Source organism: Nicotiana tabacum, chromosome 6 (assembly GCF_000715075.1).
Source record: "Nicotiana tabacum cultivar K326 chromosome 6, ASM71507v2, whole genome shotgun sequence".
Taxonomy (NCBI): Eukaryota; Viridiplantae; Streptophyta; class Magnoliopsida; order Solanales; family Solanaceae; genus Nicotiana; species Nicotiana tabacum.
In genome coordinates this window covers 36,113,738-36,185,826 of record NC_134085.1, presented here as the reverse complement: position 1 = coordinate 36,185,826, position 72,089 = coordinate 36,113,738, and the positions used below count along the sequence as shown (strand labels likewise).

General features: G+C 37.8%; 1 protein-coding gene across 4 annotated transcripts; it reads left to right on the top strand.

Moving 5' to 3' along the window:
- Positions 1 to 12,910: 12,910 nt before the first annotated feature.
- LOC107822036 (uncharacterized) lies at positions 12,911 to 49,906 on the top strand. Of its 4 annotated transcripts, none has more exons than XM_016648522.2 (17): positions 12,911 to 13,190; positions 13,283 to 13,414; positions 16,875 to 17,012; positions 17,613 to 17,663; positions 24,431 to 24,520; positions 24,606 to 24,752; positions 25,015 to 25,125; positions 31,096 to 31,164; positions 33,552 to 33,720; positions 33,815 to 34,287; positions 34,807 to 34,977; positions 35,645 to 35,753; positions 38,731 to 38,876; positions 47,516 to 47,800; positions 47,876 to 48,010; positions 48,098 to 48,276; positions 49,575 to 49,906. In XM_016648522.2, the coding sequence occupies exons 1-17, from the start codon at positions 13,098 to 13,100 to the stop codon at positions 49,639 to 49,641; spliced, it is 2,565 nt and encodes an 854-aa protein (XP_016504008.1). In that variant the 5' UTR covers positions 12,911 to 13,097; the 3' UTR covers positions 49,642 to 49,906. The 4 variants fall into 4 exon arrangements, with proteins under 4 accessions (XP_016504008.1, XP_016504009.1, XP_075110782.1 ...); XM_016648523.2 differs by having other exon boundaries at positions 12,912 to 13,190; positions 47,522 to 47,800; XM_075254681.1 differs by lacking the exon at positions 31,096 to 31,164 and having other exon boundaries at positions 12,959 to 13,190; positions 47,522 to 47,800.
- Positions 49,907 to 72,089: the final 22,183 nt, after the last annotated feature.

Sequence of the window (72,089 nt, the reverse complement as noted above, 5' to 3'; positions counted from 1 at the left end):
TCATTTCGAATATTGTCACTTAAATTGGAAAAACTCCCTTGCGCATTCTATCCTTCAGGGCGGGCGCGCAAAAAGGAGGTGTGACATTTATGAAGTGAGTTATTGTTTCTTTAATTATTTTTGTTCTTTAATGTTTCCAAAGGGATTAGCTAACCCTAGGACTCTCCCATTAACTTTGAATTAATTTTGGGAAAGATTATTTGGGGTTGTGAAAGATTAATAACAAGAACTTGATGTTTTAACCAACCTAGTGATAGGATTGAACTACTTGTAGCCATATCCGGGTGCGCTTAATCTCCTAATTGTTTTAGGGATAATTCAATTAGGAAGTTTTGTTAATCTTTGGAAGAAGCTAATATAGAATTATTACCCGTGGCTAATTAATATAATCTCGCTCATATTTGTAAAATCGTGAAATACATTGGATCGTTACTTGAGTGTAATTCCCTGTGTATCTATACTTGTAGTCATTGATCATTTTACATGCTTTCTAGGTTAGTTTACATTTTCGCAATTAGATATAAATATTTTCAAAAACCAATTCTAAGTGTTTGGCATTGCATAACAAGTGATAATTCTCTTACATTCCTAATCGCCTATATATTGTTCTCTGTGGGATTCGACCCCATCTCATAGTTGGGTAAATTATATTGCATGCGACCGTGTCGATTTATTTAGTAGTGAATTTAGACGTCATCAAAAGTGGCGCTGTTGTCGGGAAACAATTTGGCGTAATTTAGGTTGTTTGAGAAATAAGCGTAAGTGCTTTGGTCCAAACTTATGAATATTTGTGTAATTAATTTTTCTTACCTTGACCTATTATTTTTCTTGTTTGTTTATTGTTTATTTTCTTAGTTTTGAAAAATGGCATCATATAATAAAAATTGGTCGGATGATAGTTGTTCATGCTTTGATGACCCTTGTCCTTATTGTGGAGGACCACACTCGTAGCAAAATTATTTAAATTCTCCCGGGGGTGGATTGTGTGCACAATCTCAAATCCATGAGTAGAGTATTTGTGATAAGTGTGGTCGTCAATTTGGTCATTGGGAGTATTGTGATTATTCGTCATTCCCTTCCCCAAGCCCCCGCTATGATGATTCTACTTTTTGTGATGAAAATGATAGGGCTATGGAAGTGGAAGAAGTTGAGCATAGTCAAAATGTAGAGTTCAAGCTCATGTTAGAATGCCTAATTGAAGGAGGAAACAAAGAACAAAGTGCCTTGAAGGAGCTTTTGGAAAATAGTCTCCAAAATGACTTTGCACTTGAAAGGTTGAATTTGCAAATGGAAGAAATGCTTGAAGCTTTAGAGGTCAAAAAAAGCCTTGGAAGTTAATGATAACCAAGAATCTTCCTTGGAGATTGAAGCCGAAAATCCTTCCTTGGCACTTGATCAAAACTAAGAAGAACTCTCAAATGCTCAAAATGAGAAAATGATGCTCATGTTGGAGGCCATTCTTGAAAATGAGGAGAAACACAACTTTGCACTCAAGGACTTGAAGCTAGTCTTGATTCAAAATGATGAACACATCCGCACTTTGGAGGATCAAATGAAAATATTGGTTGAGGCCCAATATGCCACCAACTTGAGAGTGCGGAAAGAAGTCAAGAAGAGTCCGACTACGAGGAAGAAAGTGAGATTTACTTTGAGGGATCAAGAATTGAACATCTGCCAACCGACTCCATGAGTGTTAGCGATGCCAAGAAAAATATAAAATTAGATTCAACCGGTATAAATGAAAATATGGTTGAGATTGACTCAAGTTCGGGGAAAAAAGAGGATGTCAAAATCCGGGAAGAATTGAAATTTAGAGGTTTGATGTCACATTCCAAGCACTTTTCAACATTGGAATTGTGTGGTGATATAGGAATTGAACTACACAAGTCAATGAGGGATTGCGAGGAGGAAAGACAAAGGCCATACATTTTACAATTTGAGGGAACAAGAAAGCAAAATGACATTCCTCACATGAAAGCCAAGAAGTGCAAAATGAAGAAATTAATGCTTGGCTTGATTATCTACTTACCACCCCCCACCGCTCATGGTCACAAGTTTGATTCCAAGTTGGGTTCCCAATTCATATCATCAAAGTGGCGAGAAAAGTGGTAAAGTTGATTCGCATCATGCCACGACGTAAAATGCGGCACTTGGTGGGAGGCAATCCATTGTTTTTCAAAATTTTTAGTAATTTTTGAAATTTTCCTTTTTAGAATAGCTTATTATATTGTTTCTAACCAATCTGCCAAGTTTCATAATTTTTAGAGTTGATTTGAGTAGGTCGGGGTGACGGAGAGCATGAAATCCAGTAGCTGAATACTACAGAAGCACCACCTTTCGCATTTGCGAACTTTTGTTCACATTTGTGGACCTGGTCCATCGCAAAACCCAAGGTTATGTCACATTTGCTACAACTGCAGGATTTACTGATCTTCGCAATTGCGAAGGTAGTGTCGCAAATGCGACATTAGAGCGTTTAAATGGGTAAATTGATTTCACTTTGAACAAAACTTAGAAAATTTGAGGCTCTTCAAAAGACCATCTTCCTCACTCTACTAACTCTCAAAGTCCACCATTTTTCACTCCTAAGTGCAAGCATCCAGGTATGAAAGCTTAATCGCTCCTTCTTCTTCTTCTTCTTCTTCTTCTTCTCCTCCTCCTCCTCCTCCTCCTTCTTCTTCTCCTCTCAGCTTTCTCTGAAAACCTACAGTTCCAAATGGGTAACATTCCTCTGCCCGAAATTGTTTAAAAATTATTCAAATTGTATGTTGATTTCTGCGTGAGGTTGGTTGAGAGTGAGAATCTATTTCTTTACTGTGAAAATGGGGATGTCTGAGTACCCATGGCTTGTTAAATTAGGAGAGGTCTTGTGTGCTTCCTATGTGATTGATGAAAGGCCCGAATGAGATTCTTGGCCAAATCATTGATATATTTTAAATTTATGGTTATCTATGAAGTTTATTACATGAGTCTGTGTTTGAAAATTGCTTGGGTTCTCTAAAGTTAGCCTTTGTTTGAAATTTTTGGGGATTGGGACTATCGTCCGTGAAAAACTTGGCTGGGGATGATGGGCTCGCAATTGCGATGGCCTCTTTGCATTTGCAAATAGGTGGTCGCAATTGTGAAACCTGGCAGCCCTCACCATCTTCGCAATTGCGAGGATTGTTTCGTATTTGCGAAAACTGTGTAGTCCTGCTACTTTTTGCAATTGCGATCACTGTGCAATTCTGTTACCTTCGCAATTGCGAAGAAAATGTCGCAATTGCGAAGCAAATGTCGCAATTGCGACATCAGAGAGCAGGCACCTGCAGATTTCAAAATCCTAAAAAAAATTCTAAGGCTAGGTTTCGACTGTCCAATCATTCCTTTGGCATATTTGACTCATTTTGCAATGTTCTTCATAGCCATACCATGTTTTCACTCCTATCATTTGTTTACAGGTACCATAAGCTGAAAATGAGCTCTAACTCCGAAGAATCTACAAATGACAACCCCTTGGAAGTTGAGGAGAACTATGACCAACACCAGTTCTTGTCATTGGAATGCCAAGAACGGTATTATGCTGAGCTTATTTCGAAGAAGTTGCTCCCGGAAAGTGGTATATTGCTGGACAACGTCCCAGAATGTCTTCACGTGTTCTATCAAAGGCTTATAAACATGGGATGGAACTGTTTTGCCCCTCAACCTTGTCGAGCCAATGAGCAATAGGTGAGGAGTTGTATGCAAATCTCCCAGCTATCAGGTTAAAGAAACCAAAGATGAGAATTCGAGGCAAAATGGTGCATTTTGGAGCTGAATTTGTGAACCAAGTATATCACCTACCAGACCATGACATGGCCCCATTCCATGCAAAAAACTGTGCCTCAGGGGAGTGGTTGGTGTCCAAATTATGCCCGGGTGTGGATGTTCCATAGGCAGCTGAAAAAAGAGGGATCACATCCAAAGAGTTCACTGCTGAAGCAAAGATATGGTTGGCCATCATATGCAGTCGTATCTTCCCTGTGTCAAATATATGGAATGTACCGGCTACAAGAGCTCAAATGATAGTCTGCATCCTTGATGTTATTCAGCTAAATGTTGGTGAAATCTTTATCAATAAACTGAGGGAATATCGGATTCAGAATAGTATATCATTGATATTTCCATCGCTTATCACTGGGCTGTGCCAACTTGCTAGGGTGGAGGAAGATTCGAGAGACAACTGGATAGAGCCAGGAAAGCCTATCAATCCTTTGAAGAAAAGAGGAGAAGGTGGCGTTGTAAAGAGCAAAAAGAGAAAGTTGAGGTCTTCTTCTCAGATCGATCAGGGTAGCCAACCATCATCTTCTGTAGGAGGACCATTTGCTGTACTTACCGAGGAAATGTGGCTAATTCGCGACCTAGTAGCTGGCCTTCCACAGGGACCTGGGGAAACATCTGAGGGACCCGCTGCATACATTTCAAAGAGAGAGTTTCAAAAGTACCTTCATGATCAGAAGAAGCAAAGGGATCACCTTAAGACACTGGAGAAGGCATATGCTGTTCTGGCCACGGCGCATGGTAAGTTGAGCAGTTCTCATGACAATCTGGTAAAGGCACACACCAAGATAAAGAAAAAGGAGAAGAAAAGAGATAAATTTTGCACCCGCATGTGGAAAGGTGTGAAGGGGTTGTGGAAAGTCCTAAATCCTCAAGACCTAATACCATCAACCAAGCCGAAAGATGATGATGATGCCCCAGTTGATTGGTCCGAGGAAGAAGGAGAGGAGGATGCCTCTGATTCCGACAGCAAGGATAGCGCTTGATGCAGTATTCAGGGAGCACTTTTTACCATTTTACTCTATTATGATTAGTTGCATTGGGGACATTGCAACATCTTTAGTTGGGGGTGGTTTCTTGTATAACTGTTGATCTTGTATAATAGTGGATAACTGTGGATATGCTAGATTGGTACTTTATTGGTACTTTGGTTGTTTTCATGTGATGTTCTTGTATTTTCATGTGGTGTGTTATATTAGTATGTTTATTAGCTTCTTGAACTTTTGTTTTTATACATAGTATGTTTTAGCTACTTGATGTTTATTAGCTTCTTAATATTTTTTTTATATATATAGTATGTTTAGGTGGCGATATCCTTGGTTTTCTTTGTACCACGGTTCTTTTTCCGAGGATGCCAATTTTCTTCTTGAACTGGGTAATTGTTAGTAAATTTTTGTCAACTTTTCACGATGATGGATAGCTAGGCGACTTTCTTAAGGGAATTAGTCTTGTAGTTTAGATATAATTTTTGTTAATTTAGGAAGAACAAGTGGTTTGAGTGGGGTATGAGCCCATTGGCCAAGTTGTGGCTTGCTTGCTACCAACACGATTTAAACCTCGGCATATGAATTTTTTTATCCTTGAAAAAGAAAAATAATTAAAGTATAGATCATTGTCATGACGTTTAGACTCAATGTTTGGCTCTTTGATTCACTAAATAGCTTCTTAGGCTATACATGACTTCCTTGAGATTCATTGTTTTGAATTGGATTTTGGATTTGTATTCCACTTGAGTTTTCATGTGCCATGTGTGGTGAGACTTATTGTGAAGTTCTTTTGCATTATTTGTAGTCTAGAACTTGCCTGGTTGGTCTTCAATGCTAATGTTAATTATGTTTGGTTGGAGGGATGATCTTAGGCATTCTTTGTGATCTTTGAAAAAACCTCTTTAGTCTTTCAAGCCTACCATTGCATAAATATAATCACTACTTTTTCCCATTTGAGCTTTTAACCTTTTCTTTAGCCACCTTATTACAAACCTTTACCCTTTTGTGAAATAATTCCCTCTTTTGCACCCGTCCCTCCTTGAATATTGAGAATGAGGTTGAAAGCGTAAGTTTGGGGGTGTTGGTATCAAGTTGGAAATTGGTAAGGTTGTATATTGAGGGTAGAAATATATACCTCAAAGTTGTTCATATGAAGCTACTCAAACTATAAAAAGAAGAAAAAATGGTATTAATATGTATATATATAAATATGGAGTCTTGACAAAATTAGAGAGGTACTTTAAGGTGGTTTTATGTTGATAACTAGCTGCCAATAAGGGCTATGTGGTTTAAAAAGAATCAAAGTGCAAAAAGAAAGACAAACGTGAGTAGTGTTCAAGGAGGCTGTAGTCTCTTGTATCCCAAATGCTTATCTAATTCTTCCCTAAACCTACATTACAAGCTCAAAAAGTCCTTATGGGACCTCCAACTGAATGTTCTTGAATAAGCGGCGAATTAATATAAGGGCAAGCATATGGCGCTACTTTTGTGCATCTGAATATCTTTGTGAGAGTGAGAGATTATTCTTTCCACTTGATATCCCATTTATGTTTTGAATTGCAAATTATGAGTGTGGGATTCTCTCTTAAGTGTGAGGGCACATGAGATTTGAGTTGTGAATTTAATCTCATTTTCAATTGGGAGGAATGAATGAGGGAAGATAATTTTGATAGAGAGGCAAATTTTGAAGCTTTAGTGTCATGACTTGATTTGCTACTTTGATTGGCATAGTGTTTGAGCACTAGAAATGTAATGAAGTTCATGAGAAGTGTTCTGTAATTCATATGCTTTGGATTAATTGTTGGTACCAATCGAAGTCATGTGTTTGTGCGTATAGTAGACCTTTTTTGGCTTGGCATGATAAGGATGTACGATTGAGTTAAATATTTGGGATGAGATTTTGTCGCTTTCATTGCTTGAGGACATAGTTTAAGTTTGGGGGTTTGATAAGTTGGTATTTTACCAACTTATCTTGTCTTTAAGCCTATAATTTTGCTATGTTTGAGTGATAAAATCATGTGTTTAATGTCATTTACTTCTATTTTGTAGGTTCTCTGTGATTTAGAAGTGACCATGAAGAAACCAAGTGAAAACGAGTCAAAAAAACGTTTGAAAAGAAGAAAATCTGGACAATGGTCTCAGGTGTCACAATTGCGACACAATTGTGGGAAATGCGAAGAAAACAAACATGTAAATTGCGAGAAATACATCGCAATTGCGAAGTTAGCCCAGTCAAGCTGTATTCGCAAATGCAAAGTCAAACCAGGCAGTCAACCTTCGCAAATGCGAAAGTCAACAGGATAGTCTATGTTCGCAATTGCGAACTTTTGTTGGCAAATGCGAATATCGCGCTTCAGTTCTGGGCAATTATGTCAATTCACAATGTTTTGGCCCCAAACCCTTTAATACACGATTTTGCTAATTCATAAAAAGATCTTTGGCTTATTTTCAGTCTCTAAGACTAGAGAGAACAAGTTTTGGGAGCTAGAGTTTGCACACACACTTGGGTTTTGAAGATTTGAAGATTTTGGTTAAGAATTTCATACTCATTTCTTTATTTTCTTGCTTTGTATTGAATATCTAAGTGTGTAGTATTTATTTCAACACTTGAATTTTGTTAATGGGAATATTCATAATTAAAAGTGTGGATTAAATATCTTGTTGTGCTTATGTATTGAATGATTTTTTATCTTTTATGAAGTGAGTTATTGTTTCTTTAATTATTCTTATTCTTTAATATTTCCAAAGGGATTAGCTAACCTGAGGACTAGCCCATTAAATCCGAATAAATTTTGGAAAAGATTATTTAAGGTTGAGAAAGATTAATTAACAAGAACTTGAGGTTTTAATCCTTATTTTATAGATTCTACCTAGGGATAGGATTGAACTACTTGTAGCCATATCCGGGTGCGCTTAATCTCCTAATTATTTTAGGGATAATTCAATTAGAAAGTCTTGTTAGTCTTTGGATGAAGCTAATATAGAATTATTACCCGTAACTAATTAACATAAACTCGCTCATATTTGTAAAATCATGAAATACATTGGATCGTTACTTGAGTGTAATTCCCTCTGTATCCATACTTATAGCCATTGATCATTTTACTTGCTTTCTAGGTTGGTTTAAATTTTCACAATTAGATATAAATATTTTCAAAAACCAATTCTAAGTATCTGGAATTGCATAACAAGTGATAATTCTCTTACATTTCTAATAACCTATATATTATTCTCTGTGAGATTCGACCCCGACTCATAGTTGGGTAAATTATATTGCATGCGACTGTGTCCATTTACTTTTTAGTAGTAGATTTGGACGTCATCAAAAACTAGACTCGTAGATATTTAACTTGGTAGGTGGATCACCCATAATTTTAAGTATATTGAGAGAAAAGTTCAGTGACATTAGACCCAAATTTCAATAAAATTATGAACGTATCTTGCGATAACTTTTGTCGACTTTTGTTTTACAAATTGCTTGACTTTAAAACTTACATATGACCATTAAACAATTCAAACAACTTAAAACACAAACTCCTCAGCATATTAAGTACTCCTAGTTTTGCCCCGAAAGTACGGGTTGTAACATCTTTGATCCATTTAGTTTCCAACTATCACGATACTTCTGTAACACATGTGTTGATGCATCATTATCTTTGTAAAGGTCCTTAAACTCTATGGCTTATATTTATTCATTTAAGATGCATTCCAACATGAATGTACGGAGTGTAACAGTAAGTAACAAACAGAGTCATGATATAAATGAGAAAGCAAATAAGTCTCGAATCAACATCGTAAAAGCATAAGTCTATGACAGGGTCTAAATACGACCACAACTGTATCAAAATCTCCCGAAACTCGAAATCACACTATTATGAGCATCTAACAAGAGCAAAATGTCTCAAATGAACAATAACATCCGTCTGGAAAAAAATTAGATAGAGGTAGATAGAGAGGGAATGAGACTTCATGTGTTGCGGATCGAATCAAATAAGGAAACTCACAAAAAAGTCCCAAGTAAGCTCCTACATTTCTGGATGGATACCGCCAGTACATACCTCAGAATCTGTACAAAATATGTAAAAGTGGAGTATGGGTATAAAATCACGATACTCGGTAAGTATCAAGTCTAGCCTCGAATAAGTAGTCGTGAGAGGTCGACATTACCACTTACTAACTATCCCATAATCAAGTAAAAACATAGATAGTATATGAAGTAAGGCATGGTATCATCAAGTATGTGAAAAAGATAAAGATACAATAAATATCGAATTTAGGCATACTTTTCAAATAAAGAGATCAAATACAGTGTCAAATACTTCAATTCTTTTATAAAACATGAGGAGTATCAATCAATATTTAAGTAAAAGCTATTGCATAAGTACAAGACGTATATGCATGCTCATGACTCACTCTCAATACATCACATCACAAAACCATGTGCTTGACACAATCCACGTGTCTAAAACTATGCACCAATATGAGTTCCTACACTCATAGGGCCCAAAGCAACATGGGTAATCACCAAAGTCCAGAGGGACGGATCCATATCCAAACATCAATCAAATCACAGTCAAAGATCAATAATCAATACCCGCTCATGGTGTCCCTAGTGCTAAAATCCTTAACTTTCCTCAATGTCTAGCTCTTCAAACTCATACATATGCGTATAAAATAATATAATTAAGTTGCACCAGGGCATACAAATAAAATGTGGATGAATATTCACATGGATAAGAGATGGCTACGGCTATTCATGTAATTCAACATATCATAACAGTTCAATATACTTATTTAATATACATAAGTCAAATCATGATATCTAACATAAGTAAAGAAAGCCAAGTAGCCACTAAATTATAAATCAAATAAACCAAGTGTATGACTACGGTTAATTAGAAAGCTCAAGATGGCAAAAGAATTCCTTAATGCCCAAATTAACAAGTCATAACTCTAAGCATGGTATTTTATTATAACTAAACTTCACCACATAGTCATAGAATCAACAAAATATGAATAAATAATTCACACAATCCAAACAAGGTATAATATAAGCCTAATTATACCCGAAAATGGTCATAACCTAGCTAACACATATATAAGGGTATATCGAGAAACAAGTAGCAAATAGATCACATAAACGAAAAATTCCATCGTATAAGGGTAGACAGAGACTCACCTCTTCCTAGGAATACCTTCAATCTTCACATATCACTTTTCCTTTCAAATCCACCATTCAACAACTCGAATATAGTCAAATAGTACTCAATAATATCAAATAAGGCTGTAGAAATCAACCCTAAACAATAAAGCTTCAATATAAAATCAAATTTCAAAAGTTAATAAATGTCAACCCACGCCCACATTGTCAAACCCCGAGTCTATGGGTAAATCCTCTTGACCCATAACACAACGAGTCCAAATATATGATTAAATTTCAAATCCGAGTTCAAATCGATACTCAAAACCTCGAAATACACTCTCTTAATGTAGATGAAAACCTTAAAAATCACTTTAAATTCCCATATATTTAGGTATAAAAATCCATAGGAAATCAAGGTATATGATCAAAACTAAATAAAAATTACTTACCCTCAAGGTTGCAATAAAAATTTCCTACATAATCACATCTCTCCAATCTCCAAAATTTAAAAATAGTGAAAATAAGCTAAAACTCGACTTATAGCTTCCTGTCAGGCATTCTCCCATCTGCAAAAACTTGGCCTCAGGTGCGAGCTCCGCATGTGTGCTCCAAGTGAGCCCCCAGTTTCTAGACTCGCCTTAGCATATGCGACCAAAATTCTGCAAAAGCAGACATGCAAGTGCGAGCAACCTGTTGCAGGTGCAACCTCCACCTGACCAAACCTCTCTTCCCAGGCACGCACCACTCACCATAGGTGCGCACTTCGCACCTGCGAACCATCCATCACAGATGTGATGCATCAGACGCTAGAAATTCCAAACAACCCCAAGTCGTTCGAAATCACCCGGAAACTTATCCGAGCCCTCAAGATCCCGTCTGATTATCATACAGGTCCATAACATACTATCTAGAATTATCCAAGGTCTCAAAACACATACGGAAACATTGTATCTAAGAATCAAAAGTCAAACCACATATTGATCTTATCTTAATTTCATGAGCTTCTAAACTTCCGACCAAGTATCTGATTCATACCTAGACACCTCGGATCTCAACCAAACTTACACACAAGTTCTTTCAACTAAATTAATCTATCTATAGTCCTGGAACAACAATTGAAGTCTGATAACTCCAAAGTCAACTATTGGTCAAACTTAAGAACTCTCCAATTTCTTAAATTGCTAACTTTCAATAAATAAAGACAATATCTTTTAAGAACATACAAAACCAAATACGAACATACATTCGAGTCCAAAATCACTATACGAACCTAGTGGAACCATGAAAACCCAATTCCGAGGTCATTTACCCAAAAGTCAACCCTTGGTCATCTCTTTCAACTTAAGGCTTCCAAATGGAACTAAGTGTTCCAATTCACTCCGAACATTTCCAGAACCAAACCAACCACCCCCAAGTCACAAAACACCAAAAGAAGCTACGTGAAGCATCAAATAAAGGAATGAGGTTCTAATACTCAAAACGAGCGACCGAGTCGTTACATCAATCATATAAATGGAGAAATTTGTCCAAAAACACTAGTTGGGCACTCCAGAAGTAGGGGATTTATGGAGGGCGCTGATTTGGTTTCTTTTTATTTTAGCAAAATATACTTATTTATATTTTGGGCCACATTGTATTTTTCAAGACTTTGGGAGTGGGCATAATATACTTTTTTTACTTTGTTACTCCTAATTCTCCTTAACCATAAAAATGGTTACTTTGCAAAGAATTATAACTAAGGGTTACAACTTGCTTGGATTGTTGTTACCCATTGTATTTATTGTTATTCCAAAACAATGTTTGTTTTGATTGTTTAGTTAAAATTAGGTGTATTGTATTGTTAAATTTATTATTTCAGAACAATGAAAAGTACAATTTTTTGAAATAACCGATTTGATATGATGGGATTATTCCCTATTTTTCTTATCAATTATTCCCTTACTTATTACTTTATAATTCTATATTACTTTTTACCGTTTTTATTTTAACTCCAACCTATAACCTACGTCTTCGTCTCTTTCCTTTTGCCGCTTCCAACTCCAACGTCAGATATAAGTTTTGCCTTCCTTTTGTTTCATTCTTTCTTCTACCTAGATTTTTTATTTCCAATTCTAATTACTTATCTCCAATTAGCTATAAAATATTGGTTATTTTCAAGTGTACAAAGTGTTATTATTTTCTTCAGGTTTTTGCTCTTGTTTTCAAGTCAGATACTTTTTTTGGGTCAGTTCTGTTTAATCCTTCTATTATATTACAACTAAATCTAGTTGTTTGGGTGGTTAACCTCCTTTTACGCTGAAATTATGTATTAATTATTTTGGAGATTTTTATTTGTATAACATAACTACTTGATGAACAGTAAGGTTGCTAATGCTATTCACCATATATATATATATATATATATATATATATATATATATATATATATATATATATATATATATATATATATATAAGTAATTTAATTACTCTTTCATAGGGTACAATATTGTTAAACACTACTGCGAAAAAAGTTATAAACTATTGAGATTTACAAACAAAAATCCTTAACATTGAATTCCCAGTTAATTAGTTAACAAAAAATATAATCCCAAAAGTCCCCAAAAAAAAGTAATTTAGAAAATATTATATACGATACGTTATGGATTATATGTGATGTTGTTAGGAAATAGTATGTATGATCTAAATTTTGAATGGAACATTTTATTTTTTATTTTATTATTATGATGATCTATTTATGAATATAGTGTACTTATTATTATTTTTAATATTATTAATAACTTGTTTCACTAATTTCGATAGCATTTGTATGAATTTAATTGTTTAATTTATATATAAGACGTAATTAGTGATAAATTAGTAGAAATTGGAAATGGGCAGAATATACCTTTTTACTTTATTAATTATCCTAATTTTCCTTAACCTTAAAAATGAGTTACTTTGCAAAGAATTATATCAGGGATTGGGGGGTGTAGGGCGGGGGGGGGGGGGGGTGTCATAGGATTTATGGACCCCTCCCACCAAATCTAAACCATGGTCGACCTGTAAAAGCCCTAAAACAAAAAACGAGACAGAAGTCAGAACTAATCCAATTACTCATCTCTAGTGTGTGATAAAACGAAAACCCCAGTAGGGTTTTGTTTGATCCGTTCTCTTCAATCATCGTTGCAATGGGAGCGAGTCGAAAGCTACAGGGTGAAATCGATCGAGTTCTGAAGAAAGTTCAAGAAGGCGTTGATGTCTTCGATAGCATATGGAACAAGGTACCAATTCTTTTTTTTTTGTTTGCCGTTTCTACTACTTCAGTAGCCCACATTTGCAGAAAGCTTTCTTTAATTGAGTGTTCTTTCTTCAGGTTTACGACACGGATAATGCGAACCAGAAGGAAAAATTTGAAGCGGATTTGAAAAAGGAGATCAAAAAGCTTCAGAGGTATAGAGACCAAATCAAAACATGGATTCAATCAAGTGAAATCAAAGATAAAAAGGTACCAATTCAGGCTGTTTTCTTTCTGGTTTACATACTATTCAATTGAGTCTTGGTAGTTAGATGCATTTACTCGTCAATCACTAATACTAGCTGTGCTTATTGGTTGATAAGACTTGCTATATCAATAGAATTGAAAGTTAGTGATTACTGTTCTCTCAATTTCATAATGCATGCTGTTCTGGGGGAACATAATATTTCGGCTGGAAATGCTTGATTTCTTGTCACTTATTAAAGAACAAAATTCTGCATGTTTGGTGTCAAATTTAACCCGTCATTGATAAAAGTATTTGGCAGCCACTCAAAGATCTGTAAGTGCCTTGTCTAAAAGAATGCTGAATATCGCGAACTCCTCAATTTTAGTTGATTGACATCAAAATAATAGGATGATTCAGACCTGATTATTATTCTAAGGAAAAAGAATTGCATGAACTATAAATGAAGAAATGTATAGAAATCTCCGGATAAGATTACAAAATTCTAGGATGTACGCAGACCTTACCCCTACCCCGGAAGGGTAGAGAGGCTGTTTCCGGGAGACCCTCGGCTCAACAGGAGATATAATAATTTCAAAAAGACACGAAAGGAGAGATAGGTAACAACAAAAAAAGCAAGAGAAGTGATAATAATATCTTAAAATAGATCAAATAGGTGAAAGGGAGTGCAATAATAAAATCATATGCAAAATAACAAAATAATGTGACCATAACATATACCGCTAACAGACCTAGGCATAACTCTATCAGACTACCCTGTACAAAGAGGGAAAAACTATGAACTACCCCTAGCATACAACCCTAATGCTCGACCTCCACGCTTTCCTATCAAGAGCCATGTCCTCGGAAATCTTGAGTCGCGCCATGTCTTGCCTGATCACCTCTCCCCAATTCTTCTTAGGACGCCCTCTACCTCTTCTCGTACCTGCCAAAGCCAACCGCTCGCACCTCCTAACTGGGGAATCTATGGTTCTCATCCGCATGTGTCCAAACCACCTAAGCCTCGCTTCCCGCATCTTGTCATCCATAGGAGCAACGCCCACCTCTCCCTAATAACTTCATTCCTTATCTTATCCAGTTTAGTATGCCCGCGCATCCATCTCAACATCCTCATTTCGGCTACCTTCATCTTCTGGATATGTGAATTCTTAACTGGCCAACACTCAGCCCCATATAACATAGCCGGCCTAACCACCGCTCTGTAGAACTTACCTTTGAGTTTCAATGGTACCCTCTTGTCAACAACATGCCCAGTATTATCCCACACCATGGGGTCTGGGGAGGATAGTGTGTACGCATACCTTACCCCTACTTTGTGAGGATAGAGAGACTGTTTCCAATAGACCCTCGACTTAGGAAAGCATAAGTACCACATTAATGAAAATATAGACAAGAAGGTAAAGTACCAAAAAGCCATATAAAAGCAGAATAAAAATAACAAGATAGTAAGATGATCAACAATGAAAGAAAACAACGGTTAGTCATAAAAACCTACTACCAACAGAAAGCGAGACTGTGTGCCAATACTACTATTATGAACATTCTAGACTACCTACTCTACTACCCTAATCCTCAACCTCCATACCTTCCTATCAAGGGTCATATCCTCGGTCAGCGGAAGGTGCGCCATGTCTTGCCTAATCACCTCTCCCCACCTTTTATTTGGCCTATCTCTACCTCTCCGTAGTCCCTCCAATGTCAACCTCTCACGCCTCCTCACCGGGCGTCTGTGCTAGTCCTCCTCACGTGCCCAAGCCACCTAAGCCGCGCTTCCCGCATCTTGTCCTCAACAGGGGCCACACCCACCTTGTCGCGAATAACCTCATTTCTGATCCTATCTAACCTGGTGTGCCCGCATATCCATCGCAACATCCTCATCTCTGCTACCTTCATCTTCTGGACATGAGCGATCTTGACTGGCCAACACTTTGCCCCATACAACATCGTTGATCTGACCACCACTCTGTAGAACTTACCCTTAAGTATAAATGAACTATAAATGAAGAAATGTATAGAAATCTCCAGATAAGATTACAAAATTCTAGGAGAACCTAGTTAAAGCTATTTGTCCGGCGAGTATAAGCTGCTTCAGAAACCTAGAATATTGTGATCATTCACTTTTGCTGTTCTTGATCTTAACTAAAAGAATAAGTTTTAACTGTACAAGAAACTGCGCATGGATGTTGTGTATGGGGAAGTTTGGACCACAACTACTTCTTTATGTAGTGTCAACTATTCTAGAAAGAATGATGATTCCGAACCTTCTTTCTCACCTCTGAACTTTGAGTGATTTTTGTTCTTTCTTTAATGTCTAAGTTTAGGTTATCTTTAGACATGTTTTTGCTCGAATATTTCAAGGGCTGCATTACAGAGTCAGCCTAGTTTCTACCTTGGTGTGGGAACTCCTAAACATGCCCACTACTCTTTCCTACCAGCTGGAAACACTTCCCATTTACTTGAGGCCCCTGTTGGACTTGTGATTTCAATTCTGTTTCAACATACTCGAGCAAGATCTGAGTTCCTTATGTTGGTGACAAAGATGGTTCTAGAGAGTGTATGTCCCATGTGTGTTGTTGATTGTTGCGCAGACATTTGTTTACTCAAATTTGGTATTATTTTAAGACTTTGCACGGAGAAAATAAATCTACCTATTATGCTGCAGCTTTAGAAGGAGAAGGAAAGTGGTCTTGTTGGTAGGAAAGAAGTGGCAAGGGGTGCTAATGCACTCTCTGTACGAGTGACACATGCACCTTTACAATATGACTGCTAATCTTTATTGTAAAAGTAGTAGGCATTCATTTTGTTCTTTTGGAAGGTAATGCACTCCATCTCATTGAATATGAAGTGGTAGGGATATTGATGGAGAAAGGAAAAGGACAAGAAGAGAAAATGCTACTACTGAAGGGAACTAGAGATAGACTTGGGATAAGGCAAGAAAGTGAAAATGCTCTGTTCTAGGCAATCAAATTGAGACTGCTACTGATTTGATAGGACATGTTGATATAACTAGTTTGTTGATGATTCTTAGAGAAGTTTTAGCTAGGTGCTTATTTTTCAATTTTTACTTCTTCTTCTTCTCCATATTAAGTGCCTTATTTGGTTGAGCATGGTTCTTATGGTTAGAGTTAAATTATATTTGTATAAATACGATGAAGATGGATTCATAATTGTGAATGAAGTTTTAACTAATTGATGAGATGACCTTCTACCGATACACTCTTTTACAGTATATAGTTATGCACTTCTCTTTCTTTTTGTAGATTAATAATGACTTATCGGTACTAATTTAAAAAACTGATGGCTTCTTGCCATACAATTGCTTAGTTATGACCATTGAGTTGGTGGCCTTTTTGCATCAGTGCATCCATTTACCTTCTGTGTGATCATAGATTCTACTTTTTGTTATGTCTTCAACAAAACCATGCAATTTTATTTGACTAGTTTTATTTTTGTTTATTGACATAGGTAAGTGCCTCGTATGAACAAGCATTAATGGATGCTCGTAAGCTTATTGAGCGTGAAATGGAGCGATTCAAAATATGTGAGAAAGAAACTAAGACCAAAGCATTTTCAAAAGAAGGTTTGGGTCAACAACCTAAGACGGTAAGCGTTGCTCTACAACTTTGAGGTCACCATTTCCTAGCTCTGTATGTTTTATTTTCTGTCGTGTTTTTGGTTTCCATGTAGAAGTTAATAGGTCCCAGCTAAAAGAAATCCTTAGAAAGTGGCTATACTATTTTGTGTATTTTCCATGTAGCAAACATACACATTTAAAAGCCCAATACTTACTATCTTAGAAAAAGATTGATGAAAATGATCTTTTCTTAGAGAAAATAAAGCATTAGATAGGAATATAAATACAAATACTTGCACCTAGCATAGGTGCTTTGTAGTACTAGGCTTGTACTATTCTCGACAACAGTTAATCAACTTTTCCATCTCCCATTCATAGACCCTTAGTTGAGTGCTGGCTGTACATTAAAGAAGTAGTGATGTCTTTTATCATCCATTAATGGAGGCTTTGTGAATGCAAGGTCAAAAGATGCTTCTTCTGCCAATTTTAGTTTTAGCTTTTGGTTTTCCATTATATTTTAGTCCATATGTGGGTTCAAAGTCAGCTTTGCATTTTATGTCATAGTACCATTTTGGTTGTAATTGTATTAGTTGTGAGTGTGTTTCATTTTGTTCTTCCAAATGTATCAGGACCCAAGGGAGAAGGCCAAATCAGAGACACGAGATTGGTTGAATAATGTGGTATGAACTTGAGAATCTATCTCCTTTACCTCTTCAAATGAATTACTTTTTTCAGAGGTTTTATTGGTTCAAAAATTTCGCTTCTCTTTCCATATGTTTATCTTCCAAGAGTAGAATGGCTTCTCTTTCCATCAGTTTTATCTTCCATTCTTCCAAGGGTAAAAACTTAACATTTAATTTCCAAGTAAGAAAATTTTATTTAAAGAATAGCACCCGTAGAGTGCAACGAATGAGTAGTACAACCCCCAACTATTTGCATCTTAATGCACTAGCTACATGTTAAAAAAACTGAAGAGATTAACCATCCTATCTCCTTGTACATTTTCATTATTATACAGAAAGGCTATCTGGCTAAGAGAGCTAATCATCTATACTTTAAGGTACAAATATTGTCCTTTTTGTCTTCATAGTATCTCTGAAGTGCAAGTTCAATGGTGCGGATCAGTCAGGGGAATGGAGAGATTGACGAGGAGGTCACACATCGTATCGGGGCGGGGTGGATGAAATAGAGGCTCGTTTCCGTTGTTTTCATTATTATACGGAAAGGCTATCTGGCTAAGAGAGCTAATCATCTATGCTTTAAGGTACAAATATTATCCTTTTTGTCTTCAAAGTACCTCTGAAGTGCAAGTTTAGTGGTGCGGTTGCGCTTCAGTGGTGCGGATCAGGAAGTGGATGGGGATGTGAGGTTGGATTCACAAGTCATTCATAGGAGAGATAGTTTCAAGTACCTTGGGTCAATTATTTTGGGGAATGGAGAGATTGACGAGGAGGTCACACATTGTATCGGGGCGGGGTGGATGAAATAGAGGCTTGCTTCCAGTGTTTTGTGTGATAAGAATGTGCCACCAAAACTTAAAGGTAAGTTGTACAGAGTGGTTGTCCGACCGACTATGTTGTATGGGGCTGAGTGCCGCCAGTCAAGAAGTCCCATGTCCAGAAGATGGAAGTGACAGAAATGAGGATGTTGAGATGGATGTGCGGGTACACTAGATTGGATAAGATTAGGAATGAAGTTATTCGAGACAAGGTGGGAGTGGATCCGATGGAGGACAAGATGCGGGAAGCAAGACTCGGAGGACAAGATGCGGGAAGCGAGACTTAGATGGTTCGGTCATGTGAAGAGGAGAGGCGCCGATGCCCCAGTTAGAAGATACAAGAGGTTGGTCATGGAGGGCCTAAGGAGAGGTAGGGGTAGACTCAATAAGTTTTAGGGATAGGTGATTAGGCAAGACATGACGATGCTTCAGCTCATCGAGGACATGACCCGTGATAGGAAGGTGTGGAGGTCGAGAATTAGAGTGGAGGGTTAGGTAGCCGAGCGTCTTCTTTGTAAGCGTACTATTTAGTGCTAGTCTTGTATTTCTTCTTCTCATATTCCTGTTACTACATGTTGATTCTTGCGCTTTGGTTTTCTGATTGCCTTGTTGGTATTGCTGCTTATTGTTATTTCCCGTTTTTCCTTTCTTGAGCCTTTTATCCGTTTTGCTTTTGTATCTTTTCTGAGCCTAGGGGTGTCAATGGTTTGGTTCGGTCGGTTATTCTATAAAATTTGTACCATACCAATTTTTTAGTTATTTTATTATATATAACCAAAATTAGACTTTTAGAACCAATCATGTCGGTGTCTCTTTGGTATCAGTACAACTCGGTTAAATTTTGGCATTTTTTAAAATATCATTTATATAAAAACCTACGGTTTTATTAAAAAAACCTAAAAATCGGTTCGGTAAGGTACGGTTTGATCGGTTTAGTCGGTTTTTAAATATCCATTGACACCCCTAGTCTACCGGAAACAACCTCTCTACTTTCTCAAGGCAGGGGTAAGGACCGCGTACACATTACCCTCCCTAGACCCCACATGTGGGATTTCACTGGGTTTGTTGTTGTTGTTGTTGTTGTTGTCTTCAGAGTATCTCTGATTTCTTTCCTTGCAACAAACAGTCAACCATATAGCCACTGATACAGTGCTCCACAACTTTTGTTGCCTTTTTATGATCCTCTTCTACTCCAGCAATGTAACTGGTCTCTAGGAGATTCTAGCATGCACCATTTAACTTCAAGCAAATCTACAATCATGTACCACATCTGGTATGTGATTCTGAGGTGGATGAATAAGTGCTTCACATCTTCATTATCTTCACACTTTAACACATGTTGCAAATAATTATACCTCTTCTTTGTAGACTGTGTTGGGTCAAGCAAGCCTCTCTGAGCCATTGAAACCACTTTACTTTACAAGGTTCTTTGTTTTTCCAATTTCCATGGTCATCCTTGTTCTTGTTGTCTACTTTGTGACAAAGCTTTATACCTGAAATTGGTTAGATTTTGGTAGATCAACTTAATGTGATCCAAGGAGAACTGCACGGGAAAGGGGTATTAATCCTAGAGAGGAGAGTTTCTCTCTCTAAACTCCAAATGGAATAACAGATTGGTTATTTATACATTTAAGAAAGTATTCAGTCTCGTGAAAGTTATCTAAATCTTCATTACATTCCTTGATTATTGTCCACCATTTTTGATAAAAAGATATAGTAAATTCGTCCGATCCTCGTTGCTTCCACTATTTCTTTCTCTTCAATGGAGCCATTCACTTTTCTCTCTATCTAGACAAGGCAGTTCCTTGTTTCCCCATTTGTTCACTAATTCTTGGTTTCTGATGATAATGTCTTCTAGAAGTTTACCATGTGATTACTGATAGCCTCTCCATCATCAATCATTTCTCCAGTTACTTCTAATATGTCAATATGATTGTATGTCCTTTCCTCATATGTCATTTTCAAAAGCACTTAATGTTCTTATCCTGATTTTGCAACTAAAGGCACTTGGATTTCTGTCTGCAAGAAGTCTGCTCACAATTTGCTATCTCTTTGATTTCCATTGTCACGTCTGCTTTCTGCACCAACTCTCAGTTCGAGAGTGGCCTACGTTCTGCCTCTCTGTCCATTTTGAACAATTTCTCCAGCACTTCTGGTTTCCTCCTCTTTGTGTTGCCAAATGCATGTGTGTTCCATTCCATCGGATCTTTTTAACACTTTCATTTTGTTGGCGAGTTTGAAATCATGTTTTTCCGTTGCTTCAAAACCATCCCACCAACTTCTTACCATGTCCATAAAACCTCATGTGCCAGCCACATCTTTTGAAGTTAAACTACTATGTCCTCTATTATTGCCCACAATATAACATTAGAGGGCTATGGTCTGGCACTACTTTTGGAAGTAATAATTGTTTATTGCATTTGAAAGTTCCAGTCTCATTCAGTTGAGAATAAGATCCTATCTATTCTTGATGCTATGCGTGATTTGCTTCTTTGACCACATAAATTCTCCTGTATCTGTATTTTCAGACTCACATGAAATAGAAATTGTCCCTAAGACAAGCCACCCTGTTCCTATTCCACCTTTACTACCAAACGGTTCTATAACCTCATACTCCACACATTGACTCACCTCTCTATTTGTCCGTCTGGCAATCTGAACTTCTTGTATAAAATAGATGTCAACCTTCCATTTTGACATTGACAACTTAACAGTCCTACGTTTAGAACAGTCATTTAAACCTCTTACATTCCAACTTAATATTTTTATCTTTATTGCTAAATTCTACAACTCTTTTTCCTCTCAACTTTGCTGCCTGTCCTACTTCCAAAGTTGACATGGAACTCCAATTTCTTCAATTCCTTCCTCCCTTTTTGAGTTTTCAGTTTCAGCCCTTCTATTTTCCATTCTCAGTATGAGGCCTAGAATTTCTTTTATCGAAGTCACCATTTATCAAGCAACTACTTGTTTCTAAAATAGTTTTGTGATACATGTCATAACATAACAGTCTGAATGCAATTCCTAGTTGGTCTCTTTTTATTTCTGCATTTGATAATATTGTGTTCCAATTGCTTATTGTTGTTGGACATATGCTTCTTATGCTACCACATAGCTCTCTCTGTGTGTGTGATTGCACGCGCGCGCGCGCACACACACATACATACATGTTTGTCTCCAAAATAAGCACACACAAAGGAGAGACACACACTATGTATATGTCAAGCATGTTCCTTTGCAAAATAAGCGCGCGCACACACAATATATATATATATATGTGTGTGTGTGTGTGTGTGTGTGTGTGTGTAGATATATAATGTGTATATATATGTATGTATTTATGTACAGGGAAAGAGGACATGGAGAAAAAGTGAGTGGGAGGGGAGAGTGGGGAAAGATCAGGAAGGAGAAGGTAGAATTATGATATACGAGAGGAGATCTAAGAGTAGTGGGGTGAGTTGATGGAAGTTGGAGGGGGGCGGGGGGTAGATAGTAAAATCATTAGATGGAACATGAGGGGATGGATGACCCTAGCAAGAGGGCTATCATCAATGTGGGACTTAAAGTATGGGGCGAATATTGTTTGCTTACAGGAAACTAAAATGGAAACGGTGACGGATAACATTGTCAGGAGTTTGTGGGGCGGAAGATTGGTGAAGTATGAGACTGTTCCAGCTAGGGGTAATGCATGGGGAATTATTTACTATGGGATGTGAGAAAAGTTGAATGTTTGGAGGTTCAAAGGACGAGTTCTATTGAGTGGATCTCATAGTTGTAGGGTTGGAATGGAGTGAGGTATTGTTGGGGGGGGGGGGTGTTGTATGGCCATGTAGGGGGAGGATCTAAGTTACTGTTTTGGGAGGATATGACCACTTTTACAGGGGAATGGGATATTCCTCGAGTGTTGGGAGGGGATGGATGACCCTATCAAGAGGGCTATCATCAAGGTAGGACTTAAAGAATGGGGGCGGATATTGTTTGCTTGCAGGAAACTAAAATGGAAACGGTGACGGATAGCATTGTCAGGAGTCTGTGAGGTGGAAGATGGGTGAACTGCGAGACTATTCCGGCTAGGGGTAATGCATGGGGAATTTTTTACTATGGGATGAGAGAAAAGTTGAATGTTTGGTGGTTCAAAGGACGAGTTCTATTCAGTAGATCTCATAGTTGTAGGGTTGGAATGGAGTGAGGTTTTTTTTTGGGGAGGGGGGTTATGGTCATGTAGGGGGAGGATCTAAGTTGCTGTTTTGGGAGGATATGGCCACTTTTACGGAGGAATGGGATATTCCTCGAGTGTTGGGAGGGGATTTTAACACTACCCGATTCTCAGTGCCTCCTTATTGTCTTGTTCAGAAAAGAGAGGAGCTTCGAATGTTAAGGATTATAGACCTATTAGTCTAGTGGAAGCTTCTATAAGATTATATCTAAGATTCCTAATAGACTAAAGAGGGTATTAGACTTATCAGTCTCTACTTGAGACTTCTCAGAATGCTTTTGCAGAAGGCATGCAAATTCTTGATGCAGCTTTGGTGGACCAATGAAGCGGTGGACTCGGGAAAAAAGCAAGGGGAACTTGTGCAAATTAGATCTTGAGAAGGCTTTTGATCATGTCATTTGGGAGTATTTTGATTTCATTATGATGAAAATTGGGTTTGGTGCTAGATGAAGGAAATGATCAAGTTTTGTATCTCTATTGCCATGTTCTTTGTCCCGGTAAACGGTAACCTATGTGGTTTCTTTGTTAGCTCGAGAGGAATGAGATAGGCTGACCCACTTTTCCCAATGTTCATATTAATGATGGAAGCATTGAGCAAGAGGTGGATAGACTTGTGGCAGGGGGTTGCTTAAGGAGTTTTCCTGCTGCAATCAGTGGCCATGGCTCCGAAAGGTGTCTCATCTTTTGTTTGTGGATGACACCTTAGTTTTTTGTGATGCTGGCAATATCCAAATGTTGACATGGTTCCAAGTGGTGTCAGACCTGAAGATTTTTTTTATAAGTATGCGTCAGACCTGAATATTAATTTCATAAAATGCGAAATTATCCTGGTTGGTAAGGTGGAGAACATTAAGGGTCTAGCACAAGTGATGAACTGCAGGATCGGGGCTGTTCCTACTACTTACTACTTATCTGGGTCTCCCATTAGGAGCATCTAGTACGAATCAAGCAGTTTGGAATCCGATGATAGAGAGGGTATAAAAGAGGCTAGCAGGTTGGCATTCGAGGTACTGATCCAAAGGGGGCAAGGAAGTGTTAATTAAAAGTAAGCTATGAGATTTCTATTTGTGTAGGAGATTAGGTGTCATTCATAGAAAATCATGTCTTTTTGTAAGGTTTTCTACTTTTTGGTATACTCCTTATATACAAGCATGTTTTGCCCCTTTTTAATGAAATTATTACCTTATCAAAAATTTTAAAAAATAAAATTATATATATATATATATATATATATGTCCCTCATTTCCTTTGTTGTCTATCCTTGTATTTGCTGGTTATTGTTATTTCCTGCTTTTACCTTTTATCCGTTTTACTTTTGTATCTTTTCTGAACCGAGGGTCTACCGGAAACAACCTCTCTAATTTCTGCGTACACATTACCCTTTCTAGGCCTCACATGTGGGATTTCACTGGGTTTGTTGTTGTATATGTATCCCAACAATGAATGTCTCTATTTCCTTTGTTGTCTATACTTGTATTTGCACTTTCACTAGAGGAATATCTAACCAAATCATTACTGCCCATCTTACATTTCTGAGAACACTGTTTTTCCCACTTCAATCCTAAGAAAACAGAAAATAGTAGGCACCCACAGATATCAGATGAGCATATTCCCACTCTTACCTTTATACTTGTGCAATGGCGAAAAGGGGAAATTCTATTTGTGACAAAAAGTGTTGGCACTTCTGATAGTTTTATCTTGGTGTTCCATGAACTTTAATAATTGTTTTGGGGTAGGTTGGGGAGCTCGAAAATCAAATCGACACTTTCGAGGCTGAATTGGAAGGACTCTCAGTTAAAAAAGGGAAGCAAAGGCCCCCAAGATTGGTAAGAGGATGTTATTAAATCTGTGTATATTGTGCATTTGGCTTACCATAATTGAGGAAAGACTCCTTTTTAATGTTTTCTTCAGGTACATTTGGAAACATCCATTGTTCGGCACAAGGCTCACATAATGAAATTAGAGTTGATATTAAGACTACTGGATAATGATGAATTGAGTCCTGAACAAGTCAATGATGTCAAGGATTTCCTTGACGATTATGTGGAACGTAATCAGGTTTGCTGCTCTATACAGTTTATTCCTCGTGTGCCTGGCTTGGGTTATTTTGAAGAAATCAACATATTTATCACTCTAACCTGTTAATTTTCTGTACATTAAAATGGAATTCTGTAGCGTTGCTAGGTTGCTTGTTTTCCTGTCTCTTCACTTGTTTTTCTGTGTATTCACTTCTGAAAGTGTTCTTAGGATTGCTCTTGAAGTAATGGCCTCTTTCTGGCATGTAATATTAGAATTTTTTATGGATTGCGTAATTTTTCAGGAGGACTTTGATGAATTCAGTGATGTTGATGAGCTTTATAGCACTTTACCGCTTGATAAGGTGGAGTCTCTTGAAGATCTGGTTACTGTCGGTCCACCTGGTCTTGTTAAGGTAATTTACATCCAAATCGTCTTTTCTTTTTCTAATTTATTTCGCTAACTAAGTTATTTATTTGTTGTTTCATCTTTTAATTTTGAGTGATATATTTATTTCTCTTTCCTATACCATAATAATACGAAAGTTCCCCCTTTTCTGTTTTTACTAAAATTAAGAGAATTTGTGGTCATTTTCTAAATTCTAATATATTGGGGTAGGACTATTTGGTTCTTAATATATACCACCCTGCACACAAATTTGTTCTCAATGTTTTGGCCAAAACCTAAAACTAACGACAAATAGAAAAGACCTGTTACCGATTACGGTGAAAGAAGAAAACAAATGTAGAAGCGCTCCAATTAGCCTGATAGAGAGAAGTGAAAAACAAAGAACCCTATATCATCTTCTAGATTTTTTGCTCCAAAATCAGTCCAAAGTCAAGGGATTTTCCATTGTTGTCGCTTAGTTACCAACAATATTGATAAGCTTACTGCTCTGGTGGGTTTTCTTGATTTGCTGGATTTTGGGTTTCAAAGATTGGGTTTTACTTCTAGGATGAGCATGGACTTTTCAGCCTGTTAAATTCTAGGAGACATGGAATGCTAGTTGATAGGTATAAGAAGCAGATATGATGTGTGATTGAGTGTTGTAGTCACTCTAGCATAAGGAAAAGACTAAGGAATGATTACAAAGAATATTGAAGTTAGAACCCGCCGCCCTTTTGTTTATGTATATTTACTATTTGATTCTATAATCTTCAACGCTCGACGATGGGTTTTGGTTGTGTACTAGGAATTTCTACGGGCTCAGATGAAGGATTTCGCAGTTTAAGGTTTTTGGTCGCAATTTGGGGATTTCGACAGGCTGAGGGTTTTATGGTTGATACAAGTTGGGGATTTCAGTATAGCTATTATGCTTTTTTCTCCTAATGTGATCAATATCGGTTAAGCTTAACAAGACTCCTATATTTTCCGTCATTTCTATATATTTGGACCAAAATTGTCCACTTTTTATAAAATATTATGGACCATTTGCATTCATGGTTAATACTGGACCAAGTTAGTCCTACCTTTGTGTGTTAGGGACCATTTGGATTTTTGCCTCTTTAATTAGCCTTCATGATTAAAAAGTTACCAGTTTCAGAAAAAAAAAAAATTAGCCTTCATGATTAAACCTATAGATCACCTTATCAAAAGAGATTAAACCCATAGATCCTCAGCTTTTACTCGAGCATAGGCTTAATATACACACATTCAAGTCATTAGTCTACATATTACTTCGAAATGTTTTTCATGCAATAATATATGGCACTTTGTCCTAATATCTGGGAGATGACGTTATCTCTTTAATATGGATAGTGTCGAAGTCTTTATTAAAAAAAAAAGAGAGGATAGTGGCAAAGCATGATGGGGGCAATGTACTTAACAAGGGTGTTCGGAATTAGGGTGGAGGTCCAGGAACTTCTTGCTACAGTATTGTTCAAATGAGATATGATGCATGCTGATGGTGGCTGGTCCCACCAAATAAAAAAGAAGATTCTTGTTTTGGTGGCTGATAATTGATGTCTTTGCCTGGTGGTCTATTGAGTGTTGTAGTCATTCTAGCATAAGGAAAATACTAAGGAATGATTACAAAGAATATTGAAGTTAGACGGGTCTAACAATATGGGATCATGTGAAATATAACTACAACATTTACTTTAAGACATAAATTGCACATTTGGTCTTGGGAATAAAACCCAGTATTACTAACACGACATTTGGTTGCTGGTATTAGACTGGGCATTACTAATATTGTCATAGCTAATGTGGGGATCTATGTGTTATGTTATGCGGATGTGATATGGAATAAGAATACATAGAGCAAGAATACTTGCATGAGTCTAATGCATAACTATCTTTATATTGTTATCTATACACTCTACAGTTAAGAATTGTTATATTATTATTTATCACCTGGCAATGCTTACATTATAATTCTTGCCTAGCTAGCCTGTGAATTAATGAAAGTTTGGGAGAGAGTGGTAGAAATGAGAGTGCGAAGGAAGGTGTCTATTTCAGAAAACCAGTTCGGGTTCATGCCGGGAAGATCTACCACAGAAGTTATCCACCTTATTAGGAGGATGGTGGAACAGTATAGAGATAAGAAGAAGGATCTCCACATGGTGTTTATTGATCTGGAGAAAGCGTACGATAAGGTTCCTAGGAAGGTCTTATGGAGCTGCTTAGAGGATAAAGGGGTCCCGAGTAACTATATTAGGGTGATTAAAGACATGTATGATGGAGCTAAGACTCGGGTTAGGACAGTAGGAGGCGACTCTGAACACTTTCCAGTTATTACGGGGTTGCACCAAGGGTCTGCGCTCAGCCCATTCCTATTTGCCCTGGTGATGGATGCACTGACTCATCATATTCAAGGGGAGGTTCCATGGTGCATGCTATTTGCTGATGACATTATTCTAATTGACGAGACGAGAGGCGGCGTCAACGAGAGGCTAGAGATTTGGAGACATGCTCTTGAGTCTAAAGGTTTCAAGTTGAGTAGGACGAAGACGGAATACTTCGAGTGCAAATTTGGAGTTGAGTCGACGGAAGCGGGAGTTGAAGTGAGGCTTGACTCTCAAGTCATTCCCAAGAAAGGTAGTTTCAAGTACCTTGGATCGGTTATTCAGGGGATCGGGGAGATTGACGAGGATGTCACACACCGTATAGGGGTGGGGTGGATGAAGTGGAGGTTAGCGTCGGGAGTCTTGTGTGACAAGAAAGTATCACCGTTACTAAAAGGTAAGTTTTATAGAGCAGTAGTTAGGCCTGCCATGTTGTATGGAACTGAATGTTGGCCGGTAAAGAACTCTCACACTCAGAAGATGAAAGTAGTAGAGATGAGGATGTTGAGGTGGATGTGCGGGCATACAAGGATGGATAAGATTAGGAATGCAGATATTCGAGAGAAGGTGGGTGTGGCTCCCATGGAGGACAAGATGCGGGAAATAAGACTCAGATGGTTCGGGCACATTCAGAGGAGGAGCACTGATGCACCGGTGAGGAGGTGTGAGCGACTGGTTGTAGTGGGCACGCGGAGAGGTAGAGGGAGACCTAAGAAGTATTGGGGAGAGGTGATCAGACAGGACATGACGCGACTTAGGATTACTGAGGACATGGCCCTTGATAGGGAATTATGGAGGTCGAGCACTAAGGTTGTAGGTTAGGGGAGAGTGTGAATATTTCTACAGCACAATAGAGGGAGACTATCTAGTTAGGAGTTAGACTAGGAATGTCATTGGTCATCTATTGATGCATGGCTTTACATTCTAGTTGTACTATACCAGCCATCTATTTCGTATTTCGTATTTCGTATCCTGTATTTCATATTTCATATCTCTTATATATTGTTGTTATTTTTATTACGCATTTTTATGGTACTAATATATCATCTCCTATTGCTTTTTTGAGCCGAGGGTCTCCTGGAAACAGCCTCTCTACCCTTCGGGGTAGGGGTAAGGTCTGCGTACATATTACCCTCCCCAGACCCCACTTGTGGGATTACACTGGGTCGTTGTTGTTGTTGTTGCTAGCCTGTGAATTAAACCAATCTTTACTCTATTGCTAGAAGAGCGATAGCATTTTCATGGTTCTAACAATACTGTATTGCTTGAGAAAAAGTAATTCTTTCATGGTCCTAATTGTAACTATGTTGCCAAAAAGTGCAATGTTTTCACCATATCATTGATAAGGTTAGTGTTTTATGTGTTATATTTAGTTTAGCATTATGCTGACCATAATGCCTGTGGGAGTAAACTGATGGAGCAAGAAAATTTACTTAGTCAATTAAGAAGCTGATATGACTCCCAAAAGGTGGGGAGGGCTGGGAGTAAAAGATCTCTGCATCTTCAACAAGGCCTTGCTTAGAATTTGGCTATGGAGATCTCAAAACAGAGGAGCATTCATTAGGGAGAGAGGTGATAGCAGATAAATATGACATCATTGAGGGGTGGGGGAGAATAGCCAAGAACATCACTACTTCCTCTAGGTGCAGCTTTTGGAGGAATATTGTGAAAGGATGGGAAGAGTTTTGTGGGTGTATTTATCCATAAAGAAAAAGGATTTCGTGGGTGTATCTCATTCAAGGTGGCGGGTGGGTGTAGGCTTAGCTTTTGTTGGACAGGTGGAGCAGGGACATGTTGAAGATTACTTTCCTGAATATATATATTATTTCGTGCCAAAAGGTAGATGATGGTCCAACAGTTTAGGAGGTTACATGAGGAGAGTGTTATTTGGGATCTCAAATTTTTTAGGAACTTTCAGGACTCAGAGATAGTGGGATTTCAAAGTCTACTTAAAATGCTACAAGCAAACCTTACTCGCTGAGAGCCAGGATTCTTGGGATGGCAGTTAGGAAGCATTGGGCGATTTTCGGTGAAGAGTTACTACTGCAAGTTGCTAGTTAGAGAGAAGTTAGATTTCCCTCGTCTATCCTTTTGGATACCTAATGCGCGAAGAAAGGTGTATTTTCTTGCTTGGTTGGCTGCTAGAGATGCAATTCTTACGGCCTAAGACTTGAAGAAAAGGAGGATTACATATGTTAGTTGGTGCTTCATGTGTAAACACTCGAGGGAGGGCGTGGATTATCTCTTATAACATATTAGGTAGCGCCACGTATGTGGTGGGAGCTTTTTAGATGGTTCCATATACAATGAACTATGTTTGGGTACTATGAAGGATGCTTTATTATGATAGTTCTTCAGAAGATGGAAGCGAAGACGCCTGTCATAGGATGTTGCTCCATTAGCACTTATGTGGATAGTATGGAGGGAAATGAAGTATGAGATCTTTTGAAGGGAAAGGGCATGACTTTGTACTTCTGAGGAATATCCTCTTGTTTTAATGCCTTTTTATGTTTTTCGTAGAGATTCATATCTTTTACTTTTTGATATACCTCTTATCTTTGGATTTCGGATTATGGGCCACTTTTACCAATACCTCATCAGCGGATGAGCTGTTATTATCATATTATTTCTTAGTAGATTTGAATTATGAAGTAAGACCATTTGATCTCTGCCACGTGTCAGTCAGCTCGGGAAGTGAAGAAGAACGCGTTGCCCTTCTATCATCTTCAACATCTTCTTTCTCCATCCCCTCGATGACATTAAGATTTCGATGAGTATCCCAATTTCAACATCTTGTACTGGTCATAGCCCAGGTGGGTACTGGTATTCAATATTTTAGTTCGCCTACTTGAATCAATACTTCTCATAATCTGACGACAATGCCTAGTGGCTCTATCGTTTCGAGAATCAGCCACAGCCATCGTCGTTTTCACCAAATAGTGAGTCCGACCATCTGGATCTTGGTTCAGCTTACTACGAGGATCTTGCATTCAGCAATCTAATCAATATAAAGGGCATCAAAGATCTTTGACTAGGTTTGAGCTATAAATCTTACACTTATCTATTATTATAAAGGGAAGAGATGAGATAGATCTTAATTACATGGATGGGAGTTGTCTCAGAAGAACTAAAAGTTCTTGAAATTAATATAAACTTAACTCCGCTTGACTAAGAGCATAACACAATATAAGAAAAAATTCTATATAAGCAATACCAACTACTTTAAATGAAGGCTTAGTTGTTGTTATTAGGTCTGGATTTGGAGAAGTGTGAGATTTGGATAACCTTAAGTTTTAGAGAAGCCTTAAGTTCCTTAAAAGACATATTTTACCAGTATTGGAATGAGTTGAGCCCGAATAGAGTGAAATAGATATGGATGATTCACCTAGGCAGCTGCGACTTATTTGGGGCGTAATTGATGTTTATGTAAATAGCAGTTCCCATTTCTAGTATCTTTTGGTATTCACGTGCAATACTGTGTGCCTTAACTAATTCAAAATATATATTAAAAAAGTAGAGGAAAGAAATTCCTTGCCCATCTATGTAGGGATGGGACATACAGCCTCTGCAGAAGCTGTAACATTGTTTTGGTTTTCCAGGGTGTCACTGTTGCCAGTGCTGTTTTGAGTGTGAAAAATTCTCTGGCCTCTTCCCCTGCTCAATCATCGGTATGGTTTGCTTTTTTTCCTTATCTCTTTCCTCTTTTGGCATTACGTGGGCTTTTGGATGGAAACATTTGAGCACAGTGTAACCCAAAAGATTTGAGCGCAGTTTGTTACACATTTTCTTTCCCGTTGCTAATAAGTCAGGCAGTGGTTACTTGGAAGGCTAGTAGTATGGCACTATGGTTCTGACTTGTACTATTTCGTTTAAGCTAGATACCGTGATTGTGGTCATGTAGATTAGTTCACTTGGTAGTTGGTACTCTTTGTTTTGTTTATTGTATGCCTTATCGAATTGATCTTCATCTTCTGCATTTATTCCAATTTGTATTTTACTACTTAGAAGTTCTACTGCTTTGATGCCTAAGGCAATGGATGTCTGTTGGAACTTTTCCCAATATAACGGGGATTATGAGCGATTCTTCTATTAATCTTTGAATCTAAGTGGAAATAATCGTATTATGTCTTTCTCTTTTGCCCATATAATTGAAATCTGATGAATAATATCATTTGTCATGAGAACTTTCTCAAAAAGAAATATCATTTGTCGTGAGAATGGGTTGGAAAGAAAATGATGTATGCGAAAGAATTATTTCAGGCTAATACAACAACATGAAACAAAAGCAACTTAAAAGATATGGTGTCTTTTTTTATTTTTTGATGAAAATTTATGGCATCATCAGGTTTTCTCGAGTAACTACTGGAAAACTAGTTAACATAAAACATTATGTGTCTATGAATTCTTACAACTTGGAGCAAGGTTTTGATGGACAAGTCTTGGTAATGCATTGAACTTTTCAGAAGCTCAACGATTGATCTACCTTCTCTTGTAGGGTAATTTTTTCTTCTTCAAATGTGATATTGAGTTTTAAAAGTTTGATTTTCTTTCACCTAAAGGAGCTTTTGTTTTTGAGAAAGTAATAATTGTATTGATTAGAATTTCGTGGGTGCAGCGAAAATTCTCTACAAAAGACACAATCATCTATACAAATAGGAACCTCGTGGGTGAAGCAAAATTAACTTAAAACAGAAAGCTATTTCTCAAATGTACAAAAAACTTTCCTATTCCCCACTTAGAAATCCTGTTCCTCTCCTCCCAAAGACCCCATATGAGAGCTAATGTATATAGATTCCATTCCTGCAAGGCCAGTCATGTAGCATGTTCTTCTATGTTCTTGACATTGGCAGTCCACACTGTATGCCGAATCAGCTCAAGACTATATGTCACAACTAAGTAGCAATTTGACAATGCAATAATTTTCTGGTCTTAAATATGCCATGTATTTCCTATAAGGAAGTGTCATTAAGGGTATAATGGAAATGTTGAAACCAAAAACTTACTAAATATAGAAAGACAAGATATTTTTTGAAACAGAATAAAAAGGAAGTAAGACTCATAAATTTTAAATGGAGGGAGTATGAAGGGTCGCAAACACTTTCAAAGAAATGACTCCTATGTCGTCTTTCTAGTATTGTGCTGATCTCCTTCCAGCTATTCATGGTTGAAGACAATTTGGCCTAAAGATAAATACTATCACGTCGGTACTCCGGGAATCGATGCAAACATTTGCGACGAAATATGTCTTCTTTGTCAATTTTACTGGAAGATATCTATTTTACTGTTTGTGGCTGAAAACAATCTCAAACCTCATAACAAATATTATCCCTTTGTACTCTGAAACAACACAAACATTTTAGGAAATATGTCTGCTTCCTTATTATTTCATACTATTGTTTTTAGCTATAGGCATATCTACTACTTTATAAAAAAGAACGATATATATCCTACATCTTACTAATCATGGTCAAAGACACTCTCAAGTCTAACAACAAAATATTTTTCCCTTTTGTACTATTGGGTATAGACAAACATTTCACTGAAATACAATGTCTTTGTCATCGTTTAATATTATGAATATATGTTTCCTACTGTTCATGGCTGAAGATACTGAAGCCTAAAGTTATAAGTTCATCTTTTTTTCAAAATTGATATGTTTTTAAGTTTGTGAATATATTAAAATACAAAATTTCCCCTGAAGCAGCCAGAATTGAAGGAGCAGTGTCTACTTCTCAAAGTAGGTGTAGCATGTGTATGGTTCTTATGATGCCACTTCCTCAAACTGACCATCCAAAACCCCAAAATACACAAATAATTTCAATCTCTACCACCTTTCTCCTTTCTCGCCATATCTCTTTGATGCAACTGTTGAATTGTTTTTGAAGACACTTTATTCACCTTTCTTCTACATTTCTGATGTTAATACTATGATATTTATTTTTTTGTTTCATTGGCTAAAAGTAAAGTTTGAGACCCATTCTTTCCAAATTTATAGGGTTCATTAGCTTACTTAGCATTGCCAATGTAAAGAACTAATTGACGGTTTGCTTTCAAGGTGTCTGTAACATCTTCAGCACAGCAAGCTGCTTGTGTTCAGGATCAGGCTGATGAAACAGCATCACAGGACAGTAGCTCTGAAGCAGTTGCAAGGACCCCACCTCCTAAAAGTAGTGCAGTTGCTGCTTCTGCACCCACAACACCCGCTGGCAGTCATGCAACACAGGGTATTAAACATGCTTCAACTCGAAAGCTCTATGATACATCAATTTTTTTTTTGTTTTCTTCAGAACTTCTGATGTGGTTTCTTGGAACATGCAGGTGCTGTTGCTGCTTTATCTCCAACTAGCATGTCTAATGCGATAAAAGAAGATGACGTGACAAGCTTCCCTGGTCGAAAGCCTTCCCCTGCTCTTAATGAAACTGCTTTAAGGGGTGTCAATAGAGGTTCCCTATCTAACCAACCCGTGGCTAGTATTACACTTGGTTCTGGTGGTGCAGCTACTGGGAATGGAGGTCTAGGAGCTATTCCTTCAGCTTCTGAAGTCACGAAGAGAAATACCTTAGGTTCCGAGGATAGGCTTGGAAGTAATGCCATGGGTCAGGCTTTGGTATCCCCTCTGGCTAACAGAATGATGATGTCACAAGCAGCTAAGGCTACAGATGGAATTGGTGTTGCTGATGGGGCAAATCCTGGTGATGCTACGGTTATGACTGGTAGGGTTTTCTCTCCTTCTGTTGGTCCTGGTATGCAATGGAGGCCTGGCAGTTCCTTTCAGAATCAAAATGAAGCGGTATGTTTTCCTTTTTATCATTTATGCGAGCTCTCAATTGCCACTTAAATGTTTACCTATTTATTCGTTTATCGCATGCTGCAAGTTTAAAAATCAAAGTTATTAGCACCTCAAATATGTCATTAAATGCTGACAGTCCTTAAAAACTATTCCTGATCTTGGTATCTGCTTTGCTTGTTGGAAATTGCTTTTATTCTATGTATCTTCATTCCTAGCTGGAGAGAGTATATGAAAACTATAGCACCTCATCGATGTTGAAAGAGAATACGTCGCCTAAATTGATACGGAGTGCTGTCACTAAGAAAATCTTTCTCAATAGTTATGGATTGCTGTAAGGATACGTCGGATTTCCCATGCATGATCCCAAGTATGTTTCAAGTTTAGTTTCTTTTTCATGTTGATAACATACTTTGGGGTGTGATTTAAGCTATAAGTTTCTAACTTTTTGTCCAAGACCACTATATATTCAATTGCTTCAACAGGTATCATTCGAGTTCAATATGTTTCTTGTGCTTTCAGGGCCAATTCCGTGGAAGAACTGAAATTGCACCTGACCAGAGGGAGAAGTTCTTGCAACGATTTCAGCAAGTACAGCAGCAGGGTCAGAGTAATCTTCTTGGTATACCTCCACTTAGTGGAGGAAACCTTAAGCAGTTCTCGTCCCAACAACAGAATCCACTTCTGCCACAGGTGCTGTTTAATGTTTGTTCATGACATTTGCTTCTTTTGGTTGGTTGCATTTCTTGTTTCCCTTCATCGCATGATTTTGTTACTTCAGCACCATATTTTCTTTAAATTTTTAACTCTGCCCTTTTTCACTATGCACATCCTTTTTTTGTCGATTCCCTTGTCTTCCTTGTTAACATTTTCTTTGCGTAGTATTGCTTTTAGACCCAGTGGACTTGTTATTATATGACAAAATTCTTTGAAGTTAAAAACAAAAATACTCTTTGGCTTGGGTTCTGCCCTGGCCATTGAGAATTTTTGAAAGGGCTTCCCTTCTGGGTAAAGCCCTAAAAAAAATTTCAAAAAAAAAAAAAACTCTTACTTTCAAACCCTAGCATGTAGCATCAAGGAATCATCTAGATTTCGTTCTGTAGATTCTACATCAGTTGAAAATATCAACTCTATGGCATTGTTTTAACACCATGTGAATTTGCTAGTTTGGCACCCTAAAAGGAGGAGATAATCCGATTAAGTAAAAAGAGAGGAAATATAGTGAGTTGGGAAGAACTTGAGAATCTGCTGCTGTCTTTGGGCTTATTGCACTTTATTACTTGTTGCATTGGTTTCCTCCATCCTACTATGCTGGTGACTTAGTCTTATTATGTGCTCTTACCTTATTTTATAATTTCAGTTCAATTCTCAAAGCTCCTCTGTCTCTCCTCAACTTGGACTGGGAGTTGGAGTCCAAGCATCTAGTATTAACAGTGTTGCCTCATCTGCATCTTTGCAGCAGCAGCCAGGTGTGACACATTATTTATTTAATCAGTAGCCTTTGATATCTAGGTTTGACGGCGATGGTGAATGGACATCTTTTGGCGTCAATTTCTGTCATATGATTGCCTTCTGTATTGAGCCCATTTGGGGCTTGGCTGAGTTGAAACATAATTTAATTTGTGAGGCTTGATTCATTTGGTTCACTCCTTTCCTGCTTCTTCATAAAAAAACAAGTGGATTTCCTTTTTTGTTTATTGTTTATGAATTGAGATTAATCTTTTTATTTTTATTCTGGATAAAAAGAAAAATCTTCTGTCATGTATTTTTTGGTTTGTCTCATAGAATATGAAAATCATGAGGAAAGTCCATCTTTTGTACCTACTGTTCCTTGTCTCTGCCTTCCGTTTTGAAGTTCTTTGTTTTGCTTTTTCATTCTTGCAATTTGATATTTGTTGTTATCTTTCGCTGCCTTCTTGATAATAAGAAACACATAGTATTAGTTAATGAAGAAACCAAGGCTAATATTCTAGTGGTATTTGATGGTGTCTTCCACACAACAGGTGTGAGTTCGGTTCTACTAGCCCCCTTTCCTTTCCTCAATCCTCCTATGTAATAGGAAAAGGAAAAAGAGTAACCATTTTTTTCCATTTAAACCTTTTAATTATGTTCCTTGAAAAGGGAAGTAAGCCGATGAGAGTGATCACATGTGAAGACTAGATCTACTTTGATCTTCTTATACGGTTTTTAAATTAACTAATCTGTGGTACTTCTGTTTCAAAACTAGAAAAACTGTCAAACTCAACACATTGGCATATGTTTATGTTTAAAAACTATCACTCCTAATGAATAAATTGCTAAAATTTATTTGAAGTGAATAAAATGGCTTTTAGAAAATTCTGAGGAAAAAACTTAAAAATATTAGTAGGTTATTAAGTGTCCCTTGTTGTTTGAGAGTATGAGTTGTTGTCTCCTTATATGGTTTTGGGCATTCCTCCCCCCATGAGCTAGCAATTTGGGTTGAGGTAGCCCAGGGCCCCTTTTCTTATCAAAAATAAATGCAGACCATCTCAGTTCTTGGTTTACCCAATGATGGTAACCCATGTTATGTTGTCCACGATCCAAATATTCAGTCCTGGGCATGCGGCAGGTTGTTAACTATTAAGTGACCCACATTGGCAGGGGAAAATATGGTCTTGTGCAATCTTCGTTTCAGGTGCTAGCTTTTGGGGTTGAGTTAGGCCCAACGTCAATTTTCTTAACATAGGTGATAATGACTTTAACAGTTTTGGGTTTAATCTTTAATGAATGGCCAAGTGTCATGAGAATTTATTTAGGGCATTGTAACTTTGTTGGTAGTATGGATAAATTTTAGTTTTTGGGTTTATCAGTGTATCCTGAACTCAAGTATATGTACATGAAGTACATGGAGGTGGCAGAAATGAAATATCCCTGCATGAGATGCTGACTTCAACAATCATGCAGACATTAACAGGACTTGGAAGCAAAAGTTTCCTCCCCAACCTCCAATATATGTTGGTCTTAACAATAAAATTTCTGTGAGCCTTTGACTTCAGGAACTCACAAGTCTTTTTCTTCCTCTTTTAGTTTCTTTTATGGATTTAGGTTTAGGTATGTGGAGGCACCTGTGACTTTTAACTGTGATTGGATTTATGAGAATTCTGTAAAATTCCTATGGGCAGATAGTTAGAGAAATAGTTAATGCTCTACCTAAATTTACCCTTATAAGGCTAATCCTGATACATCTCCATTTACTGTGGAGCTATCGCCACTTGTTCCTGTTAACCACACTGACAAAATTGCCTTTCTCATCATCCATTCATCTCATTTGCTATATAAATTCAAGAACTGGTAATTTTCTTGACAAATAATAGATTTGGTAGGTCTGAGGAGAGGTAGAAGTAGGCCAAATAAATATTGGGGAGAAGTGATAGGCAGGACATGACACTGCTCCAGCTTATCAAGGACATGACCCTTGGTAGGAGGGTGTGGAGGTCAAGAATTAGAAGGTTAGTAGGTGGTCGAGCATTTTTCTTCTCCATACCAGTAGTATTACTATTAGTCTTGTATTTTCTTATTCTTAGGTTTCTACCTATTATTTCTTTCGCTTCGATTTTCTTATTATCTTGCTTTTGTTACAGCTTGTTGTTAATCTTCTTTTCTTTTTTAATCTTTACTTGAGTCGAGGTCAATTGGAAACTGTCTCCCTACCTTCTCAAAGTAGGGGGAAGGCTGCGTACACATCACGCTCCCCAGACCCCACTAGTGAGATTATACTGGGTTTTTTGTTGTTGTTGTTTGGAACTAGTAATAGGATTCAAGATGCTTTGAGCTCACTTTCTTTTGAGCAAATTGCGTCATAGCAGTATGTAGACATACCTCACCTTCCACTATAGATCAAGTTCCAGGATTCATTAGATAAACGTTAGTTATTTCACCACGCCATACAAATCATAAGATAAACACAAGGTGCTCTTTAAATATGGATTAGACAATGTTGTTACCTCCGTCATCACCTATTGGGTGACAATGCCACCAACACTTGCATTGAGATTATTGATTTGCTCATCTCCGTTTTCTTTTTTCTTGTGGATCTTAAATCCCAGTCTCAATTTTTTGCTGCTGTTGTCTTTAACTTTTGGACTTGTCACCCTTTTTCCAATTTATTTGGCTTTGCCTATTAGGAGAATAGAATTATTGTTAGTTTCAGTCTTTCAGATGAAGTACGAATGGGACTGCGAGGAGGGAGGACCTATCGTAATGGTCTTATTGTCCAGAAAATTATAGTTTGAGTTAGATTATGTATTAGAGGAGATAGCTCGACTTGTGATAATGGTCTAGTGTACCTAATGGACAGCTGAAAGAAAAAAAAATTAAAAAAGAAATTATAGTGGTATTTTCTGTAGCATATTGAAGCAAAAGATTGTCCTACAATACTCTTTGATTGCATGGATGCTTATGCTTTTATAAATACAATGGTTGCAGATGCAGGCCACTCAAAAGTTGAAGACTTGCAGCAACAACAGACTTTGCCTGAAGATTCTTCTACAGATTCTGCTGCAAATCCTGGGCCCGGGAAAAATCTTTTGAATGAAGATGATATGAAGGCTTCATATGGACTAGATACCCCAGTGAGTTGAATGCCATTAACTGATCTGACTTCCAATATTAAGTTCATTTACTTTATCTCATTAATCGTTCGTTTTAGTTTATGGCATGTTGATTCTTAACTTACTGTATTTTTAATGTTGCGCCAAATTATTTTTTATTAGTGATTTACAGTGACATATCTTAGAAGCCTATTATTCACTTTACATGAGAGCATGTGGTTGTGTGATATATTAACTGGATACTACTCAAGTTTGATTGAAGAGCCTGAGTAAAATGTGGAGTTCTGGAGGAGGTATTTTTGGAATCACTAGGCAAAAATAGTTTAGTGCTGAATGAGTCAGAAGAACTGGTTTGGCTCCATGGGTCCATCTTTCTATTGGATGGCTTTGAAGGGATGCTTCAAGGTGTTAAGGTAATCGTTGGAGGCAAAAAGGTAGATTCAGGAGGCTGAGTACTCTCTTAAAATTAAGCTTCTTCCGTGGGGTGGATTAGAAAATAAAAGGACGAATATGATTGTGGATTTAGAGTAGGAACTTCAAGTGATTGATAGGAAGTTGAGGATTCTGGTCTCTTTTACTATCTAATTCGAATCTCTCTCTCTCTCTCTCTCTCTCTCTCTCTCTCTCCTTTACTCCTCGAAATCTTTGGCTTGAGACTAGACAAGCAATTTGGGTATTGCTAAAGGGTATGGTTAATGACTTGAGATTAGATAAGCAATTAGGATTGCTAAGATGAAGTATGTCAGGGATTTGATGCTAAGGAGGTTATCTTAAAGAGCACTGACTCAATTGACCATATTAAAAATTACATTGCTTGAGAAAAGGAGAATAACCCATGTAGTATTCAAGGCGCTTGGAACTACAAGGAAGCCGTTCTTCCCGGCGGTTAGCTAATCTTCAATACAGTTGTAAAGCGCGAATTGTTTTTTGCAGGAGTCAAGGTTTTTCTATCTGCTCAATGAAATCCTTTACTCAGATAAAGACATTTTTCTGAATGGTCAATATTACTACATGAGAATGTCATCCCTCTTTCTTTTTTGATAACATAAATAATTTTATTAATGTCGGGGGAATTCCCGTATACAAGTAGTACACCAAAAAATAGAGAAAGCTACACCAAAAAGATGGTTCTCTACAAAAGTCACCTACTTATTTGTACAAATAAGAACTGGTGAACCAAAAAGTAGCTGGACACGAGATTACTCCTCAGTCCTCACATGTATAAAATCACTCTTGGTCCTTTCAAAAGCTCTCCTATTCCTTTCCCTCTCCTAATGAGATTGTCATTGATTAAAACCACCTCTTTTGCTAGTAGCCAAGTGAAACAGGCTATCATGTATGGGATCTTGACTTTCCAAATATGCTTCCATGGCCAATTGGCTATCTGCTGATTGGGTTAGTTCAAGGTCTTATATGGCTATATGCTGCGTTCACCTTGTAGATGCCCCTATTGTGTCCCTGCCACCATAACCGGTCTACTCCATTCTGTATGCCTTTGAACTCTTCTAGCTTCTTATAGAATTCAATCAACCTGGTCATCTCCCAGTCATTCAAGGCCTCTTCTGAATATTAGATCCCAACCTTGAGGTGACTATGTTTCAGCTACTGTCTTCTGTCTTCTGATGATTAAGAACCAAGCCATGTATATCAAGGAAGAGTTCCATTAAACAACCATCTCCCAGCTAGTTATCTTTCCAAAAGGAAGTTTTTTCCCCATTCTGCAACTTAATAGATGAATTACTCTTCAATACTGGCCAAAGGTTCCTTATGGATCTCCAAAGGCTGACTCTATATGTAGTGTTCACTTCCTTAGACATCCACTTTCCTTCCTCGTCATATTTAGCTTTGATCACACTTCCCCAATATGTTGGAGGCTCTTGGCAGTACCTCCATAGCCATTTCATCTTGAGAGCCTTGTTTTGTATCTTTAGATTCCTAATACCTAAGCCGCAATGATTTTTACCAACAATAAGAGATTTCCATTTGATCAAATTTATGACCCTTTTTTCTTTTTCTCCTTGCCACAAGAAATTCCTTTTGAGTTTGTCAAAGTCTCTGAATAACCGCAAGAGGAATGGGAAAGAGAGACATCAAATAAGTTGGGAGTGCATCTAAGACTGAATTTATATGGGTAAGTCTACCCCGAAGGGACAAATTTTGGGATATTTACCTGGACAGTTTCTTTTCACATTTTTCGATCACATTGTTCCATATCTCCTTGGATCTGGATTTTGCACCCAAAGGCATTCCCAAATAGATAGTAGGCAGGGACCCACTTCTCCCAAGATCAATGTCAATCGCTCCATGTCAGGTACTTCATTGATAGGATATAAAAAGCTCTTTCTCCAGTTGATATGCAGTCCATACATGCCTTCAAATAGAATCGGAATGACTCTCAGATACCTCAACTGTGTTTCTGCAGCATTGCAAAAAATTAAGGTATCATCAACATACTGCATATGTTACTTCCAAGTTGATGTTTTCATTTCTGGCAACCTCAAGCCCCTTAATCAACCCATTGACTTTTGCTGACTTGGCCATGTTATTCAGACCTTCCATAGCTAAGATGAAAAGAAAAGGAGACAAGGGATCTCCGTCTTAAACCTCTGTAAGCAGGGAAAAAACCTTCAGGTGATTCATTTATGAGAATGGAAAATTTGACAGTAGAAACGCAATGTTCTATCCATTTGATCCATTTTTTCCTAAAGCCCATTCTTGCTAAAATCCTCAGCAAGAACTTCCCGTTGAGATGGTCATACGCCTTTTCAATATCCAATTTACAAAGAATTCCTGGAAACTTCCACAGCTTCATTAGCAATTAAAGTAGCATCCATTATCTGTCTTCCTTTGATAAAAGCCATCTGTTGAGAATCCATCGACTTATCTATCACCCTTATGAGTCGTTTTGTTTGAACTTTTCAGAATAGTTTGTATACACTGCCTATTAAGCTTATAGGCCTACAGTCTCTCAGCTCCTCCGCTCCTGCTTTCTTAGGAATCAAGGCTAAATAAGTTGCATTGAAACTTTTCTCAAAAATTCCATGTGATAAATTATAGAAAGCTTCCATAATGTCATGCTTCACCACAACCCAACATTTGATAAAGAATCCCATTGTATAACCATCAGGACCAGGGGCTTTGTCCATGGCACACATCTTCAGGCAGCCAAGTACCTCTGGTTCATCAAAATTTCCTTGCAACGACTCCCTCTCTTCTTCAGTTATAGCTGGGCGATTGACAAAATTACTAGCAGGCCTCCATTCTTCGTTCTGTGTATAAAATCTGGTCGATGTTGTTGCTTCTTTTATGTGCATTAGCTACTTTGTGAAAGAAGCTAGTATTCCTATCACCTTCTTTAAGCCAAAGAGTGCTAAACCTCTGTCTCCATGCTATTTCTTCATTTTTAATGTGTTCTTCATATTCCATAAGAAGAGCGGCCTTCTTTACTGATTCATCCTCTGTCAAAACTCTAGTGTGTTGTCGAGAGTCCATGGCTGTCAATTGGCTAAGTAGGTTGGCCTTTTGTAGACCCAAATTTCTTCGACTGCTTCTGCTCCGTTCCTCAATTTTACCCTTGAGTGCCTTGAGTTTACAAGCTAGGATGTAATCTGGTTTCCCAGAAAACTCAAAAGAGGTCCACTATTCACTAACTCTGTCTACAAAGCCTTTAGTCTCTAGCCACCAGTTATCAACTTTAAATATGTTTTGGCTTGTTCCCAGGAGCCACAATGTTGCGATACAGGAGCATGGTCTGATACTATCCTTTGAAGAAGAGCTTTCTTGATGTTTCAGAAGCTATCATCCCTCTCTTTAGAAGTTAGAATTCTATCAGTTCTAGAAGCATTGGCATGATTATCCCCTTTGAACCATGTAAAGGTACCCCTTTCCAATTGTAAGTCAATCAAATTCATATCCTCTATAAAATCTGAGAACTCCACCATAGCTCTGGATCTCCTTGTACAATTCCTTTTCTCGGAAGGAAACCCGGTGACATTGAAATCAACACAAATAGCCCAAGGACCATCCATCAAACCTCTAACTGCGCCTATTTCCCTCCAAACATGCCTCCTTTCGTAATTACAATTTGGAGCCTTTATGTGACATTCAAAATTTTGCAAAATAGCCACAAATTTGCGAGTTAAGGTGTATGCTCCAACCTGTAACACCTCCCCCCTTGCCATATTCTACTATCCCATAGCATTAAGATGCCCCCTAGTACCACTAGCTTTCAGACATGCAAATCTTATCCATCTCCCTCCATATATCTGATTAACTAGATCTCTTACTTCCCCTTTCAGTTTTGTCTCCTGAAAACGTAGAATATCAGCATTCCAATTTGACAGTAGACTCTTCACTAATTTTATTTTTTTCCCAATCATTTAAACCCCTTACATCCCATAAGATTAACTTCAACTTTATAATTCAGTCAATACACCACTTTTTGCCTTCCTTGTGCTATCACTCTTGATAGCATCAAAAGAAGTTAGCCCCTTCAATTCTTGAATACCTTTGTATCTACACCTCTTAATAGTCACCTTCTGCCTCCATTCTTCTAGCCTTTCTACAGCTGTCGATTTGCATTAATAGTTCAAGAGCTTCTTTTCATGACCCTGGAAATCAACCCCAAACATTTTCCCCAATTTTATCAAATTTTGATGAACACAAAGTGCCACATTCATCTCCTTTTCAAGTAGAAAATTCTGTTGTTGTAAGGGTTCAACATCCTCCACTACCCATTCGTCAATATCTGAACCTTCTTGGTGAGTGGTCATGGCCTGATTCTTCTCAATTGCACTATTATCGCCACCAGAATTTTTCTTTTTGAGAAGGTAACAATTTGTATATTAATATAAAGACTTCACTGAAAATGTGAAGTCACCCATAATTACAGTGTTAAGTGTCCATACAAAACTACACACAAAAAAGGACACTGTTCCTCCTAGTTCTTCTTACAATGAACCTAGGGCATCTAAGATGGATTCATGATCCTCCAAAAGTTTTCCTTTACACCAAAAATAAAACAGAGCTACACATTTCATCTTTATCTTCTGGATATTGTTGCACTTTCCTTCAAAGCATCTTTGGTTTCTCTCTTCCCATACTGACCACCAAATACAAGCTGGGACAATTCTCCCTCTCTCTTTGTCTCTCGAAAGAAATCCCCTTTATTCCAGCTAGTTAGAATATCAAGGATTCTTCCCGGCATTGCCCATGGAATTCCCCGTAGACTAATGAAGATCCTCCATATCTGAATAGTGAACTTGCAATGCAAAAAAAATGGTTGATTGTCTCTGCCTGCTCCCCACATAAGTAGCACCTAGAGCACATTTGAAATCCTCTTTTTGTTAAGTTATCTTGTGTTAGGACTGCACCTTTTGCCAATAACCATGTGAAGCAAGCGACCTTGTATGAAATTTTGACTTTCCATATCATCTTCCATGGCCAACATCCGATTTGATTGTTTGCAAGGTTGTATTCTTTGTACGCACTTCTAACTGAGAACTTTCCTTGCCCATTCCGTTGCCACATGATAAGGTCTTGGTTTGTATTGATTCCAGAGAACTGTCCCAAGACCCTATAGAACTCGGTCAATCTGTCAATCTCCCAATCATTTAGCATTCTCCTAAAAGTGAGATTCCATCCCTGGGCAGTCCAAACCTCTGCTAAAACTGGTTGTTGTTGCTGATTTATTTCATGAATGTCAGGGAAGAAACCCTTCAGGGTTCCTTGTCCTAACCCGTTGTCATTCCACAAAGACACTTTACTTTCGAATATTCTCCGATCTTGATTATTGCCATGGAGTTTATGTTTTTCTCTGCTTGCATGTCTTCATCTTCGCCATCCGTTTCAGTTGGCAGTTTCCCAGGTTCTGAAGTTGTAGTATTTTTCGTTTCTTCCTTTTATGCCTCTAATGTTAATGAATCGGAATGATTTATTGTGCATCTCTGTTGTTCCACTTCAGATGTTGCCTTTAAGTCTTCAAAGAAAGGATCAAGTCTTTCATCTTCATTGGGCTTCTTTTATAAGTCATTAAAAATGACCCGGGCTGCAAAATCTGGCCCATAAGTGGTATTCACAGAATCTTAAGCATTGGGCCCAATAGAGTGGCCCAAACTTGTGCTTAAATCTTCTGAAACCCTCGTCTCCTTTGCACGTGCCTTCCTCGTTTTTTGTAAAATTGTGACATCTGGCTTTTCACTTAGGTATCTCACGCGATCCTTGCCTATATCACGTGAAACTACAGGGCTGAATTGACCCATCTCTTTCACATAGGTTGTTTTAGCCCATCGGTCCTTTGACAGCTTAGGATCTCCGGATTCTTCGGGAATCTCCTTCAGCTCCGACGATCCCAGTTCAACTCGAGTCTTTCTCTCCACCCAAATTGGAATAAAGAACTTGATACCATCTCTCTCAATAACAACCTCGCTAGTTGATCACCGACAAACTACTGATATCTGGATCCTAGCCCACTTGAGGTGGTTCTTTAGGACTGTCTCTTCCTCTGCAGAAATCCATCCGCCGCACAAGTTTCCTACTTCACTGAATATCTTACGCGACCATAGATGTAGTGGGATCCCAAAGCTCTAATCCAAGTGGTTTAATCAGAATGGGAATTAGAGATATAGCCTGCAATATGGTTCCACCAATCGAGATGCATCTTAAAGTTTTTCCATCTCCATTCTTTTTGAAGAATTTGTTCTGTCATACTCCTATTTGGAAATTCAAATAAATTCAAATAGAAACATGTTTCCGGCCATCTGGTACATGTTCACCCCCAAAGCAGCTTTCCAGGTAGCAGAGGTCCATCTCATGATGTCTGATAAGGGTAAGGATGGTCTCTCTGTTACTTCTTCCCCGAAATACCCTGTTATGCATCTTTTGATTAAATCAATATCCTTCATTCTAGATAGCTCCATGATAATGATATCTCCTTTGTTAGCATTGATAGCAGCTTTCTCGAAGAGTATTAGATTGCCACTTACTTTCTCTTACTACTTTAGCAAACAACTAGTCCTCTTTAAAGGTTCTGCATTGCTTAGTTGACGGAGCATTTAATTCTATCTTTAAAGCTATATCTTTCCACCCCGCATTCAATGCTAGCTCGGGAATTATAATAATTGATCTTTCATTGCCCAACAGTGAGAGAATACTCATATATCTTCCATAATTATTGAACTTTCTGGTGCATATGTATTCTGTTCGTTACTCCTTGGTTTTCCATCTCCTAACCAAATTTCGTTCATCTTTCAGAGCCTCTTTGAGAATACTGCAAATTTATTCCATAATCTTTTTGCTCATTGTTGTCTTTCTCATCATGTGACGACTTCTTTCCACCCAATCATACCATATATCTATTCTAGAAGTCCATCTGGTGATGTCAAACGATTTGAAACCTGCGTTCAAATAAATTCTGTCTTCCTCCATGAGAATGAGACTGCAGATGAGATCTTACAAAAGAATAATAATAATAATAATAATAATAATAATATAAACAGTAATCATAGTGGGTGAAAACTGAGCTCTAAAACACTAAAAGAATTTCGATGGAAGGACACCGGAAGTGGTTGCTCTGCATTCCTAGGAAGTCGGAAAGAGAGAAATCTCGGGGAAAGTGCCCAAGAGCATTTTTTAAGAATTGCCGTATTTTGGTTGAAGTGTTTTTGCGAGCCTTAAAAATCTTAGTGTGAAATTTGCCTTCCTAAATATGACTTCGTTTAAATTCCTACTGCAACGGCTATGGCAAGTTTGAACTATTTTTGAGTTACTTATTGAACAGGGGGTGGTGAGGTTTGCAAGACCATTGTCTAGTGGGAACTTCCGATTGGGCCCATAGATGCTAAGTTGCTCTGACATGACAGTTTAGGTACCGCACCCGTGAACACTAGTATGGGTGTGGGTATGGGATCCGTACCGGATTTGGTCAACAATTTTGGGTATTTTGACCATGCCGGACGGAAAAATTTGGGACGTGATACAATTTGATTACCGAAATCAGAATCAAAACTAGGGTAAATTTGAAGAAAATAACATGACATTATCTATGAAATCAATCATTTACTTATCTACAACTTGAGAATAAAAAATAAATTCACACTTTACAAGCTATACGTAATTATTTCACAAAATTTCTCATAATTCAAAGATATTTTATATTTATATTTTTTTGAATTATTTTTTGCCAGATCCCCCAAACCCGTATCTATACTAGGATCCGTATTCCCGAATCTTAGAGTTTACATCTTGAAGGATCCAACCTCTAGATCCGCACCCGTGTCGGACACGCGCAACCGTGTACGAGCAACTTAGCATAGATGAGCATTACCAGGCTTTTGGTGACTTGTCCTCAAAATTGTTTTGTCTATTATTCGTACCTGCAAACAGCATTTCTGGAATGTTTAAATTTCTAAGTTGGTACTAGGATTACTGATGAAGTTTGTTGGAGTTCTTGTCCAAAGTAGTTCGTTATTTCTCCTTTTCCTTTTAATTCTTTTTTCACGTTACATGCCAAGACCTTAATTACTCTTTAATCTGAATAATGTCAATACGATGTACCCATTTTCATAATTTCTTCTTGTTTATTTGTACAATTTTTACTTTTTTTTTCAATCTTTCTAAAGGTCAAATTAGTAGTCTGTTAGTCACTTATAACAAATTCTTAGATGCAGGGAGGAGTCAATGGCTCTATTGCTGAACCATCCCCAAGACCAAGGGATATAGATTTATCTCCTGGGCAACCTTTGCAATCCAGTCAGCCATCTGGAAGTCTTGGGGTTATTGGTCGAAGGAGTGTTGCTGACCTTGGAGCAATTGGTGATAACCTGAGTGCATCCACTGCAAATTCTGGAGGAATGCATGACCAATTATACAACTTGCAGATGCTTGAATCTGCCTTTTACAAACTTCCTCAACCCAAAGATTCTGAACGTGCAAAGAGCTATACACCGGTAAGCTTAATACTTCATCCCCTGTGCTACTTGGAAAAGAAACTAATATGAACTTATCTTTTGCTGTTGCTACAGAGGCACCCTGCAGTTACCCCTCCAAGCTATCCCCAAGTACAGGCACCCATTGTCAACAATCCTGCCTTCTGGGAAAGACTTGGAGCTGATAACTACGGCACTGACACTCTGTTCTTTGCATTTTACTACCAACAGGTGCACTGCAATTTCTGTTGGTTCTAATGCCCTTGGTCAATCTTAGAGATTATATTTATCCTTGTTCTTTTATAACCCTCTTTGCAGAATACTTATCAGCAGTATCTGGCTGCTAAGGAGTTGAAGAAACAGTCTTGGAGGTATCACAGAAAATATAACACATGGTTTCAGCGGCATGAGGAGCCTACTGTTGCGACTGATGACTTTGAACAGGGGACATATGTGTACTTTGATTTCCACATTGCCAATGACGAGCAACATGGATGGTATGCTACCAGATTATACTTTCTTCAATTTGCATACTGCATTTCAAAATGTTTTCTTTTGATATTTGAGTGGCTGACTCCATCCAAATCCAGAAAGATATTTGGTGACCGACTTTCATGGGAATTGTAAATAACAAGCCCATTCTACCGTCTACATTTGGTTTGGTAGTTTGGACGAATGTAAGATGTTAAATTATTCGTTTGGTATATTTAAGGAATGAAATAGAGGGAAGGAAGCTTTAATATAAAGAACATACTATCTTTTGCTCCCTTGATACTTGAAAGGGAATAGATGGAACCTAGGAGCCTTTCTCAAGCATGGATGCGGTGTGCAATCTTAGACTTTAAGAATGTGCTTTTGTATTCCACCCCTTTCCCAAACCTGATACTTAGTTCCCTGCCTATAGCTGATCTTCATTTTATTTTTCTTCATGTTTCTTTCCACATATTCGGTCCTCCTCCATCTTCTTAATGGCAAACAATCCAGATGAAATTTTAACCAGGAAGTTTTTATTAATTTCTGGGGTCTGGTTTTTTATACCCTTGATGTATTCTTTTCTTTTACCTTGGGGAAGCCATTCCAAAGCAAGGCTGTATTGCTCTGTATAATAAGATCATTTTTTTGGAGCTTCCTATTGTAAAGACTAAAGACATTGCTGATTCATGGAGCTGCATGAGGCTTATAGTTTTTCTCCTTTTTGGTTTTAACCATTATTCTTTTCTGCTCCTAATCACTGGCATCCATTAACTCTTCCAGAAAAGCTTGCTTCTTTTCTCCTTTCCTTTTTCTCAAATATATCTCCTGTTTCCTTTTGGTGATCGTGTTTCATGTGGTTATCTTTCCTATTTTCTGTTGCGGAGCTACTCTAAATATCTTTTGGATTGAAGGAAAGGGAAGGAGAATGGAGGCGTGAATATAATATTTTGCTTGGATTAAGTTTTTGAGGAGTGAAATGAAGGGATAAGGAGAGAAAGGGAGGGTAATATCTTTCATCCCAAAAAGTGTCCATATATTCATGGAGATATGTATACCTGCCTTGCTCTGCACATTTCCTTTTTGAGATATGTAATCTGCGAATGTTGCTGTGGTTTGAAGGCTAATTCCCTCCCCCATCCCACCCCTACTTCCATGGTTCCACCCCGATGAAGGAAAAATTGAATGAAAGAGATTAACAGAATATCTATTGGACTTGGCATCTTGGTTACTTTATAATCCTCCATTGATTAAATTTGGCATAAGCAAATATGTCTGCAACTGATTTTCATGACTTTGAAATCATTTCTGTGCTATTTCTCAGGTGCCAGAGGATCAAGCAGGAGTTCACATTTGAGTACAATTATCTTGAAGATGAGCTCATTGTATAAGAATTGGGTTATACCAAAGACATTTATTCTATATGTGCCCTATTTTCTTTCTTTCTTGTTTAGTCTGTCTAAATTACATGGCTTTATATTGTAGTTTATATCTTTTCAAGGTGTCTTTAGTTTAATAACGCTTTAGACGCCTACACAAAGAACCAGTAGATATGTCAGGATCCAAATTTCAATTAGTATCGGTTCACATGCCACTCTCTGGTATAATTCGTTAGAGTGGCAACAATCCATCAACAGAGGCAGTCCTTCGGTAGCATATCTTGGTTTAGAAATTTACTGCTCCTTTTGTTCCATTTTATGACATTTTTCCCCTTAGTCAAAAAAAGGTTATGGCTTTTTCTTAAATCACATGTTTCGAAAGTTAATATTTTTAACTCTGGAAAAACAATCATTATATAAAATGAGACGGAGGAAGCATACTTCTTATCCTTCGTTTTCATACAGTTTCATCATACATTAATCACCCGATTTTAGTGCCCTCTTTTAAGGAACAGAAAGAAAGAGAATTAGCTTTACGCTATTCAAGGACATCTTTAGTCTAGAGTGCAGTTGTAGCATAGTGGCAGAGTTGATTGCATCAATGGTAGAAAAGGGACCAAATAAGATAGCCTCATGGTCATGGATGTGCCGAGTAAGCTCGATTTATGAAGTAAGCTAATTTAATGTGTCATTACATTTTTAGTTGTTTATTGAGTACACGTATGTTTTTTTTTTCTTGATTAAGGAATTTGCCACACGATTGTTCAAATTATATTTATTTAGGCTTTTTACCAGAGCAACTAGAACTGTAGAGTTGTCGAGGTTTCGAAACCCTAGCGGTTAGCAAATGTATGGGGCGATCCAAAATTTTGGGGGTCACTTGGTCCACTTCTATTTGTACCGTTTTTTAAAAAAATATTACTAGTATTTAATACTATATACCACAAAGAATTGGGAAATAGGAATTAGTGTGTTTTAGCCATTCTCAATTAACCATCTCATATAAACCCGCCATGAATGTAACTTAAAAATTAGTTCACAACTAGCCAACAGTGACGCAATAACAAATAGCATACTATTCTTTCGAAATTTACAAGTTCTAGTCTTTACGATCGAGATATAACTCGTAGAAGCTTGGATAAGGGAAAGAGAAGCATAAACTTATCTTGAATTGAGTTGAACTTACGAAACCTAGTCCCTCTCTATCCAAAATCAGTCCCCCAACACAACAAAAAGAAAGAGAAAGGGAGACTAGCAAGTTGTCAGGATTTTTTGGAGCTAGAATCACTATCTAAATTCACCTAGGGTTTGTGTGGGATTTTTGGGGAGGAGTTGCAGAGGTTTTGTAATGCCCCATCAAATTTCACTAAGAATTTGACCTTTTTGTGGTGCCGAGGTTGAGTAATATGTTAGAAGGGCATAGAAAATTTTTGTAGTCGCAAACTCGCTGCGGTACAGACTTTTGGGTTGTGAAAAGCACTGTGGAGTTGGTGGAAAAATTCTTGGCAGATCATGGCGTTTCTGTGGTGCATTATGCGACCGTAGAACTGCTTCGCGGACCGTAGATCCGCCGCTGGACGAAACAAAAGAAAACTCAATTTTTGGAGGTCATTTTGCGGTCCATTGTGCGACCGCTAATCATTTCGCGGGCCGCACTACCGTCGCTGAACCATCATGAGAATATTCCGAAGGGAGATGCTGTAGTGTGTTATGCGACCATATAACTGTTCTGCGGATCACAGAACAACCGTAGACTGGATCAGAATAGCCCAGTTTTTGGGGACCATTTTGCGGTCCCTTTCGCAGACCGCATATCTGTTTTGCGGTCCTGTCTGCAATCGCAGACCCCGTTGGGGGGGGGGGGTTAAATGTTGAGAAATTTTACTTGATCCATTTTCATAAAAAGACGTTGGGGGTTATTTTGGCTAGACTCAACAGTTGTTTTAGATAGTGGGGAGTATTTAGAGAGGGATGAAGGAGCCCCAACCACTTTGCTCATCAATTCTTGTCCCAAATTTGAAGATTCAAGGGAAATCACTCACTAGACCACTACCTATCCGGGTAAGTTTTTGTTCTCAATCTTCCATGCAAGTTTGTTACAGGTCTAGTAGGCCGAGGATTAAAAGATATGGCATGCATGTATCGGTATAGGGGTCTTGGAGGTTGTTGAATTACCCGGGATGAATTGTTTGTTGATATTTGTTGTGGGGTGAAGGAAATCCTATAAGAGAACCTTATAGTCAAATTGCACACCTAGTATTTGATGAAATACTTAAATGAGTTGGACCTATGTACTTCTTCCTAATTATGGTGTAATTTTGTCATATCTCTAATAGATTGAAGTCGCTACAAGTTTCAGAATGTTGTAGTAATTCTAAAGAAAAATCAACTGAGGCATGTTGACTAAACTCTTTCAGTAGAATCGGATTCCTCGAAATTCTCGTAAACTTTGATTATGGGTTGATCAAGATCCTATTTCTGTCATTACTGTCTTCTTCTATGGTTAGCTGGTCCAAATGCCTATAGTCTGATTCATATCCCGATTGTATAATGCTATGCTCCTCTTTTATGCTTATCCCCAATGTGTTTCGAATTCTTACATGCTTATGAGATGAGAATATGATTTTTCTCAATGTTTCAAACATCCTTAAATGTTTTAAGATGATCCTTGGAAGTTAATGAAAGAATGAAAGTATAAATTGTGAAATGCGGCCGTTGTGCCAAAAGTGATGATTTACATATGATCCCAGAGTGTCACCGAAAATGAAAGAAAGTATGGAAGGCTATGAAAAGTATATGATCCTTTTTATGATAAATGCTTTTAGGAGTATCGTTAGATTACCGAGGAAGGCTGAGTCATAAATACCCAAGCCTGAAACTACACGTGCTGGTGTAGGTATTGACTGAGGGATAAATCCCCACTATGTTATATTGAGATTATTTCCCTTAATTGGGATGAGTTGAGTTGAGAGCTAGCAAAGACCATGTCGACCCACACAATATTGTGGTGAGACGGCTTAGTCGATCGGGTAGAGATCAGATGCCATGCTGTGCAAGTGGTGGTATTGTGTTCTATGTCAAGCCTCATATTTTGGGGTGAGACGGCTTAGCCGATCAGGCAGAGATCGGACTACATACTATAAGCACGATGGTGTATCGGTGCTAAAGATCTTTTGACCTAAAATATTGATTTTTACTTGAAGGTTTACCTCACACTTGACTTGGTATCTTATTATTATTTGGTTTTCTCATTGATCTCATGTTTCTCTCCTTTTGTGTTGTTTCTCTATTCATTGAGAGGGTGTTTAGTATTACATGCTAGTACTATTCCATATGTACTAACGTCCCTTTTTCCTGGAATGTTGCATCTTTAATGGATACAGGTAGTTCCATAGTAGGCGACATCGATCATTGATAGCAGTACACCCTCTCCTCAGATGACTTGGTGAACCCCGCTTCCTATCAATGTCTTGTGTCTTTTGCTGCTTGTGCATTATATTTTGAGGTATAGCCGAGGCCTTGGCCCCGACACTATCATACTACTCTTTTGTATCAATTAGAGGCTCCGTAGACACAGTGTGAGTTGCATTTTGATTTGGGAAAGTCAAACTAGAAATGTTGTATTTGTCAAACATGTTTCCACTTTCAAACTAGGAAATTGTAATATTTAGGGTAATCGTAAACAAAGTTACATGGTAATGAAATGGGTATTGTACATGTTACTCTTTCGTTGTCTAACTTGTGATATTCATTTTCGCATTAATCATGGGTAATGTCTGGTCGAACGTATCAAGTAGGCTTGCTTGACTGGGATACCTCGATTGAGCGCTGGTCGCGCTCTCCAAGGTCGGGACGTGACAGGTTTTTATCCTATGTTTTGCTCATGAGATTATGTTTAAAATATGAGACCTCAATCTGCCCTCTTTCGGGGATTTATTTGGTCCCTTCATTTAAGCAAGTAGGCAACACACCTACCTGTCACCTACTTATCTGTGCAGTCTCGCAAAAATGCGAATATCTATCTATTGCCATATTGCATTGATTAATGCTTTAATGCATTGGAAACTAGATTTTTGGACCTTCAATTTGGTGGGTGAATCACCTCGTAACTCAAAGTATATTGGGAGAAAAACTTAGTGACATTAGACCGAAACTTCAGTAAAATGTATGAACGTAACTTGTGACGACTTTCATCGACTTTTATTTCATAACTCACGTAACTCCAAAACTTAACACATGACTATCATATAAATAAAATACCTCATAAAATTACCTTCTTATCATGTTAAACACACTAGTATCACCCTAAAAGTATGGGTTATAACATTCCCAAATTGCCGACTTTCGGCGAATTTTATTTTCTTCGATTCATTTAGCTTCTAAACCTTCCAACCCTCTTGTTACTTGCTGATCATGATCCTAAATATTTTTAACTTCCAAGGTAACATGAATAACTTACTTTATATACTTTCAAAGAGGATCTCATTTCCGAGATTACATCAATATACTTACGACGTACTTTTACATATGAAGATATGTGGTGTAATAGAGATAATCGATATGGGCACGCCATGCAAGAGAACATCCTCTTTGATGTAGATCTGAGCCAACTTCTCTGAAGTATAAAAATTCACAACAAAAATGAAATGCCGACTTGGTCAACCGATCAACTATGACATAAATGGCATCAAACTATCTCAAAGTCTGTGGAAAGCCTATCACAAAGTCCATAATAAGGCGCTCCTAATTCCACTATGATATATCAATCTTCTCAAGCCAACCACCCAGTTTTTGAAACTCATACTTGACCTATTGACAATTCAAACACCCTTAAACATGCCCAACAATGTCCTTCTTCATCCTCTGCCACCAATAATATTTCTTCAAATAACGATACATCTTTGTAGCGCTTGGGTGAATAGAATTCAGCAAACTATGAGCCTCCTTAAGAATCAAGTCTCTCAAGCCATCAACATTAAGAAAACAAATCCGGACTTCAAACCATCATCACCAATAACCACCTCCTTAGCACCACCTTGTTGTACCGTGTCCTTAAGTACTAACAAATGTGGATTATTATACTAGCGAGACTTGATACACTGTGCAACAACACAAGCAAGAACTCCGCTAGGCTTAGAAATATCCAATCTCACAAATATATTAACTAAGGCCTGAACATATATAGACAAAGGTCTTTCCATCGCCAGAATAAATGCCAAACTCCCCATGCTGTCTGCCTTTCTGCTCAAGGAATCTGCTACCACACTTTCTTCATTCGGATGATACAAGATGGTGATATCATAATTCTTTAATAACTCCAACCATCTTCGCTGACTCAAATTCATATCATTCTATTTAAACAAATGCTGAAGACTCTGATGATAAATGTAAACCTCACATGACAAGCTATATAAGTAGTGCCTCCACATCTTAAGCGCATGCACAATAGCCGCCAACTCTAAATCATGAACCGAATAGCTCTTCTCATGGACCTTCAACTAGTGCGATGCATAAGAAATCACCCTACCGTCCTGCATCAATACACACCCAAGACCAACATGCAAAGAATCACAATAGATAATATCCATCCACGATCCCTAGGGCAATACTAAACTAGAGTTGTAGTCAAAACAGTCTTGAGCTTCTGAAATCTCTTCTCACACTCGTCAGATCACCTAAATGGAGCACCCTTTTGAGTCAACTTGGTCAATGGAGCTGCAATAGATGAGAACCCTTCCACAAAGGGATAATAGTAGCTCGCCAAACCCAAGAAACTCCCGATCTATGTAGCATTAATAGGTCTGGGCAACTCTGAACTATATCAATCTTCTTCGGATCCACCTTGGACCCAAAACTAGACACCATGTGGCCCAAGAATGCCACTGAATCCAACCAAAACTCACACTTGGAGAATTTAGCATACAACTTCTTCTCCTTAAGAATCTGAAGCACAATTCTCAAATGATGCTCGTGCTCCTCCCTGTTACGGGAATATACCAAGATACTATCAATGAACATAATAACAAATAGGGCTGAAATACACTGCTCATCAAATGCATGAAAGTTGTTGGGGCATTAGTCAAACCAAAATATATCACCAAGAACTCATAATGCCCATAGAGAGTCCTGAAAGTTGTCTTAGGGATGTCACGAATCCCTAATATTCAATTGGTTATAACCAGTTCTCAAGTGAATCTTCGAGAACACCTTAGCATCCTGAAGCTGATCAAACAAATCATCAATACGAGGTAATAGTTACTTGTTTTTTTTACAGTAACCTTGTTCAATTGCCTATAATCAATGCACATCCTCATGGAACCATCCTTCTTCTTGAAAAACAACACCGGTGCCCCCTAAAGAGAAACACTCGGCACGATGAATCCTTTTCCAATACTCGTGCAACTACTCCTTCAACTCAGCTGGAGCCACGTGATACAGTGAAATACATATGGGCCGAGTTCCAAGCACCAAATCAATACCAAAATAAATATCCCAATTAGGTGGCATGCACGTTAGATTTTCAAGAAACATATATGGAAACTCTCTCACTACAAAGACTGAATAAACCACATGAGTATCAACACAAACACCTTTAACAAAAGCCAGATACGCCAAATACCCCTTATCAACCATCCGTTGAGTATTTAGATATAAAATCACCTTACAAGGAGTATGATCAAAATAACCCTACCATTCAAACCTTGGAAACCCCGACATAGCTAACATCACGGTTTTCACGTGATAATCAAGCATAGCGTGGTATGGAGATAACCAATCCATACCCAAAATTACCTCAAAATCAAACATATTAAGAAACAGAAGATCAACCCTAGTCTCATAAACTCCAATACTAACCACACAAGACCGATAAATATGATCCACCACAATATAAACTTCAACAGGTGTAGACACACAAAAAGGAATATCCAAAGAATCACGAGGCATATCCAAATATGAAAAGTAGGATGACAAATACAAATAAGTACAAACTGGATCAAATAATATTAAAGCATCTCTAAAATAGACCTAAGCAATACTTGTAATGACTGCATCAGACACAACCGCCTCAGGCCTACCAGGGAAAGCATAATAACATGACTAGACTCCACCTCTAGGTCCCCCCTACCTTCCTGATCTCCATCTCTAGCTGGCTATGCAGGTGGTGTAACAACTGGCGGGGGAATAAAGTCTGGGTGCCTTGCTGAGGTACACTCATACGAAGCTTGGGACAATCCCTCCTCACATGCCTCGAATCCTCACACTTAAAACAAGCTCTATGCTGACGTGACTGCTAGCACTTAGCTTGCCCTAGACGACTGGAGTAACCACTTTAAGAACCACGTGCGGGAGGTGCACTAAATAATGACTGCCCTGGATGAGTACTTTGAGATCCATGACTAACTATTTCACCACGTGAAGTCTGAAGTGCTGACTAAACTGGTCTACTATAATAACCACTACTATGATGACCCTTGTCCCCAAAGTAGGAGCCACTAAATCCTCCAGTACTACGAGACATCTTGGCCTCTCTATCCTCCCCTTTTCACCTATAAATACACTCCAATATCCTAGAAATCTCTACATCCAGGTGAAAGGTAGTCTCAATATCAACCTCTCGTGCTATCACAAACCTAAGACTGTAGTTGAGTCCCTTAACAAACCTTTGTACCCTCTCCTTCTCAGTAGGAACCATAAGAGCTGCATAGTATGACAACTCGGTGAACCTCATCTCATACTGCGTCACAGTCATACCCTCCTGCTGCAAGTGCTCAAATGTGTTGCATAACTCATCTCGCCTGGTAAGCAGAATGAACTTCTCTAAGAAAAGAGTCAAAAATTGAGCCACGTGAGAGGAAGTTACCCTACTAGTCTGCCCTGTCATATGTCTTCCACCACCTCTTGGCTGGCCCCCTTAACTAAAATACGGTGAAATCAACTCTATTGGACTTTACAAGTCCCAAATTGCATAGAATCTCATGACACCTGTCCAAGAACTCTTGAGCATCAGTTGTGAGATCACTGGTGTAACAAGGAGGATCTAGCTTCTGGAACCGATCCATTCTCTTCTGCTTCTCAATAGTGATAGCAGGTCTAATCTCAGGTCTGACTATAGCAACAAGCTGAACCTTTCCCACTAGTGGAACAATCGAAACTCCTGGAGTTTGAAACATAGCAACGATATACTCTAGAGTATGAATAGTTGGGGCATGTTCTCCCCCTCCAGTATGAGAGTTAGATGGAATCATACAAAGTATGTCGGCCTGTGCCAAGCCATCAAAGTAACTCAAGATACGAACCATAGTGTCCCGAAGAACTGGGATAACAAGTAAACCCACGGGGATCTGAGTCAGACCCGGTGGAACATCATGAACTACATCCTAATCTTCAACTGGAGCTACAAGTGGCTCCTCAAAAACTAATCTAGCACATGCACAAGGAGCTACAAGTGCTACACCTCTCACAGGTGTTGTCGTATGTGCTCTGGCTTGAACTCTACCCCTACCTTGGCCTCTACCTCTCCAGGCTCTAGCCTAGGTACTCGTGCCTTCTCAGCTTCTTCGAAAGAACGTGTTCTCACCATTTCTGAGAGAATAGAAGATAAAAAATTCTAACTTTAGGATGAAATAAAGTTGCACGATAGAGATAAGAAGAAAGTGAAGTTTTCCTAGTTTTTCCATAGGCCCTCGAAGATAAGTACAGACGTTTCCATACCAATTTGAAAGACTCCACTAGACATGCTCATGAACCTATGAACCTAGAGCATTAATACCAACTTTGTCACGACCAAAATCCTACCAATGGTAGTGTCATGACCCAAAATCCCACCTTAGGCCGTGATGCGCCTAGACGTACTTGCTAAGCAAGCCAACTAACAATCCACAAAAATATAGCTAGATTCCTTTAATTAACAGTCATTTTATAAATAAAGACAGAAATAGTTTCAAAAGAATCATAATATCAGATACATTCATAACATGACCTAAACACGACGAATACAATACAACCTCCAAGACTAGGTCGCATAAGTACACAAGCAACTACTAATTAAATACAATTCTGATTACATGAACAAAGTTTTCTGAAATAATGAAATAGATAGAAAATGGTAAAAGGACACAAACTCGGGAACTGCAAATGAATCCATGGAGTGTAGCTCACTCTAAGTCTCTGTGTGATGCCTAGGCTCAATCAAGAGGCTCCGCTAGCACCCAGTTGAGGATCTGCACAAAACGATGTGTAGAAGTATATGCGAGTACATCACTATCGGTACCCAGGAAGTATCAAGTCTAACCTCGAAGAAGTAGTGGCGAGGCGATAAGCATCAAGATACTTACAACACTTATATAAATAACAGAACTTAGAACTGAAACATTAAATAGACTCATAAATGACAAATATTAAAGATATCAATAGTCAAGAAATATAAAGCATGCTTTTGCAGTGCAAGAGATAATCGTAACGCTGCTCAGATATAGAATTTAAAGAAGATATGTTTCAATCAACGAAGTCGAGGCTCCCAACTAGCATATATAAATGACCTGTAACAATTAGCACCTAAATAAATATTTATAGATAAATCAAGAATATATATGCATGCTCAAACCAGTGTCACACCTCCTTTTTCTGCCCCCGCGGGGGGTGAAGGGAGTTTTTCCAATTAAAGGACAATCGAAACGGGATTTGTTTATTTATTTCAGAGTCGCCACTGGGAGATTTAGGGTGTCCCAAGTCACCAATTTTAATCCTGAATCGAGGAAAAGAATGACTCTGTATTACAGTCCGCGAACCAGAAATCCGGATAAGGAATTCTGTTAACCCGGGAGAAGGTATTAGGCATTCCCGAATTCTGTGGTTTTAGCACGGTCGCTCAATTGTCATATTTGGCTCATTTATCTGATTTTTAAACAATTAAGAACTTATATGCAAATTTAACTTTTAAAACCGCTTTTATCATTATTTATTTTATACAAAATTGCAACGTCGCGAAAACGCATCTCGAACCACGCCACAACCAGTGCACACGTGATTTGTTGACGCATTTTGACTTCGTCAAGATCGTGATTTGGGTTACATAAATGTACACCCGTATTTAAGAAAATAACCTTATTAAATATGCGCCAAAATACTACGCATTATGGTACTATTAGGTAGGACTGTGAATTTTACTAAATCGTCCATCTCGGAATCTAGATATTTTCTTATATTAAAATAAATAAATAAATAAGATTGGAGGACTACAATTTTTTGTATTATTTATATTTATTTATTTTTTAGAGAGATCCTCCCTTATTTTACGAATACTCTTTAATGACTACATCTTTATTATTACTAAGTTTGTCTATAATTATGAAGTCAATCTCTACATACTTAAAAATAACATATTAATTACTAATTTAAAACAAATATTAATGGAAAGTAATATTACTAAAATTATAATTTCAAACAACATGGAATTGTCAAAAATAAAAATAAAAACTAATTATCCCATAGTTGGATTAAAATTCATATTGTTAGTATGACTTAAGCTTATTGAAATTAATTATTTACAAATACTGAAAATTGAAAGAAAAAAAAACTTGATTACTAAACCATATTTCTAAAAATTAAACAATTTAACTTTAACTAACCTTGTTTTAATTCACATCATGTCCTAATACTTGATTCGCAAACTAATTCATGTTTTAACTGAAATTAACTACATGATTCCAATTAACTTAACGTTGACAAAAAAACTTTACGTTGACAAAAAACCTTATGAATAAGGAACTCAGTCAATTTTTGCCAAACTGATTCAATAACGCCATTTTTTACGTTATTTCTTCTATTTTGATTATTAAACAGTTTTAATTAGTAATCAGGCTTAAATATATTTCCTAATAATCCGGTTAAGGCGTTATTTAATATATCGCTATAACATGCCTGATTATGCCAAATGACAGTGATTTACAGAATAATAATACATGAATAATCTAAATACAATACAAAAAAAAATTAAAACTAAATTAAAAATTTAACACTCCATTCTTCATTTCGGCTTACAAAATGCCAAAATTACAGTTGTGTACCTGATATTGGAAACAAAAGAAGATGAAGATGAGAATCAGCAGCAGTAATAACAATACAGCACATCAACAACAGTCCAGCAACAGTAACAACCCAGGAACAGAGTTTGCAAATCAGTGGAGCAGTAATCCCAAAAAAAACAAAAGCTTCAAGCTTTGATGAAACAACAATTAATTCTGATTTCAAACAATGAAAGAAAGCAGAAGATTTTTTTTTTAGTTTAAATATTTTTCGAAATTTTCTCTCTCCTAAATGTTCAGCCCTTTTTTCTCTCTTGTTTTCTTTCTTGAAAGTTTTCAGATTCGTTCCTCTTCTCTGTCTATTTTTCTCTATCTGTGTGTCTTTTTTTTGTTTTGTGTTCAAGACTTCCTATATATAATCCCAACCCTTTAATCAATTAAAATCAATCCCTTTTCCCTACCAAATCCATTATCTTCCCACTCATCCCCATTACATTAAATAAATATATCATCACCACCCCATTATATTTTATCCCCCATGCTTCACTAAACAAATACAAGATTCCTCCCCACTAAATTTTGTCTTGTCCCCCCTTTATATTAAACAACTATATCACAACCCACCCCATTACATTTTGTCCCTCATGCTTCATATAAAAATTTACAAAATGTACAATTCCTAAACTACCCCTCCAACCTTATTGCAATTACTATTTTACCCCCAAACGTACTGCGATTTACCAAATTACCCCATCAGCTATAACAAATCAATTAATCAAACTCAACCAAAATATAGTCAATATGACCAATTTCTACATAAATTCAAACAACAAATCTCATGAACATCATTTCTTCAACATTTCAACAACAAATCTCATGAACATGATTGAACAACAAAGAACAACTAAAATTTGATTGAACAATCTTTTAGCAACAAACAAACCTATTTTCGGATTCAACAACAACAACAACAAACAAGTATATTCAGATTTCTAAATTCAATAATATTGAACTTAAAATCAACTCTAACAACATTACAACAAACAATTCCTATATTAAACTTAAACAAGATTATGAGATAAATTCAAGAAATAATCATAAATGATAAACAAGAAATCAAACTATACAAATTTCGGATTCAGGATCAACCAAACAAAGTATAAACATGAATGAAAATATTCAATAACAATAACAAACAAACTTTGTTCAAACTTCGAATTAAACTTAAACAAAATAAATAAACATATTCAAATCACTAATCTTCAAATAATCAATTTAACTTCAACTTAAAACAAACATCATAACAAAAATGAACGATTCACACTAAAATAAACACTCGAGATTAAATTACTTGATGAAGAACTAACAAACTTCAAACATAACAAACATGAATCTGTCACCTTCATGAATTTATCAACAAATCCAAACAACTCAGGGGTGCAACAAGGCTGTCATTTCTATGTAAAGCATTTACAAATTAACAACAGGTATTAAGAATGGAGAAACGGAACCTTTCGTTGAACGACCAACTCGAGTCGACGTACAAAAGACTCGACGGACCAAAGCTCGATGTTGAGGCGCCGTAATGGCAGCCATGACTGCCTATATCGATGAGGCAGAAGTTGGACGAGGCAGCTGAAGCAGAAACGTGACCAGCAGCAACAATGGTGAAGCTGAAAACGCAGCGACGCAGCAGCACGACGGAGCAACGGTGGAGCTCGTTTTTGGGCTGGTTTCGAGCAGCTCTCATTGCTGCGTTTTGGAGAACGGAGCAGCTTGGTCGTTTGGACTTGAGGTTGAGAAGATGTAAGCAGAAGGGCCTCCATGGATGACGAAGGAACAGCAGTAGCAGCTGCAACGACCGGAAGAAAACGCAGCAACAATGGTGGACGTGAGGCTACTCCAATGGTCGTTTGGTTTTGACAACGGGAAACGGGGGGAAAGCAGCCATGGCTGCTCGTGTTAGGGGTCGATGGGATGATGGAGAATGTCGTGTGTGTGTGTGTGTGTTGAGGCATGAGGAAGGGCAGCCATTGATGCTAGGGAGGGGAGCTTGAGGAAGAAGAAGAAGATAGGAGGGGGACCGATGACTTAGCCTTTTTTAGGGTTTTCTTCTCCTTTTTTTTTTGTTTTGTGTTGTTTGTAAGATAATAGGGGTGTTGGGTTATGGACTGGGTCGACCCAGTTCGAAATGGACTGGGTCGTTTTGGAAGATTGGGTATTTTTTGGGCTTGTGGCTTGAATTTGAAGAAGATGCCCAATTCCGATTTTTTGTATTTTTGTTTTCTTTTTTTCTTCTTTTATTTTTCTAAAACTAAATTATAAAGATACTTAAATTATTATTAAGAACTAAATTAAGTTATAAAATCGCAAATTAACTCTCAATAACAATTAACGCACAATTAAGTAATAATTAAGCATAAAATTGTATATTTGGACATTAAATGCTAAAAATGCAAACGATGCCTATTTTTGTAATTTTTATTTTTTGTAAAACAAACTTAATTACTAACAATTGTAGAATTAAATCCTACATGCAAAATGCGACATATTATTGTATTTTTATTAATTTAACAAATAAACATGCACAGACAAATACAAATAATTATTCAAAAATATCACAAAATATCACAAAATTGCACACCAAAGAAAATTATTTTATTTTTTGAATTTTTTGGGAGTAATTCTCATATAGGGCAAAAATCACGTGCTTACAGCTGCCCCTCTTTGCCCAAAGACACGAAGGGTTTTCGTGCAAAGATAAAACGAGCGATTTTTGCCCATCCGAGTACTCCGTGTGAAGCATTTTTTTGAAAAAGATTTGACCGAACCTTTGCTTCAAAGGTTTCCTACATATCTTGGGCTAAACAGGAATCAAGTCAATGTAGTTCGGGAAGTTTTTGGTAGCTGGGACTACCGTGGGACTGCAATGTTACTGTTGTTGCATGCTATTACTACTGCTTACCGATCTCCTTGTTACACCGTGCTTAAAAGAAAACAAGAAGCTAGGCTAGACTGCAATTTGTTCTTGTTGCCTTGCTTTCTTGTCTGCTTGCGTTTCTTCCGGTGCTTTTCTTCCTTTTGACATATGCACTTGAGTTTGTGCTGGGACCTCTTGTTGCAACCTTCTGCTTCCCGGTGCTGGGGATTTTTATTGCTTCCTGCTGGGGATTCCTGTTGTAACCCTCTGTTTTATTGTCCTCTGACTTGATCTTAAAATGTATTCCTCTGTTGTATGGGCGGGCTCCCAACTTCAATACTTGAAAATTAATGCTGAATGTATTCCTCTGTTATATAGGCGGGCTCCCAACTTCAACGCTCGAAATCTAAAGACTGAAATGTATGCCTCTGTTATATGGGCGGGCTCCCAACTTCAATGCTCGAAATATAAAGACTGAAATGTATGCCTCTGTTATCTGGGCGGGCTCCCAACTTCAACGCTTGAAATATAAAGACTGAAATGTATGCCTCTGTTATCTGGGCGGGCTCCCAACTTCAACGCTTGAAATGTAAAGACTGAAATGTATGCCTCTGTTATCTGGGCGGGCTCCCAACTTCAACACTTGAAATGAAAAGACTGAAATGTATGCCTCTGTTCTATGGGCGGGCTCCCAACTTCAATGCTTGAAATGTAAAGACTGAAATGTATGCCTCTGTTATCTGGGCGGGCTCCCAACTTCAATGCTTGAAATGTAAAGACTGAAATGTATGCCTCTGTTATCTGGGCGGGCTCCCAACTTCAACAACAACTTTAAAAATAAACGCCATTCCTCTCTTCAGGCGGGCTCCTGACTTCAACAACAACTTTTAAAATAAAATGCCTTTCCTCTCTTCAGGCGGGCTCCTGACTTCAACCAATAAATTTCCATTCTGTTCTTCAGGGGGGGCTCCTGACTTCAACCAATAAATCACCATTCTGTTCTTCAGGGGGCTCCTGACTTCAACAACTTTTCAAAAAATGTCATTCCTTTCTTTGGATGACGTGAAATGAAAAGACTGAAATGTATGCCTCTGTTCTATGGGCGGGCTCCCAACTTCAACAAAAACTTTAAAAATAAACGCCATTCCTCTCTTCAGGTGGGCTCCTAACTTCAACCAATAAATCGCCATTCTATTCTTCAGGGGGGATCCTGACCTCAACCAATACATCGCCATTCTGTTCTTCAGGGGGGCTCCTGACTTCAACCGATAAATCGCCATTCTGTTCTTCAGGGGGCTCCTGACTTCAACAACTTTTCAAAAAATGCCATTCCTTTCTTTGGATGGCGAGATTTCAACAACCTTTTTTTTTTTAAAAACGCCTTTCCTTTCTTCAGGCGGGCTCCTGACTTCAAACAATAAATCGCCATTCTGTTCTTCAGGGGGCTCCTGATTTCAACCAATAAATCGCCATTCTATTCTTCAGGGGGCTCCTGACTTCAACCATTTTTTCAAAAATGCCATTCCTTTCTTTGGATGGCGAGATTTCAACAACCTTTTCTTTTTTAAAAACGCCTTTCCTTTCTTCAGACGGGCTCCTGATTTCAACCAATAAATCGCCATTCTGTTCTTCAGGGGGCTCCTGACTTCAACCAATAAATCGCCATTCTATTCTTCAGGGGGGCTCCTGACTTCAACAACTTTTCAAAAAATGCCATTCCTTTCTTTGGATGGCGAGATTTCAACAACCTTTTTTTTAAAAACGCCTTTCCTTTCTTTGGCTGGCAAGATTTTAACAACTTTTAAAAATAAAACGCCTTTCCTTTCTTCAGGCGGGCTCTTGAATTTAACCAATAAATCGCCATTCTGTTCTTCAGGAGGGCTCCTGACTTCAACAAATAAATCGCCATTCTATTCTTCAGGGGGGCTCCTGACTTCAACCAATAAATCGCCATTCTGTTCTTCAGGGGGGCTCCTGACTTCGTAATTTCTTCTTTTCTTTTCTTTTTCCTTTGCGCTGCTTTGTTCTTGCTTGCTGGGGATAATACCACTGTGGGAGTCTTCTTTCTTCCCCTCCTTCAAATTCAATTTTTTTTTTCTTCTTTTTTATTTTTATTTTCTCTCAACACTGCTGAGATAAAAGTGTTATCTTCTTGGGATAATGTTGTTGAGGATAACACTGCTGGGGAATTTTATCCCTACAAATTGATGCTTCATTCTTCTGGAAGCTGCTGGAGATGGCTCTTTGCTTTTCTGAGCACAAGTGTCATCCCTTTATTTTGTCTGCTGGGGAATACTTCCTCCATTGAAACTTATTAAATTGGGGCAACACTGGTTCAAAGACCACTTCCCTCAGACTGGTGTTATATTTATTCTTCTTCGAATGGGTACCTGACTTCCCTTATGGCATGCATTTCTGTCATCAATGCCATTTTTTTTACCTGTTTCAAATTAAACAAAATTTGTTAGTTTAAAACACGGTGGTTGGTTGTGATACTCCTACTGGGGATGACTTTCCCTTTCTCCTTCCTTGCTCTGCGTTCCACAACTTGTTGGGGATGATATTATTTGCTGGGAATGATCTCTTTCTGCTGGGGATAACCCTCTTCTTTTTGTGGTACAGCTCGGAAACTGGCATTTCCCTGACCTTTTAGTCTCATATGAATTTCCCAAATCATGCTCATTGCTCTCCTTGATTTGTCCACGGGCCTTGGCCTTGAGGTTTAATAACCTTTGATTTCGGCAAGGATATCCCTCTTGACACTCGTCAATCCTTTTGTCAATTCCCTTTTGCTGGGGATATCTTTCTTGACACTGGCCTTGCGCTCGTTCCTTGCTGACTATACCACTTGGATGTACTAGCCAGATCTCATCTTGCATAATTGGAAAGATGATGGCCTATTTTGAAGTCATTTCCCATTAGTTCTGACCAAACAGACTCTACTGGGGAATTTTTCTATAAAAGGAGAAAGATAAAAAGGAACAGAATAAAAGACAAAGGAAAATGATGACTCTTTAACAAAAAAAACTATAAATAAAAAACCTATCAAACGCAGACACCGACTCTAATGGTCATGACATGTATATGTGGCCTATCCCCCATCTGATTCCCAATCTTATTCGACTTGTAGTGCCCGAAGGGTTTTCACTATTAAGCCTCTCTTATTTTGGGTTTTTCTCTCAGCTTTCATCGCCTTATGGTGTCCGCGAAGATTTTCACCGATAAGACTCTCTCATTTATATCACTTTCCAGCTGGGGATTTGGAGTGTTGCCGGTATGACTCTCTCTGCTGGAGATTAGAGTCCTTTATGCTGTGGAACAGAATGTTATGTTCGCCGGTAAGACTCTCATTTGTCTGACTTGGCATCTTTTGCAGACTGGTCAGAAGGTCTTTCTTTGGACCGTAATGTGAGTTTTTTGGATAGGCTTAGAAATAAAGGGTATTAAAGGCTCAAAAAACAAAATAAATTTGGGGTTCAAAATTACAACCTTCGAAATTATATTTGTGTACAACAAGCGCAACCCTTGCCCCAGTTTCTTGCTTGGGGATTATTTATTATTATATTTTTTTTAATTTATTTTTATTTTTATTACACCATGTACACTGTGACCGAGCCGTGAGGCGCCTACGTATCCTCTTTGAGGAATCAGGTCAAACGTAGTTCCCAATTCCTCTGTTTTCTTCTGACTTTTTTTTATCATTTTTCTTTTCTTTTCTTTTTTTTTTTTCGTTTTTTTTGATTTTTTTTCTTTACCTTACAGGCTCGTATTTCCTAGTCGTTGCTATTGATTCCGAACGAGGGGTATGAAAGAAAATAAATAAGGCTCAAAGGGGGGGTAACGAAGGATAAAGTGTTTAGATAGCAGAACAAAATGCCTTCGTCATTCCAGTCTTCAAAACATGCCAAGTGCAAACAACACAATTGATCATAGATTTATAGTCTCTTCCGATGGTGCTGGACTTGACAATTATGTTAAACACTTGCTTTTTCATTTGTCATTTCTAAAGCACTACTGGGCGACACTCTCACTCTCATGAACGACCCTCATGCCAATTTGGCGAATCTTGCATTTAACGGTTTTCTTTATGTTTTACTTGCCCTAGTTCCACATGACTCGGGCTTCAAATAATCTCAAACCGTTCTTATTTCCTTTAAATGCTTTAATTTCCTTTCCGGGGTTTTATGATTAACTTTAAAGACTAGGCCCAAATTGTGTGCGCATGTCATATCACTGGAATCGGCACTGAACAAAAATGATAAAAGGACTAAACAAAAGATGACTGGAAACAATAAAAGACTGGCTTTTGTATTAGACTACCGGCGAAATGGTTTGAATAATAAAACAAACAAAACAACCAGAATAAAATCCTAACACAGCCTTGACAAAATTTAAACAAACTGATATGACAAATCGGAAAGATAAGAAGGTTTGACACAAGACAATATTCGGATTACAACCCTAAGAATAATCCGGACAATAGAAATGACAACAAAATAAACCACAAACAGCTTCTCTCTTGCTAACCAAGGAACGGAGCGTCCTCCCACTTTATCAAAATTGGCATCTTAGCCACTAAGCTTTGCATTAGTATTGCCAAGACCATTATCTGCTTCAATATCAGCAACCTCCGTCAACAAGTTCTCGATAGGGTTCGAGTGCTCCATGTCACTGTTATTGATCACAATCCGCCCTTCTTGGATCATTTTCTCTACTTCCTTTTTCAAATTACGACAGCTCTCAATGTTGTGCCCTATGACATTGGAGTGGTACGCGCATCGCTGCCGGACCAAAGTTTCTTGCATGTGGATCTGGAGTATATGCGGGGAGCGGCTCAATCAAGCCAGCATGCTTTAGCCTTTCAAACAGACTTGCATACGATACTCCGATAGGGGTGAGACCCTTTCCTCGTTTCAGCAACCTTTCATTCCTAAATGCTTGATTGGGCCGGAAACCTGATCTAGGGGGCTTCCGGTAGGCTTGTGAGGGTGGATAGGCCTTCTGTGGAGCTGGGTATTTGGAAAGTGAAGCCCTCCTTTGGGAATCTCGTGGAGAGAAGTAGCATTGGGGAGGGGAGTAGCGTGAACGAGTGATGGAGCTACTCGGGTAGCTAGGAAAGCTGTCATAAGTGGGTTGGGATGGAGAGTATGAGGGATGGGTAATGCCAGAGTTTGAAAAGCTTGGCGGTGGTGGGGGTGGTGCTTTCCCAGTTATCCATGCCTGATACATGTCTGCCACATGTTGTCTCAGCATTTTCACTTCTTCTACTAACCCGTTGTTCTGTTCGACCAATTGTTGTCGGTCATCAGTACCGACCCACCCTGTTCTGAGGTTCTGTGTCATTTGCTTTGCAGGGAGGAGTTACCACAACCAACCACTTTTCTATATATGAACACAGCAAAGGGAAGCCATCACGTTAGTGTCAGGGCATTTGACAGATAATCATATATTAGAGATGCAATGCACCTAAGCAGTTAAACCGTTCTATCAGAGATGCGATGCACTTGCGCTTTCTTTTATTTTTCTTTTTCAGTGGTGGTCGAATCTTATGGAGATTGCCTACGTATCATGACCCCGCATGAATCAGACCTTGCGTAATTCGGACCAATAAAAGATAAACAATACTAATCAGTTTTTATCAATTTTCATATTAAAACAAACTGGGTTTCAAAGGTTTGAAGATGACCTACAAACTCGAAAATCAAACAACCCACATATTTTAATTAAAGATTTATAACCTCGAAACAAAAAGCCAGCTTCCTTTCCCCGTTTGACAAATGCAACCAAACGACTATTTTTGCAAATGTGGCCCCTTCCAAATCTCACATGAATTTTGAGGCCGGGGAGGATTATTTCGACACTTTACAAACTTGTCCGTTCTTTTATGAAAATAGCCTTTCGACAACTGAAAGATACTCTAAGGCTATTTCGGCAAGAACGGTTTAAGACGCGGCCGAAGCTGACTCGGCTTATTTTGACTAAAAATTCCAAACAGTATTCACCTGACCGTTGACTCTTTGTTTTTTTTTTAAATTTCAATAAAAACCTAGTGTTGCAAACACGGCCCTTTAGCGCCTCGAGGACGAAGATTTTTAAGGCTGTGTGGGTCAACTGGACCAAAAATCCTAAACATGACCCAAAAGGTGGCTGTTTATGCAAAGTCAGCCTTCCGGCATCCCTTTCGGGAACATTCGGCTATGTCTTGACAAAACAGCGTCGCCCGACTTCTTTATGACAAAAATTAAAATTTGACATATTTTTTTTTGGCTATTTTTAGCAAAAGGAGAGGTTGGACACCGCCCGACTTATTTATGACAAAATTAAAATTTTGACATGTTTTTTATTTATTTATTGGTTTTTGGCTATTTTAGCAAAAATGGGGGTTGGACCCGATGAGGGTTGCATACGTATCTCACATCCGGTGAGAATCAAACCCGCGTAGTTCGGGCAAATTAACCGAACTATTTTAAAACAGGATTTATTTTTCCAGCAACAACTAACAAAACTACTTTCAAAGCACGACTCTTTTCATTTTCATTTTGGCATTTTCAGAAACAAATAAAAAAAAACTATTTTAAAAGTAAGACTCTTTTTCATTGTCATTTTCAGGGGAAGACAAACTATTTTCCTTTTTATATATTTTTTTATATACTTTTTTTAAAAAAGAAATAAGACAGAACAACGACTTTTTTTATTTTTTTTATTTTTCCTTTGCTTTTTAGTAAAACAAACTAATAAAATATTTTTTTTTTCATTTTTTCGAAATTTCGGCAGAGTTTTGACAATATTTAGGCATTCAGTTTTTTTTTCAAAAATAAACAATCAATTCCCTAACCGCTATTTCTTTTTCTTTTTTTTTCAATTTCAAAATATTATTCCTGATATTCAAAAGTCAGTCAACACACAAGTCTGAATCAAATAAATGCGCAAATAGTAGCAAGTAAGATGCATCAGGATGGTCATTTTCATTTTTTGGTACACCTGTCCTAGACAGACCCAACCCCTGTGTTGAGCCTTCAAAGTCAAATGCACGTGATGCAAACAAACGTTCCTACTAGGGATCCGACATGTAGTTGAGTTATTCTAAGTGAAAAACCTGAGGCATATTGTTCTAGCCCTGGCTTACCCAAGTGGACAGCTTGAGCCGAAATGGGGGCAACGTACCGGGAGCACGAAAGTCTGCCCGGCCTAGTTACTTGTCCCAACTTCGTCTTATTTGGTATGACTTCTAACAGAAAGGTGGGCCACGCGCACGTGTACACCATAAATTCAGAAGACTCAGAAAGAAGAAGGGTTTCGTAGCAGTTTTATATACACAATTCAGATAATATTAAAGCGGTAAAAGCATCATTTAGCACATTAAGCATATATCATGTAAAAATCAGATAATAAATAAAGCCAACTATAACAGTTATTTTAAGCTCGAATTCTTGAACCCTGAACCAGTGGTTCTGGGTTTGTCCCCAGCAGAGTCGCCAGAGCTGTCACACCTCCTTTTTCCGCCCCCGCGGGGGGTGAAGGGAGTTTTTCCAATTAAAGGACAATCGAAACGGGATTTGTTTATTTATTTCAGAGTCGGCACTTGGGAGATTTAGGGTGTCCCAAGTCACCAATTTTAATCCCGAATCGAGGAAAAGAATGACTCTGTATTACAGTCCGCGAACCAGAAATCCGGATAAGGAATTCTGTTAACCCGGGAGAAGGTATTAGGCATTCCCGAATTCCGTGGTTTTAGCACGGTCGCTCAATTGTCATATTTGGCTCATTTATCTGATTTTTAAACAATTAAGAACTTATATGCAAATTTAACTTTTAAAACCGCTTTTATCATTATTTATTTTATACAAAATTGCAACGTCGCGAAAACGCATCTCGAACCACGCCACAACCAGTGCACACGTGATTTGTTGACGCATTTTGACTTCGTCAAGATCGTGATTTGGGTTACATAAATGTACACCCGTATTTAAGAAAATAACCTTATTAAATATGCGCCAAAATACTACGCATTATGGTACTATTAGGTAGGACTGTGAATTTTACTAAATCGTCCATCTCAAAATCTAGATATTTTCTTATATTAAAAAAAATAAATAAATAATATTGGAGGACTGCAATTTTTTGTATTATTTATATTTATTTATTTTTAGCGAGATCCTCCCTTATTTTACGAATACTCTTTAATGACTATATCTTTATTATTACTAAGTTTGTCTATAATTATGAAGTCAATCTCTACATACTTAAAAATAACATATTAATTACTAATTTAAAACAAATATTAATGGAAAGTAATATTACTAAAATTATAATTTCAAACAACATGGAATTGTCAAAAATAAAAATAAAAACTAATTATCCCATAGTTGGATTAAAATTCATATTGTTAGTATGACTTAAGCTTATTGAAATTAATTATTTACAAATACTGAAAATTGAAAGAAAAAAAAACTTGATTACTAAACCATATTTCTAAAAATTAAACAATTTAACTTTAACTAACCTTGTTTTAATTC

Excerpts from the sequence above, each read along its gene's own strand:
- LOC107822036 (XM_016648522.2), top strand. The coding sequence starts at position 13,098 with ATGGGAGCGAGTCGAAAGCTACAGGGTGAAATCGATCGAGTTCTGAAG. Across the intron at positions 24,521-24,605 it reads AGCAAAGGCCCCCAAGATTG|GTACATTTGGAAACATCCAT; the intron begins GTAAGAGGATGT and ends TGTTTTCTTCAG. Across the intron at positions 48,277-49,574 it reads AATGACGAGCAACATGGATG|GTGCCAGAGGATCAAGCAGG; the intron begins GTATGCTACCAG and ends GCTATTTCTCAG.